Source organism: Battus philenor, unplaced genomic scaffold (genome assembly GCF_028537555.1).
Source record: "Battus philenor isolate CCGP_79_NKW_IND1 unplaced genomic scaffold, ilBatPhil1.0.hap1 SCAF_26, whole genome shotgun sequence".
Taxonomy (NCBI): domain Eukaryota; kingdom Metazoa; phylum Arthropoda; class Insecta; order Lepidoptera; family Papilionidae; genus Battus; species Battus philenor.
Genome location: NW_027181689.1, coordinates 9487754 through 9541988, shown reverse-complemented (window position 1 = coordinate 9541988; position 54235 = coordinate 9487754). Strand labels below are relative to the sequence as shown.

General features: G+C 34.4%; 3 protein-coding genes across 4 annotated transcripts; 2 read left to right on the top strand and 1 right to left on the bottom strand.

Annotated features, from left to right (window-relative positions):
* Positions 1-201: 201 nt before the first annotated feature.
* Positions 202-12150, bottom strand: LOC137925239 (zinc finger protein OZF-like). 2 transcript variants are annotated; one of them, XM_068768651.1, is made up of 9 exons: positions 12049-12150; positions 11211-11570; positions 9764-10070; positions 8329-8477; positions 7821-7945; positions 6607-6724; positions 4453-4568; positions 2231-2368; positions 202-476 (listed from the first exon to the last, which is right to left on the bottom strand). In XM_068768651.1, exons 1-9 carry the CDS (start codon positions 12133-12135, stop codon positions 434-436), a joined length of 1443 nt encoding a protein of 480 aa, XP_068624752.1. In that variant the 5' UTR covers positions 12136-12150; the 3' UTR covers positions 202-433. The 2 variants fall into 2 exon arrangements, with proteins under 2 accessions (XP_068624752.1, XP_068624753.1); XM_068768652.1 differs by lacking the exon at positions 2231-2368.
* A 500-nt stretch (positions 12151-12650) lies between these two features.
* Positions 12651-25212, top strand: LOC137925139 (gastrula zinc finger protein XlCGF26.1-like). The gene is made up of 13 exons (XM_068768522.1): positions 12651-12837; positions 12981-13088; positions 14534-14759; positions 15922-16059; positions 16927-17096; positions 18318-18403; positions 18889-19014; positions 20322-20435; positions 20711-20860; positions 21819-21893; positions 22747-22858; positions 23965-24069; positions 25043-25212. Exons 1-13 carry the CDS (start codon positions 12709-12711, stop codon positions 25208-25210), a joined length of 1707 nt encoding a protein of 568 aa, XP_068624623.1. The 5' UTR covers positions 12651-12708; the 3' UTR covers positions 25211-25212.
* Positions 25213-31034: 5822 nt separating this feature from the next.
* LOC137925215 (uncharacterized) lies at positions 31035-53402 on the top strand. Its single transcript, XM_068768622.1, has 10 exons — positions 31035-31205; positions 40686-40856; positions 42780-42941; positions 43726-43896; positions 44398-44524; positions 46917-47091; positions 48598-48724; positions 49366-49506; positions 52018-52542; positions 53187-53402. The coding sequence occupies exons 1-10, from the start codon at positions 31136-31138 to the stop codon at positions 53369-53371; spliced, it is 1854 nt and encodes a 617-aa protein (XP_068624723.1). The 5' UTR covers positions 31035-31135; the 3' UTR covers positions 53372-53402.
* Positions 53403-54235: the final 833 nt, after the last annotated feature.

Genomic DNA, 54235 nt, shown 5'->3' with positions numbered 1-54235 from the left:
ATAATCAGGCTTCTATTGATCACAGCAAGAAGATATATCCAGAAGGCGTGGTGAAGACGAACAGTACTTTGTATTCAGGTCATCACGGAATAAAGTTGGCAAAACTTCGATGGTATGAACTTGTCTCTTGAATAAGGGATAAGGTAAATAAATACTCCAACAATAATTAATTTTGAATTTATTTTTTAATTGTATCTTCATTAATAAATCACAATTTACTTAAAAATCATTACATCTTATAATATCAGTACATTTAGTTATAGATAATTCCAAATTACGTAATTTCTCTAACACTGGAATAACTGTGAAATTGAAACGGGAATGATATGTATTGGCTAATATTCCTTATATAGTTAAAAAGGTACTAATTCTTGACTATTTTAAATGCAAACTTCTAGACTATCTTTGAATAACAGGCGTCTAGTTTCTAAGGTTAATTTCTCACTGGGTTTTGTATGTTATTTCCTTTGTGAAACCTGTAAATATATTAAAATTTGTATTATATAAGTATACATACAGGGTGCTTGGTTATAAGTGTAAAATTTTTAAAGGCCTGAATATATAACATATATACCCCGTATATACTATCACTATGAAATACGTTAATTTTTTTTCTTTCGGACTTACGTCGACATATATGTAAATTACGTCATATAAACATATGAATACATCATTTCAGACAGATACCCACGGCTGGACATAAACATTCCACCCTAGATTTCCAATAGGACTGATTTGAAGCACCCTGTATCTAGTCTTCCGACGACCTTAAGAAGGTCGTCTGTCAGGCATATAACCGCTCACACTGAATAAAATAAAAAGTCGGAAAATGCAACTTTTTAGGAGAGACGAAAAACTAAATATTGGTTAAATTTTAAAAATTGTTAAATTAGAAATGATAATTTTTATATAGTTATAATGTAATTTTATCTATTTCAGTATGCTTCAGCATGCTAAGAATAGATACAAGTATAAATTTAAATCAAAACTTCATATCGTAATAATAATCTTTTTATTCTTATTTATACTTCACCTTTTTAATTTAGAAAAAATAAAAAATATCTTTGCGTATCTTTACTATTTTAGCCAGAAAATAATGAAAAAATTGACATCATATATTGGAACTCGTAGATTTCAAATATTTAAAAACCCGATAAAAATGATTAAGGCTTATTCATTCTTTTATTTCAGTTGATTGACTTCGACTGCAAGGTGATCAAAGATCTCCACGAGCGACCTTGCGCTGCTTGCATCCAGAGACATCCACCTTGGCTATGTCTGACTAATATTAGGACGAGCTATTAACACGTGGACTGCCACGTCACCCGTATCCGGGTGACAGTCAAGTTTCGGATCGGGCCGCGTCACTTGTATTGGGGTGACGCTTATTTGACTACTTGCGCAGACATTCGTATGTATTTGAAAGGATATTTCGCAGAATAAGTAACAAAACTATTAAATATTATTTAATATAAACCATATTAATTAATATAAATTAAATTTATAATAGGATATTCATTAGTATAAACTATTGTTATTCAAGTAATATGAAAATGGTTTAATAAGAAAATTATGGAGAATGCTAAACTTTGAAACATTCTATACAAAGCTGGGATTGGTTGAGACGACTCGGACAATAAGTTGTTGTTTTCTTTACATTGTCTCGTGTTTTTGATCTGCCCATTCGACGACTTTTATCTGCATAACACTGTTTGCATGCGCATCTAATGCTTTCTCCGGAATAATTTTTTCGAACAGCGATAAGCTGTCTTCGACGAAAACATGGGTGTTGTGTTATCAAGACAACCCAAATGATTTTGAAGCTAATATTTCCCTAAATCTTCTAATATTTACATATCTCTTGCCTCTCTAACAAATAAGTTTTCCTTTTTCCTTTTCGTCTTATTATAATAATATCTACCCTTGGTAGAGATTTTCAGATATACCACTCGTTACTCAGCAAATAGTCAAACTGATCCTATACAATACCGAAATAAGAAACAAGTGCGAAGTATCGAAAATAAATGACTGAGCATCAAATCATGGAAACAATGGCGGCTATTCTTGCGACATTAAACGAATCGAATTTTTAAAATATCGGAATACACCCCGTAGCGGTACACGTGGCCTGACGGAGATTTCACTGTAAACGCGGCGTGGCAGTCAACGTGTTAATACCCACTTAACACCCAGCAGTGGGAACATAAAGAGCTAATAACGAAATACCCACATCTTTAAGTGCCTGAGCAGCGTCCCCCTTTGTGTATACCGTTTCCCGCACCTCGCACACTCGTGCGCACGCTCCCCTGTGTGCGTGCGCACGTGTAAGCTCAGGTTGAACCGCCTTGTAAACGTTTTGTTGCATGTACTGTAAAAATACTTAATTTAAACATCTTCTACATCCTTTGTCCTTAAGTCGGTATTCCTCACCACAGGTGGGGGAGGAATGTCTTGGTGATGAAGAGGTTTAGACCTAAGTAGACGAACGACATCAAAACCACCTCCTTTCTGTCGCATCCTTTTTTATAAAGTTTACCGCACACTACGTTACCAACTGTGCCGGTCTTCGTCAAGCGTGGATCAAACCTGATCGAACCTGCCAGTATGGCTGCCACGTGTTCACCACCCATTCAATTATCCGGTGATCAAATGATTCTTAAAATTGGCACCGCATTTCCTGGCTATTTAACCCTTTCGCTGCGAACAGCACCTTTTGGCGCTCGGCTATAGACACTCTCTCAGCGAACAGCGCCTTCTGGCGCACGGCTATAGACACTCTCTCAGCGAACAGCGCCTTCTGGCGCACGGCTATAGACACTCTCTCAGCGAACAGCGCCTTCTGGCGCACGGCTGTAGACACTCTCTCAGCGAACAGCGCCTTCTAGCACTCAACTACAGAGACGTTCTCTGAGCGAACAGCGCCTTCTGGCACTTGGCTATAGACAATTTTTATCAGCGAACAGCGCCTTCTGGCGATGACTATAGACACCTTCTCTCAGCGAACACCGCCTTCTGGCGCTCGGCTATAGACACTTTCTATTAGCGAACAGCGCCTTCTGGTGCTCGACTATAGACACCTATCAGCGAACAGCGCCTTCTGGCGATGACTATAGACACCTTCTCTCAGCGAACAGCGCGTTCTGACACTCGACTGTAGACACCTTCTCTCAGCGAACAGCGCCTTCTGGTCGACTACAGAGACGTTCTCTCAGCGAACAGCGCCTTCTGGCGATGACTATAGACACCTACTCTCAGCGAACAGTGCCTTCTGGCGCTTGACTATAGACACCTTCTTTTAGCGAACAGCGCCTTCCGGCACTCGACTGTAGACACCTTCTCTCAGCGAACAGCGCCTTCTGGTCGACTACAGAGACGTTCTCTCAGCGAACAGCGCCTTCTGGCGATGACTATAGACACCTACTCTCAGCGAACAGTGCCTTCTGGCGCTTGACTATAGACACCTTCTTTTAGCGAACAGCGCCTTCCGGCACTCGACTGTAGACACCTTCTCTTAGCGAACAGCGCCTTCTGGTCGACTACAGAGACGTTCTCTCAGCGAACAGCGCCTTTTGGCGATGACTATAGACACCTACTCTCAGCGAACAGTGCCATCTGGCGCTTGACTATAGACACCTTCTTTTAGCGAACAGCGCCTTCCGGCACTCGACTGTAGACACCTTCTCTTAGCGAACAGCGCCTTCTGGCGCTCGGCTATAGCCGCTTTCTTTCGACGAACAGCATACATTATCGTGTCAATAATTTCATGATAGTGATCATTAATTTGTTGGTTACCAACACGACAACTGCATACGCTTCGTGTGCGGATATTTTGTCACGTAACCAAATACATTTATTCATCAATTTTGCCCCTATCATGGATGAATTGCTGAGAGAGTAGTTCACTTTTAGGCGCTCAGCAGCGAAAGGGTTAATTGAAGAATTTAAAAAATCAACATTTTGCATATACCGTAAAGGCGAATGGATACCACGAGTTCTGTTATAATTACGACTTAGTAATTGTTTAATTATATACATTCACTATATGTCTTTCATTCTTTCCTCTAATTTCCTTCACAATATCTTTCATTCCTTTCCATAATTTTCTTCCATACACCGCCTCACTTCCATCGCCTTCCTTTCAGAATTCTACAATTTTTACGATTATTATTTTTATCATTCGTTTAAAAATGTATTTATTATTAATCACTGTTTATTTTCTTACTGTCTATATCGCACTTAATTTACATTTCTAATATCACAGCAATTTATTAATAATCCGGTATATAAAATGTTACTGTCAGGTTCTAAAATATTCTTCATATATATGTCCTTTATATCCAATTAGGAGCTGAGATATAATTAAATTTTTGTTGAAGTATTTTTGACAAAATTGATGGGTTTTTTAACCGTGTGTTTTTACTAGAATGTTCTCTTGTCTCCACGTTGACTCACCTGCAAGTGTACGGTCGATCACCAAGATGCACACGTTTGTGAAACCTGAGTTGTCTGGAATCAGATAGCTCCTTCCCGCATATATCGCAAAGGAATTTCGACGTTATACCGTGCTCCTTAAAATTCAAAATTGATATATAATTTTCACGAATTTCTCCGGAAGACAAAAAAATATAATGGCTAACCTCAAAAGTATATTAACCCTTTCCTTACCGCAGTACATTCCGCCGAAATGACAACATTGCAATGTTCGACTTTTCTCATTTAAGTATATATTTAATGATTTTACTGGTATATTAATTAAAAATGAAAGTTTAGATAATTCTTAGTAATTTATTTGGCTGTGATAAATCTTAAAAAAGAGATCTACACATAATCCCACATTACAATTATTACGTTCATATTTAGATTCCCGTCTTTTGTTATTTGCACTGCAAACAACGCACCTTCTACTTCGATTTATTTATACTAATTAATAAATTGAAAGTAAAATTTATTTGAGTGAACCTTAGTAATAGGTTGTCAAATATCTCCCTTCCGCCTTTTCGTCTTTTGAATTTCGCGGCTATGTACAAAGCGCTACAGAGCTCGTATCTGGCAATACTATACATAATTTGAAAGGTCTTGACATAACCTACAAAACGACGCTATGCATGATTAGTTTGGATATTGCGTTCAACAGTTATAGACGTGTAAACATGGAGTTCACTAACGCCGAAATTCGCGCTATTTTAAAGTTTTCCTTCGTTAAAGGCAAATCCGTTAGAGAAACGTTCCGTGAGATTAATGGTGTTTTGGGGGATGGTACTCTATCACTTCGAACCGCGGAGGAATGGTTTCGACGATTCAGAGCCGGCGAAAACGACACCATGGATAAGTCAGCCGGCGGAAGACCTGTGATGACAAATACCGATCAAATCATGGACTACATCGAGTTAGACCGGCATGTGGAATCTCGTGACATCGCCCAGGAGATGGGAGTTTAGTCACCAAACCATTTTAAACCATCTGCAGAAGGCTGGATACAAAAAAAAAGCTTGATGTTTGGGTGCCGCATGATTTGACGCAAAAAAACCTTCTGGACCGAATCAACGCCTGCGATATGCTGCTGAAACGGAACGAACTCGACCCATTCTTGAAGCGGATGGTGACTGGCGACGAAAAATGGATTACATACGACAATATCAAGCGAAAACGGTCGTGGTCGAAGGCCGGTGAATCGTCCCAAACAGTGGCCAAGCCGGGATTGACGGCCAGGAAGGTTTTGCTGTGTGTTTGGTGGGATTGGAAGGGAATCATCCACTATGAGCTGCTCCCATATGGCCAGACGCTTAATTCTACCATCTACTGCGAACAACTGGACCGCTTGAAGCAGGCGATCGACCAGAAGCGTCCAGAATTGGCCAACAGGAAGGGTGTAGTGTTCCACCAGGACAACGCCAGACCACACACTTCGTTGATGACTCGTCAGAAGCTACGGGAGAACGGATGGGAGGTTTTATCACATCCACCATATAGCCCGGACATAGCGCCAAGTGATTACCACCTGTTCCTGTCCATGGCGAACGCCCTTGGTGGTGTAAAGTTGAACTCAAAAGAGGTTTGTGAAAAGTGGCTGTCCGAGTCCTTCGCAAATAAGGAGGGGGGCTTCTACGAGGGAGGTATTATGAAGTTGCCGTCTAGATGGAAACAGATTATCGAACAAAACGGCGCATATTTGAACTAAATCCGATCACTGTAACACTTTTTATAAAGCATTGAACAAAGAGCAAAAAAGCGGAAGAGAGATATTTGACAACCTGTTAGATTATAATTGGGGTGATACTTTTTCACATTTTAAATTTTAGTTTCCAAATACGTACTATACTTTAGAAGAATTGTTTTTGAGTAAAGGCGCATTCAATAACATGATTGCACCCTAAGAGGAATCAATTCAATAACAATGCAATAAGGTACGCTAAATGGATGCCACCTAAATGCGGCGCTGATACACACGGGGTGTTCAGTGGATGCCGTCTAACTCCGGCGCTGGTAACGAAAGGGTTAAATCAATGTTACGTAATTTTAAAAATATTTCCATTAAATTTAGTAAATATACTTTATATTTTTAATCTGTACAAACAGCCAGTTACGTAATAAACATAAAGTTCTTACTTTCAAATGCAGCCTTAATCCATTCTTAGAGTCGCAGGGTTTGGAACAATGAACGCAAAGAAACCTTTTTCTACTTGAGATTTGTGGATGTACTAAAGTCATATGAGCTTTTAGATATCTGTAAAATTTATTTATAATTCAATTATATATTATAGATTATTATAGCAGTGTTGGCCCAGGGGTAGAGAACTGAGAATTTGGATCTTAAGTCGCGGGTTCGATTTCTTGTAATTTTATATAATTCAAACTTTGTGCAATAATTATATAGGACTCTCTCTGCTGAAACAAGTTTCCAGAGTAAGAAAAGGCATATTTAGCCACTTCCGCACATGCAGTGGTAGTCGTGCAACAAAATGCACCGCCCGCCAGCCCGCTGATAAATGCGTATGCTGCAAACAATGCTGATCACACAAATGCCACCGCCAAATCACTCAACACGTGTTTCACTCCTCCTCGGGGCATCTTCAGGAGTTATGTTACACCGATTAGTGCCAAACACAGAGTGACCACTGTGGCTAAATATTAGTCCTTTTCTTACTTAGGATGGACTTCCGCAAGGTAACGCCTGATTCCATTAAATATTTAAGTTTCCAGAGGATGGGCAGTAGCGTCCTCTGCGTACCACAATACCACACTGCGAACGCCAAACCGTCTGCCAAATGTGGCAATTATGGTATAACCTCCCAATGGCGTTTATAGGCACAAACGACATTTCTGCCATGATGCCGTAAAATTTATTTTTTCACACTAAGAATCATTTACAATGACCACTTATATACGTCATAAAATGCTATAAAAGCTCAAAAAAAAGCCTCAAAAACGGAGCCTTTAGATCAACTTAGAGGATAAATATTCCGGAAGTAACTATCATACTGAGTATTATGGGAGTATAGTCCCATATAACTTACCATTCCGTATTCATCGTTTCTGTATTCGCGACCTATTTCTAGAACATGTACTCCGCGAATGAAGGCCTTTTACTGTATTTTATAATTATTCATTATTTTTAAAACCATTGAATTTTCGAATAGGATGTACCATACATTGACAGTAAATAAGCATATTAACAAAACATCCTGTATACACATGACTACAAAGTCAGTGGGAAAAGCTAGAATTTTTTCAGAAAAATCACAAATATGAATCAAAAGAAATTGTAAAACTTCGCTTTACTTCTCTCTCTTCAGTAATCAAAGTAAAAGAACATATCTCACCTGTCCATGTGAAAGGCAACACCACAAATCTCACAGACAAAAGGTTTGACCCCTGTATGGACGTTCTGATGCTGCTCATACCAGGTCAACACTTGGAAACCTTTGCCACATTCCTCGCAGGTATACTGGAAACATACGTATACATATTCGGAGCATTTATCCCAAAATATTATAATATTTTAAAGCAGCGATAGCCCAGTGGTAGAGGGTTTCGATTCCCGGGATATAATCTGATATATAAAATTCCCGTGTCACGGTATGCGTGATTGAACTCCTCCGAAACGGCTCGATCGATTTTAGTGAATCTCAGCGTGCATATCGGGCCAGGGTGGAGAATCGGACAACATCTATTTTTCATCCCCCTAAATGTTAAGGGTGGTCCACCCCTAATTTTTTTTAAACAATTTTTTTTACAATCTTAAACTTTAAACCTTATGTGTTTACAAAAAAAAACTATTACATAGAATTAAAAAATAAAAAGAAATATAAATACAAGAGACAAACTTACCGTGTAGTCAGTACTGTGTCTCCTTTCGTGATTTTTAAGGGCTCCAACATATGCAGTACTATAACCACATTGATATTTGCATGACATTTTTGAACCGCTGTGAGCTCTGGCATGCCTTACTATATCTGACACTGTCTTGTATGTTCGACCTAGAAGAAAATATTACTTTGTAACTGGTATTCTGTGCGAGACCTGAATAAAAAAGAAGGAAAAGAACAAAAAAAATATTAGGTCCATATCCTTTTATATAAACACTAACTGTTCCCCATCGTCAATGGCTGCAATTTCATAAAAGCCTTTTTCGATTGGTTTCATGCATGCAAGCATGCTAAAGGCTTAAAATTAATTCTGCCACAGTTTGAAATTATGCATTACTTTTAAAAGTATCCTCTTGAGAGAGATTTCATAAAACCCATAGTTAGCTAACCTCAATTAAGTAAAATAAATATTCTTACTAAATATCATGTCTCAAAGCCTTATGGTTCAAAAGATATTATGATGAATCAGTACAAAGATCCATAAAAATGAGGCTATTCTGGCATTTATTCTGTACACGAGTTAAATAAATAATAAATAAGATTATTTCATCAGAGGAGTAACTTCTCAGTGAAAGAGTAAATAAATAAACCAGAAAGTTATGTACACAAGCAAAAATTGTTCAATTGTAATAAAATTTGTATATTAAATATGATAAATATGTATATATTTTTATTTAAGGATATTATTATAAATATGATCGTAATGTCCTGTCTCATAGAAACCATAGGGGAGATAGACGCCTCCATAAAAAAAACTTCTTTGGGATTCGTGGATACACCATGAGGGTGCAAAGTCCATCATATTGTACTTGTGGCAGTTGATTTGCGACACAGATTCAAAATGGCCTCTTTGCAATACCTCTGCAACCTCAACCAGTTCTATGTCCCTATATAACAAGATTTTAAATGATCATAAGAACAATTATTTATAATAAAGCTACTTTGGAAGTGCATTACAGAAATGAGTTGATGTTCCCTCTTGCAAGGCCATAATCCTTCTGCAGGTTATAGAGTTTTAGTTGTTATCTCTCTCGCCTCTTCTTTCGCCACATATTAGGGTGACTGGAAAATAGTGTTGTTTCTGACAACATATTTTACAGAAAAACTGATTGATTCTTACTGCTCTGGCATTGATTTTGTATACTATATGCCAAAAGGTTGTTGATAAGTAAGGTGAATATATTGTTCACTAGAAATAAATACTTGTTTAAAATGTAGTTGTGTGAATTTAACTTAAGAAAGCACAAAAGACATTACTTTCAGGTCCCACTAACAGATTTACTATTAAATTATTGAAAGATATTTTGTTGACTAGATCATAGTTATACATATACATTACACACGCATAGATGACTTTAGATTTGTAAAGGAAAAATTAAAAATATCATAAAACATACCACATAATTTACATAAGAAAGGTCTATCTTGGATATGAGAAAATGCATGTTTCTTTAACTTTCTCTTACTGTCAAATATTTTCTCACACAATATGCATTTATATTTCAAGCATCCATTGGTTGTGACCGTTTCATATGTCTTAACTTCTGTACCTGTCTGTTGGTTTTCTGGTTTATTTTTATGGATTTCATTGTAATGTCGTACTAACTCATTTTGTGAAGAATTGCTTTTGAAACATGTTAAACATCTATTTGCACGTAAGATATCAGCATAGTCATTTTTTGCTGTTTCTTCAGATTTATTGTCCTGAAATTTCGAATAAACAATGTGTATATATATATATGTATATATATATAGTAAATAGATTTATTTAATATCCATTGTATCAATTCACACTCCAACTGGCTTATACATACACATACTTTTTATTATAATAATTCTATTTGGTAACTTTTACTTTTTTTTAAATTTATTATATTATGTTTTTACTATCATCATCATCATCATATTAGCCATAAGATGTCCAAAGCTGGGCCTAGACCCAGAAATTTATAATAGAACCAGTTGGAAGAAGGCAGCAGCAGAATCTTCTGACAATGTTAAAAAGGTCTTATCATCCTATGCTGTACTTGCCGGACTATGGTCTCCGGTCTAGAACCTTTAGGTCCTAGCGGTCATCTGCTTTGCGCACTAAATAGCCACTGCCACTTCAACTTGCCAATTACTCTAAGTTATAACAGTTTTTCTTTACACTTTTATTTGTTTTCATTATATAGCTTTCATTGCTACTGTTAACTGTGACACAATTAAACTATTTCATTAACAATTTTTGTGGAGTTTTTTAATCTCTACCAGTGGTATGGGAGTGGTTAAACGGGGTATGGTGCTGAAAAAAATTTGCAAAAACACACGAAATATTTAAGAACAGATAGCTAAATATTTGTCTATATCCCCTGTCCTGCTGTTAACATAACTCAGGACGTGAATAACACTTTCACAGACACTGGCAATTGTATTATAAATAATTTGTTGTGATTTCGATGTAATGAAGATGTATTATTACTAATTAAAATATTTTCAATCTGACGTAGAGCATGAGAACTTTGGTAGCATAGTGGTAAAGTCCTGTCATCCTTGTGTGACTCATTGGTCATACAGGTTTTATTGGAAATCTAGAGAGTGGCCTATGTCCGGTAGACTATCTGTTGCTAAAATGATGATGGTTGATTATCATAGGTTTTAGTTTTTGATACAACTATGGAGATATGCATGTGTAAATTCTGTAATGTTACTATTGTTGAAAGCAAAAATTGTGAGGAACAACTTCAATCCATAATATATAATATACACCTCCCAGCACAGGACCACCTAAATTACAGAACACACTTATGAGGGCAAAATGAGTATGAACACTGGATATTAGACCAAAGTGAAAAAGGTAATTACCTTATCAGTTGTAACATTTTCCGGTTGTTCAAGCATAGACAATGCAATATTATCTTCAGAATCAGAATTAAAGGTGTCTATACCATTTATTTCACTTTTACTTTCATCGTCTTCATTAGTCTCAATTTGTTCTTCTTTTATCTCTAAATTAACTTCTACATCATAATCTCCATCATTTTCCAGTTTTGTTTCTGTTTTAATTGTTATACTTGTATCAAAATCACTTAATTTATCTATCTCCTTTACTCTGTTTAAGAGAATATTTTGATTGTGTATTATAAGGTGACGAAAGGTATAAATATCTTCAATCTTGTCTACACATGGAATGCATACAGTTTGCGGGAGACCATTAATTATTATCTGAAATTTTAAATATTAACTAAGAATTACAATATTCATTTATGGATTTCTTAAGCATTAAATACTCCTTTTAAGCATTAAATAGAAGCTCTGCATGCAAACAAGATCTGAAAAACTGCACTCAAGTGCAGTGGACTCTCTACATCTGTTGATTGCTGCAGGTGGAGGAGTCTTGGGTGCAAGACTGTGAGTCAATAGGCTGATAAGAAATTAAGAAAAATTATTTAATTAAAAAAAATTAGATATCACTCATGGACACCTTTAAACAGGTAAATATCAAGTTTACTTTACATATATACAATATGGTAATGTATCTCTACTTTATATCTCTTTTTTTATTTTGACAATAATTATAATGTTTTTATGAGAAAGAATATAGAGTGATTTAATAAGAAATATTTCCCATAATGTTTAAGTAAGGATTAAAACGAGTAAAATTCAACTTTACTTTCATTTAAAAAAAGAAAAAAATACTTACATCGTTACCAAAGCATTTTGATACTTTATGTAAAATATCGTTCGATTGTGATATTTCATTTAAATCTAAACATTCAACAAGACACATTCTACATATATTGGTCATTTTTATTAATTTTCTATTTTATTTACTTAACAAAACAATTCATAAATTACATTGTTTGTAAACAGTACATTACATGACATGAACCGGTGAAAATGTTAACATATTTCTGTACAGCTATCAGTATGACACTTCAATGTACTTATTATGCTAAAATAAATAACAAAATTTCTTCTCATAATGTCCAAAACTCTAAATCTAAGACATCAAAAACAATAACTATTTAAGATTGATGAAGAAATTTGAAATGTATTTTAAAGTGATATTTTTATTTCGAAAATTAACATCAAATCAAGTTATTTTCTATACACAAATAGAGTATTGTAAATCTCATTGCTCGAAGTGTTTGAATTACACAAGTATTATAAGTAAATATAATTTAGGCAGTTACTAAATAACTTAAAAATATTGGCATGTTTAAGTATAATGCAACATCTATGTAAGTACTCATTTTATTTCGTTTGACATTGACACTACGTTTGTAGTCAACTCTTTACACATATTAAAGTTATTTAATTTATGTTATGTATATTCGCCAAAAATCTGTAAATTAATATTATGGACATAAAAACTGAACCGAAAAATGAATCAACAAAATCGTATTGCATTAGATGCTTAAATGATAACAACAACAGAAATTTACAATGCTACAATTTACAGAGCGAGCCTCTGAAAAGCATTTTTCAGGTGAGATTTATTCTAAAATAACTCTTAATTATTTTTATTTACAATTTATTAATTATTATAAGTAAAATTTGAAAGTTGAAGAAAAATAAAATTACTAATATGGAAATATAAAAGCTTTATTTCAATATGATTCACAATTTCAGGTTCATGAATTATATCTTTGTTATTTATGCAAAAGAATGGTTGAGAACGTCGAGATTTTTATACAGACTGTTTTAAGTAACCAAATGTTGCTGGATAATTTTCAGAAGGTGAGTAAATATTGCTCCATGTTTGTTAAAGTAGCTGGGACAAAACAGCTACTACCACCCTACAAAATTATTTTTTGGGAAATCACATATTTATTGGGCTTATGATTCTATATCTTGCCAATATCCTATGAGTTACTTATCTGCTTTGCTAGAATTTTTTCAGTATTATAACTGATTTGAATAATCACAGTTTTTCCTACCCAAATGTTATCAGTCATTTTATTTGAAGTTGCAGATAGTCTTGATCATTTGAAAAGAAATTTCCCATGCTTGTTAATGGCATTGAAAACTACATAACATATTGATTTACTTATGTCAAGAGTGTGGCCAACCTGCGATTATTTGTAGCTCTTGCTGAATGTACCCAAGTTGCTGAATGTAATCAAGGTCATAACAAGCTATTGGATGCAAGCAGCTCTAGAACGGTCATGGTGTTTTTTTGTGGGAGGACTATGGCATGCAGTGGATGTCTGTCGGCTAATATAATTATGATATTTATAAAAATATTTATTTAATCATACACATTTCGAAATGTCTTTTAATTTACTGGCAACATATATGAAAGACTAAGTGCAAATTCATACATTATATATACATAAATAATTATATATACATAAATAAAAAATCATACATTTTACATACCTCTTAAACAACATATTTAACTACACTAACAACAATATATTTAATTAACACATTTAATTGCGGTGTAAATAAATTTTATACAATTTGGCTATGACTATAAAGGAGTTTGGCCACCTCTCGTACATAGACCAAGCATCATTGCTTCAATGCGAGAGAAACCCAATTTGATACAAACTAGTATCAGATAGAACTCCCCCATCTCCTATTCTTCAAGTTAAAGCTATGATGGTTTAAAATGCCCTTTGATATATTTATGAATAATAAATGTTAGTTAATTTGTTAAACTAATTTTTGTTATCTCTACACATGTAATAAACAGGTGTAGTTTAATGTCTGACTCGCATATGAAGTTACTGTTACCCATCTCCATCGCTTAGCTTTAATTAGGAATTTCTGGAATCGTTTCAGCCCATAGCTGTCCACTGTAAGGCATAGGCCTCTCTCAATGATATCTATGGAGGGATTTACCATAATGCCCTGCCTGCCAGGTGGTTTGGCGATCATAGTGTGGTGATATAGTATGCTGAGGATGTTGCTGCCCATATTGAAATTTGTTTGTGAGCAGTAGCAATCTTATATAATTAATGCACAAATTGTGCATAATTTAGGATTGTATCCTAGAAATCAAACCCTCAGTGTATGATCACAAGTCTCCATACCCTATTGCTGGGCTACCACTGAACTATAACTTCTTATATTTCTTTAGTCAAACTATTTGGTTATCATTTTAAATTTTTTTCGGAGAGTATATGTAAACATTCAGAAAAAGATCAAGATTTATGTTTAATATATTTATAAAAAAGTTTTCAGATGAAGCAGAAGCAATAATAAAATCACAGCCATTAAACAATTTATGTCTGGCGTCTCTAGATTTAATAGAATTAAGCGGAAATAACAATGAAGAAGTAGAACCGATAGCTGTATATAAGCATGGTGTTTATAAAGACTCTGTTATAAAGGAAGAATTGAAATGTGAATATGACGCGTGTTTAGAGGAACTTGAAAATGATTATTTAGATGATGGAATAGGTATGTATACAGTATATAATATACCACCTTATAAATTGGCGTATAAGCCCTAAACAGATGAATTTATAGTTAATTATCACTCAATCGTTTCAAAAATTATAAATTGGGTAATGATAATATAGTAAAAATACTTTACTGTTTGAAGTAATTAGCCTGTGAAATTTCTGTAGAAACAATAAATGTAACATTTCACAGATCTCACTTTATACAGGTTGATTAAAAATAGGCGTAAAAGTATTTAAATTTTTTGATGACAAATGAACTATTTATATACCTTCACTCTTTAAAAGCTTTTACACTTATATATTTATTTAAAGTTTATTTGCTGGATTATTAAAGAAATAAAGACCTTGTGTTTTGAAAAAATTAGTGGATGTATGTAGGCGATTGAGATACATGTTGTAATTCATGTACAAACAAATATAATCACCCATCTCATCATCAACAAATTGGAGCAGGTGGAATCTGAAATAGTTTCTCCTGTTAATTTATTTATTAATCACTCTATGATGCTTTTCGTATTGTGGGATCCAAAATGGAAATGACAGTGGCGGGAAAATAAAAACTTCAAAATCAACACAGCCAATCAGGGCGCGGGGTAACAGTCCCTCTCGCTCTTTCCTATAGCGCGGTCGCTATACCTAAACTAACCCTAAAGTAGATTTTTACTGGGTTTTTAATGAATCGTTGCAACCTTTTTTTTTGTTTCGGTGGGGGAAATCTTGCGGACAGGGGTATGTGGGATTACTACCCACAAACTCCCCCCCCCCCCCACCGGTAGTCGCCCTCTGCGCTATACGGGGGACCGCGGTATTTCCCGGTCAGGGGTCGCCACGCGGCATTCCCTCGCGCCGTGCTATTTTCGATAGCCCGTTTCGGGGTATGTGTGTATACGCTACCCCCGAACCCTCGTGATGCTATCACGACCCACGGCCCCCACCCTAAACTCCCGCGACTCCAAAGGCTCCGTTTATGGTAGGGGAACACCGTATCGTTGCAACCTCTATTAACCCAGTTTGTAGACGTTATATCAGTCCGTTAAACTTGCAGCTTGTCTATATTCCTCGGCAACAATCGCATATACCTTAGTCGCGGTGCACCAGTTTTGTTTACTGGCATTTTATAGCACGAAGTTAAATAATGCTTTCATAAAAAATTCCAGATCTTCAAGACGACATAAAGGAAGAGAACAGCCAGTTGAATTTAACACAATATGTAACTGACCCTAAGGACTTGTATATAGAATTATGTAAAGGTAATATTAATGGAAGAAAGCGGAAAAGAAAACGACATTTCATAGGTATACTGTTCTCTAATACCAATCTATTAGGGGGACCGGAAATTAAAGTCGCTTTCTTAAGTTACATTCACACGACTACATTTTTAACAAGTTTTTATTCCTAATCAACAATATATTTACCTTGGTTGCCAACAACTTTTTGCCATCTAGTATACAAAATCAATGCCGGAACGGTAAAAATCAATAGGTCTGTAAAATATGTCGACAGAAATGACATTACATTCGGGTCCCCCTAATATTATATAACTAAAGATTATACAGCTAAAGTAAACAATATTTGAGGAACGAGGTGAATGAGGCGATGAATGAACGGGAATTAGAATGGAAAATAATGAAAGAAAATTGTACAATGGAGTGATGAGGAAAGGAGGAATGATGAGTTGGCAAGGCGAACACATTATTCTTTATTTCCTATATTGCTATATATATTAATGTGACAGAGTTTCATTCATTAATTTTGCTTTATATAGCGCAACTTGCAGTCGCTTAGGCCCCTGCCTTACCTTTCAATATCTTCCATCTGCCTGTCTACAGCCAAGAGAGTCCATAATAACTCACATAAGAATTCAATTTTTATCAATTATCACTTATATTAAGTATATTTGTAATAGCAAACGTAACTAATTACGTATAAATTAAATTTTAAAAGTCCTGTTAATATAAAATAAAAAAGTTTTAGTAAAGGAGATTAAATTTGAATTACTTTTTTTAAATAATTTTAATTTTTGAGGCATATATATACATGTAACTGTTTATCGAAAAGATTAAGAAACGCTGGTACAAAGTATATCGTAAGCGCAGGTGAAAATTCTTCTAAAAACCTTTAATGATTGGAAAACTAAAAAAAGGTTTAATATATTTTTACAGGCAGTAATAAAATTGAAACATTCTATATAACAAATGCCGAGTGTATGGAAGAGCGAAACAAAAAGTCGATGGAAAAAAGTTTTCTCGATTCGGCGTATAAATGCATGGACTGCGTAAAGGGTTTTAATTTTAAACCAAGCTATGATAAGCATCTCATATTGCATAGTAAGGTAAATATTATATGTTTTTTTTTTACTAGTAAATTATATATAGTTATCATACACAACTACTACCGTTAAATCACACAACACGTGTTTCACCCCTCCACGGGGCATCTTCAGGAGTTATGTTACACCAATTAGTACCAAACTCACTCTGTGTTTGGCACTAATCGGTGTAACATAACTCTCACGGTGGTAGTTGTGTAAGTCGCATTGTTAGCTGCATGCACATTAATCAGCGGGCTTTGTTGCACGACAACCACTGCATGTGCGGAAGTGACTAAATATTGGTCATTTTCTTATATAGTGTGTTGTCGGTGACTTATGTATCTGAGATGTGGTCGCTTCGGTGGGCCTAAGAATGTTCAAGGTTGAGGGACCTCGGAGCAATGGTGAGTTTAAAGAGATCGAATTAGAAACAAGGAGATCTGGTATTGACGTCTCTCAAAGAATTGCTTGTCTGAAGTAGCAGTAGACGGGGTACACCGCTCAACCGATGGTTGTTGGAGCAGAAAGATTCTCTAGTGGCGACCACGAAGAGGTAGACAAGCCGTGGGCAGGCCCCCCACTAGGTAGACCGATAGGTTTTGATCTTCAGGGGAAGTCTATTCTCTTCAATGTGTGTCTTAATACGTCCACCTGCTGAAAAGAAGAAGACAGGATGTTCTAGAAAAGAATGCGAATATCGAAATAGCATTACACAGCAATGTTACGTTGCTTTTGTGTTTCAAAGCTGTATAATTTTAAAGCCTTGAACATCAGGTCAAGGTCCAAAAAAAAAATGACGCCGCAACACATACATATAGCAATTGTAAACAAAATGTTTAATGGTTAACTGTTATTGCATCGATAGAACATACCGTGGTCTTCCAAGAGTTCATTTGCCGCTGGTTTTTTTGTTGTGAGTAATTCAAGATCAACTCCTATACCAATAAACATATTAGAATTTACAGCTGAAATTTTTAATAAATTTTTGGCCTAGATACGAAAAGTATTTATAATAGCACACACCTAGGTGATGATTTTTTTTTTCAGAAAAATATTCCCATATCTTTACTATGTTATATTGTATTGTTTTTTACCTAAGCTTTGTAGCTTTTTGTACGATTTAAAAATTAATTTGTATATTGTTACAACCTGTCATTTCGCCCGATTTCCGTTTGACGTGAATGTATGAAGATATGTTTTATTTTTAGATTAAATAAATTACTATTCAATATTTAATTTCAGGAAAACGGTGACTATGAATGCGACATTTGCAGGTTAAGAATGGACACAGAGGATAAGCTACTGCGTCATCAAAAATATCACAAGGTGTAAGTATGTGTTGAGATATTATAATAAGAGATGATTGATTGATACATATATATATATCATTATTTATTATCTTTTAACAGTATTTATATGAAATATATGTTCGAATGTAAGCCTTAAGCACTAACTCCCACTTTGTGAAGGTTAAGTTTAAGTCCATCCTAACTAAGAAAGAAACTAATATCTAGCTACTTCCGCTATGCAGCAGTAGTCATGCAATGAAGTGCTCCGCCAGCCCTCTGATAAATGCGCGTGCGGTAAACAATGCGAAACACAACTACCACCGTTAATCTACTCTACACGTGTTTCACCCTTCTACGTGGCATCCTCAGGAGATGTTATAACGATCAGTGCCAAATAAGGATATATATCTTCTCTAAACGGCAGTTTAGATGTATATACATACAAATACATACATATATCGTAATATATATGTATACAAAAATACTTTCAAATAATTTTAAATATAACATTATATCTTTTCCAGACGTTTCAAATGCACTGAATGCGGTTTAGTTCGCGTGAATATATCTACGTTGAAGGATCATTACCACACACAGCATTCGAATACAACGGATCTATATACGTGTGACTTATGCCCGAAGACATTCAGGTAAGTTTTTAAAGTAAGAACAGCAAGTAGTGTAACGCTTTGATCAAAAAGTAAAGTGAATTCGTTTATAAAATGTAAATTATTTAGTTATTACTCTAAATCAATTTTATCCCATTCTAAGTAATCCCCGTTCGATAAAACGTACTTTTGCAAACTCTTTTTTTAGTCCTGACAGTCGGAATAGTCTTTCAGTATAGCCTTCAAGGCTTTCGATTCGATTTTTAGACAAAAAATAACCTTCAAAATTCTTTGGGTCGAGTTGAATAATATCAAATATTATAGACAATCCTACCAACGTAATAAAAAAAATAACCTGCCTTGAAGATGCCCGGGTGTTCCACGTGACAATTTAGCTTTATTTTTTTTATCACAGTATATTAGATATAGTTGCAGTCATCCAGTTTCGGTATTGCTTGTGATGATGGCATGGGCTTATAAGGACCAACTTGTTTCACAAACTGAATGGTTCCTGAACTATATTTATTCTTTATCTAATAATTTGTTTCTCTTATTTGTATATTTATACACACAGAGACACACACACACACATATATATATATATATATATATATATATATATATATATATATATATATATTATATATATATATATATATATATATATATATATATATATATATATATATATATATATATATATTTATATATATATATTTGTACTTATCACATTCCACGCAGTAGTACTCTCTGACAACCGAGTGCTTGCTGATGTGGATCTTCAGCAAAGAAGGTGCCTAAACATTATGAATGCCATAATGTGAAAGCGCCTTTATTTTTGCGCCACCTGTTTTACATATATCTAGAGTTCACATAAGAACTGCTCAAATTACTGACATCATGGCTACAATACTCTTTATTTTAAATTATTGTTGCCGATTTGAATTAAATACCCTAGTTCACATGACCGCCACTTGCGCCACCTGTTACATTATCAGTACATTAAAAATAGCGAACTCGGTAAAATATAAAAATCGTATGTTGGCAACACTCACAATAAATTCCAGGGTGATTCTTCCTAATTAAAATAAAGTAAATTTAAAATGTTTATGAAAGAAAAACTATTAAAAAATTTCATAACAGTACAATAATGTTATTTATGTTCTAATTTATCTGTTATAAATGGATTGCTCTAATAAATTAGATTAAGTATGTTATGTAATTTAAAAAAAGACCCCACTGTGTTTATGATAGGCTCTTCTCAGATCAGAATGTATTTCGAATTATAGAAACTTGAAGGAAGCTAAATTTAATTCTCTTTATTACTTTTTTTTTAATTTTGATTACAGCCTACAAAAGCTACTTACAAAACACGTATCGAACACTCATAAGGGCAGGGTGACTTGCGCATACTGCATGCGGACATACGCCAACAAGGACGCTTTGAAAACGCATTTGATAACGTAAGTGTATTTCAATATATTATTGGCATTTACCGTCATTTTGTATGTCCATGTGTCGGAAATGCCAACAGTTTATTTACAGTCCAAACCGTGGTCTCTACGAGAGCCATCGCTTGAATGTACTGGCAGCTCGAGGGCTTATTATCTATATAAAATACCTCACCTGAAATTTTGCTTTCTAAAACCTTCTCCTCTTATTGTCACACCCCATTGAAAATATGTATATTCATACAGTATATATGTGGGATGATATATAAAAAAACAAATTTAAACAGGAGACATCCAAAGGAAGTAGCAGCTGTTGAAGTGAAGAAGAAGTATGTATGCAAGGAGTGCGGGAAGGCTTTTAAGGCGCCATCGTTGCTGAAGATCCACAGCAGCAAGCACTCCGTTGTGAGGGAGTACTATTGCGTAGAATGTGATAAGTATGTACAATTATATATGTTTGTTATCTGAAGTGGCAGCTATTAGGGCACATCGCTCGTGCGATCCACGTCCTTTGGACCCGAAAGTTTCTCGGGCAAGAGCCCGTAGACACGGCGTGGGCAAGCCCCCCACCCCACTCCCCACTAGGTGCAGCGAAAACAAGGTTGCGAGATCGTTGCGATCTTTGATAAAGATCTATGCCTTGCAGCAGTATGATTATGAGGATATATACAAAATAAATACGATATATGAGTTGAGTTTTTGGCAGAAAAACCGAAGTCACGAAGAACCTTGCAGAATGATATTAATCAAACATGACTTGAAGCGTTGGAGACACAAAACATCCTTCAAAATATTTTGGGCTAAGCCAAATGATATTCCAACTTTTGACATACATACGCTTGGCTTATGTTATAGACAGTCATACCAACCTAGGGTAAAAAAAATAATTTGTCTACCATCTTAATGTCCGGGAGTTTTAAATGACAATTTCACCTTTTTGATCACAGAGTACAGTACCAGTCGATAAATATTGCACAGGAAATATTGGAAAGAGACACTGGCCTAATTTCGGCTTCGTAGATCGTTATCTCTGTCCCACACAACCAATGTGACGTTTTGTCCGAGGTGCGACAGAGATATCGCTCTACGAAGCCGAAATTAGCCGATTCTCTTTCCAGAGGTCGATGTGCAATATTTATCGCCGGGTATTGTAGATATATGACCGCTCAGTTCCTTTCGTCTATTCATCTCGGGTCTGACGCATTTTTTATTGAGAGGGAAAAGTAAATAAATGTACTAAAGCCAATAAACTTGGGTTGTATCACTCTTTGGTAATAATGGAAAATAAAATCAATTTATTTAAGCCACAATTACTAATCTTCATAGATTTAGATACTTAACAAAAATTATGTCTATGTATGGAATAGTAAAAGAAAAAATATGTTTTATTTTCAGAAGCTTTAAGAACGAAAGTGGTCTGAAGCAACATTTGAAAACTACTGCCCCACACGTGGTACCGCGTGATTTACCGTAAGTGGTGTGTAAAGTCTACAGGGTGATTAAAATTAGATAGTTATGTGTTTAAAATTTTATTAAAACCTTGCCTGGATAAAATAATATCGTAGTAAAAAAGCACTTTCTTGGCCTCTAAAATAGGATATTGTGGAAGTATTTATTTATTCGTACTTACGTAATACTTTTCCACGTAAATACATATATAGATATATTTGTGTATATGTATATTCATGTACATCAATACCTCACTTTGCGTCGTGTCCAAAAAAACACGACGCAAATTGAAACGCCGCAAAGTGAATTAAGATTTTCTATAGCAAACCATGTAAAGATCGAAGATAGGTTCCAGGGTCACGAAAATACTAGTTTTTAAAAAGAAAATTAAAAAAAAAAACAAAAATAATCAAACTCTGCCAATAAATAAATTGGAATAATATTTACCTTTTTTGTAACCAGAAACAACGCGTAAAAATTTGCGTTGATATTTAGTTAGAAAGGGAATCCCCGAGTTTTGATAGCATGGCACTTTAAGAAACAAAAATGTTGCCATCTTTTAGAAAAAAAGAAAATTAAATAAAAAGTTAAAGACTCGAACCCAAAACAACGCAACCAAAGTAGTAATTAAGCAGCGACGCAACTTCGAAAAAAACGCAAAACGAAACGACACAAAGCGAGGTATTGGTGTATTTTTGTATATATGTATGTGTTTATAGTAATGTATGTATGTACATCCTAAAATACCCTCTCCATGTCTCTCTTCTCCATTCAGAAGTCTGAAAGAGATAGCCTCGAGCGATAAGACTGTCTCTTTTTTATTAACTATAGTGTACCGAAAAAGTGTGAATAAATAAACATATTCTCCAAACAGGCTCACTTGTCAGGAATGCGACAAGAAGTTCGCCATCAGACGCAGTCTTGAGCGGCATATGAATAGAGTGCATCTTAACATCAAGCCATTTAAATGCGACCAATGCGATAGAGTAAGTCACTTAAGTTTTTTAAGTATGCACTAAGCAAATACTTAGTTATTTTTGGCCCTGATCATCACCCGATCTCCTCGATGACCGTTATTACGCTGGTCCGTTTCAGCGACTTCCCGTGATCTTGATTATGTCGTTGGTCCACCTACCACTTAAGACGCGTACCCCTGCCACTTCAGACGAGCAATTCATGGACCTACGTTGGTGACTTTGTTTCTTCTGCGATTCTCCTTATTTCTGATTCCATTGCCCCTTGGATGATCTGGAGCCTTCTCATAAGGCCCGTTGTTAGCGACCACGTATCGAATTCTAAGTTATCACCGGCAACACTTACTGGTCAAACATCTTGATCTTCAGACATTGCGGTATTTCAGAAGATGGTTCAGACCATCTCGCCCACTGTCACCTCAGGCGAACATTTAACACGTCGGTAACCTTGGTTCTTCTGTGAATCTTCTCTTCTCTATCTTTCAGCAAAGCTCCGAGCACCGTACTTTCTGTCACTCTCTGAGTTATCTTGAGACATTTTTAAGGCCCTCTGTAAGCAATTAGATATCAGATCCAAAAGTAATCATTATAGAGCCCCTGGTAACCTCAAATGAAAATAGCCAACTGTGAAAAACGTGAAAACTTGGTGACCTACCAATAAATAGTGAAATGTCTCCGTCAGTCGTGGTTATATATATATACGTATAGTTACTGTAGAGGTTCAAAACATTAACTTTCCAATAAATACGCTACACATTCGATTTTGGTTATATTCGAATGTTAATGCGCGCTGTTAGCCGTTTTGGCTTTTACAGCTTGATCGGACTCAGGGCTTGCGGATCCGGAATTCGCGAGCTAAAAAACTAAAAAAAAATCGATATTAAGTTCGTGAACTCAGTTCCAATGAAGCTGCAAAAGGCCCCGGGCTAACAGCATCAACGTCAACCGGAACCAAGTAAACACATATTCGGACTGCACGTTTTATTTTCGAATTAAATTTTCAAAAACTGTGTTAATTTAATTCATAATGTTTGCGCTATGCGTTCGTTTGTTCAAGTCAGACTGGCAACCGGCTTGGCAGGTACGGGGTAAAAATAACCAAAACCATTTATTTCCAGGCATACGGAAGCAGCTGGTCACTCAAGCAGCATAGAAAGCTAACCCATGAAGGCTTCAAACGCCCTCTCATATTCTCCTGTCCAATGTGCGACAAGATTTTTGATGTAAGTTGTTTATATCTCTATCTTCTATTATGTTCTAGAAAATCTTCATGTTAGCCGATAGATGATTAATGGAAAAAATAAGCCGACCCCAAGATCTCCACTATGACCAATCTTGTGCTGCCCATGTCCAGACTTCAACTTTAACTATGTATAATCTTCTAATGTATAAAATTTCCATGTCACAATGTTAGTTACCGTACTCCTCCGAAACGGCTTGACCGATTTTTACCAAATTTTACATGCGTATTCAGTAGGTCTGAGAATCGGCTACTATCTATTTTCCATACCCCTGAGTAATAAGAGTTGTTCACCTTTAAAAATTTTTCAAAATTTTTTGACGAATTTTTTTGTTTTTATTTTTATATGATACAGCATACAAAAATACATACAACCCGAAATTTTCACCCCTCTACGATCAACCCTTATTTTTTATTTGTTAATTAAAACTTTATTTTTTTTGCAATACAACGTTTGCAGGATCAGCTAGTAAATAATAAATTTCACTCTTCGATATATCAGAGTTGTAAAATCGCTTTATCATTAAAAATAAATTGTAGAGGATATACAAACGCGTAATATGTACATAAAAAAAATATAAAACAACTAGATGGCTGTTCAAAGTTACTATTATTTTAATAACTTCAATTATGTTTCAATTTGATTAAAAATTTTATTTGCCGCACAAATAATCGCTGAAAATAAAACGACAAATATATTTAAGTGGGTCAATATGACCATGACAAGTAAAGAGTTGTAACGACGAAGTAGGCAATATAATTTTTGTATAACTGCAACCGCTGTACCGCTACATAGGTATACGCGCGGCGAAGGAGTATCGTCCTCTCCGTTCCGTTAGTGTACGTCAACGCTCGTGGCGCTGATGTTCTCTTCCCCCGCCTCCCACCTTGTCTCACTCGCCTAAGGCGCGGTACAGCGGTTTCGGTAGCACTATAATAACTATTCTAACCCACAGCAAAAGTCGATACTCAAGAGCCACATTCGCACGCACACGGGGGAGCGGCCATTCCAATGCAGCAAATGTCCGGCCACCTTCACCCAGTCTGGTATCCTGGGCACGCACATGCGTCTCGTTCACCTCAAGCAGACAAGAAACGGCAAGCCGAAGACCGCGCTCAAATAATGATTAAAACATACAAAAATCAATTTGTTTTATTTCTAAGTTCTCCAATAACTTTTCATGTCGCCCGCCGCAAGACATTATCATCAACCAAAGATTGCTGAAGAAAAGAGAGATCGAAGAAAAGAAAAATCGTTTTCTCGACCTTGATTATGTTGTCGGTAGGGCTTACAATACCGAACTATAATTTTAATACCGGTATTTGATATTCGAAAAACCGGTATTATTAATAAAACATTTACTAGTTAAATTTTTACTTACCTCAGTTGCTATATTGACTTGTTAACAAATAATATACGAAATCTAATATTAAATTCTCTGTTACATTTTACATATAATAAAAGAGGCAAATATAATTAAATTGAAAGTGTTTATGAAATAATAATAATAACTTGCGTTTTGTTTATTAAAGTATGCTCTTACAAAACGAACTATCATTCGTTCAATTTTTACTTGTAAAAAAAATTTACAAAATGAAACAATCTATTTAATAATTTTTGTGTTACATACTTTATGTATTTGTATAAACGAGATCTATTCATTGGGCAGTTGACGTAAAAGATAAACAATCGCTTTATAATGCCGACGCCGCTTCTCGATGGTGACATACACGACTCCGTTTGTAATAAATAAGCCTGAAATAGATTTTAATACAATGAAATTATTTGTGTATCTTTAAAAGATATTAATAATAATTAATATTATTTTAATTGGATTGATATTGTACATAAATTAAATTTTCATCAACTAACGTATTAGCGAAATACCGGTTTCTAATACCGGACAAAAATCGTCCGGGATCCTGGTATTGTAAGCTATGAGAGCTATTGTGAGCTATGGCAATCTTATATAATGAATGCACAAAGTGTGAATCCTTAGGATATAATCTTATAAATTATATCCTAAGGATTGAACTCGCAATACTATATTCAATATTATTAAACAGATTCGGAAACAACAAGGGTTGTCGTGTTTAATGAGTTTTACACTTATGACAATGTGAAGATGAAGCCTCATGAACACGAAGATCTTTGACCAGTGTGTGTTGTCGGTGATAAGGTTTTCCATATGTGGTTCTTTACGGTGGGCCTTATAGTAAGGCTTATGGTCGCCCAAAGAGAGTTTAACTGTGAGAACGAATTAGAAACGAGAAGATCTGGAGAAGAACGAAGGTGACCGAAGGAGCTCGAAAAATTTTTCATCCAAAGTGGCAGTGGGCGAGAGACTATTGAGCTAATGTGTCCTGATTTTTGTCTATATTTCTCTTTGAATCATTTATAGTGATGACTTGTATACAAAAATTGAAACCGCTAAAAGAATCTAATTTAATAGAAACTTATTTCCAATTGTGCTCTATTACAATGACTTTCTTCATGTTAAAGCTTCGAAGGTTCCTTACACGACCTGATAAGAAAAGCTGAATGAAAAGCTTCGATCATAATAGATAGAATCATCGATAAAGGTTTTTCCGCCACTTCTCGCAGTAGGCAGTAATATAATTAGCCGGCCAATAGCAACCGACTAAGTCGCAGTTGGGATTGCTGCCCAATCCCGTTTTCTTGGCAGTCGCTATTTACCATCAATTCGGCACAATGCATTTTCCTCTTGGAGAGTAAGGGGACATGTGGGCGCTCTCCGCGCTTCGTAATGATTATAACCTTCGTCTACTAAGATAATGGCATCATGATGGTGTACGCTGAAGGTATCATCGTGTGACAGCCCAAGGAGGTTCCCGGTGGGGGTTCTAGAAACAAATCCGTCCATGGAACGTACGTCGTAGCGATCGGTAGTATGTAGCGAGCCTAGGTTCTGTCAGCAGCCCTCCTGCTTCGTTACCTTGAAAGAGTTGTTCTCTGAGGCGGACGATGGTTCGACGTGGTCTCGATGATGATGATGATAGCACCACGAGGGTTTCAGGGGTAACGTATACACACATATCCCGGGACGAGCTATCGAAAAAATAGCACGGCGCGAGGGAAGACCGCGTGGCGATCCCTAACCGGGAGATACCGCGGTCCCCCGTATAGCACAGAGGACTACCACCAGGGAGGGGTCTTAGTGGGTAGGAATCCCACATACCCCTGTCCCCCTCTCAGAGGCAGGGCATCTTAAACACCGGAAGATTTCCCCACCAAAAAACAGGTGCCCTGAATTCTACGAATATGTAAAAAAATGATAGAATAAAAGATTAAAAATGAGTTCAGCTTTTTAATTTAAAAAACAAACTTTTTTTTAATAATATTCTTAACCCTTAAATGCATAATGATGAAAAACTGTAACATACCACCATTTATCAGCAAGATATGTATTTTATTCAAGTATAAAAGTCATGCATTTAAGGGTTAAGCATGTCAGTTCTAAAAAATATTCGTAATCACCGACGTATAATCGAAGTTATCGAAATTTGTTATTTATAAAAAATTAGCGATAATGGGTTTTTCAAAAACTTTTCCAACAGATAAGCATTCCATCGACATGTTGCTTCAACAGGAAGCTAACACGTCTGGCTACTGATACCATAAATTTATTGCAAATTATTCAATCGGAATACAAAATTTAACTAAACATTTAACGAAATAAGAATAGACCTAAGGTCAAAATATGATTGAAGGTCTAAATCAGTGATTCCCTAAGTGGTCTATATCGACTCCTAGGGGTCTATGATAACCTGCAAGGGGTCTACGTCAACGAAAAAAAATTTTTAAATGATACATATATTTTACATAACAGATACAAAATTTTATTTTGAGTAGTTTTAATTTGAATTAAATTAATTAATTTATAAATTAACATGTGTTTTTACTTTAAGTTTTTAACACTATATTTCACTACAGTTAGAAGTTTACAGGAAATCAATATCAGGTAAGTAGGGTGTCTACCTAACACGGAAAAACATGGCAAGGGGTCTACGACACAAAAAAGTTTGGGAAACTCTGGTCTAAATTTAAAAAATTATATTGCTCATTTACTGTCAATTAATGTATAAAAAATAAATCATAAATCAATTGTTTCAGAAAAATAAATCACATAATCATTATATAGTATGAAGAAGAGTTGACTAGATTCAGTTTTTTAGATGTTAAAAAAAAATATTTTTCACTGTCCTGCAAAATTTGTACTGAAGTTATTGGCTAATGGTATTCTTAATGGAGGATGAATGGAAATAAGTACAAATGGTTTAAAGTTTTTTGCTGACATATAAGCTTTACATTCACGTTTTCAAAGCTTGTACACATGTATGTATATATATATATATATATAAACACTTCACTCTTGAAGATGTGTCAACCATAGCTCTCTTCATGGATGATTGAGTAAATGTAAGTTTGCCAATGAGGGCCGAAGTAAAAGACTGCGTTTCAATGCCGTAATTCATCACCGATAACACAATTTTTATATGGCCTTTTTATTGTGGTCTCGTACCCTTTACCATATTGAGCAGTTAAACTTTTTTATTTTAATTTTTTTTTCAGTTTGTGTTTTCTTGTCACTGTCCTTCATTCTTTACATTATCTTTCATTCTACAACTACTTTTTATTTATTTCTTTTATTATCACATTTTGATTTTTTTTTTTCAAATTTTGTTTAATTTCAGAACTCTTACACTTTTTTATTTATATTTTATTTCTATATTTTCTATATTCTTATTTACAATTCGATATCCTGTAAATATTCTTAACCAACCTTCCTTGCATTTATACTTAGTAACGGAAACTTATTGCCTCCTCCTTCCTAGGTAACACTAATTGGTCGAAGACCTTTTTCTTAAGATACTGAAGAATGTCGGAGGAGAAGATCTTTCGTAGTTTTAACAAACTGCCAAGCCATTTCGAAAGACTGACCAATAAAACATATTATTACTAATTGATTTATAATGTCATTCATAGTTTTAACCATGAATTTAAATAACACATACGACAGTGTCGCAATAAAAACTAAAGTTTTATTCCATGTTTTTATCTAAACTCAGTGCTGCAATTAATTTTAATTATGTACATGCATTCCATATGATATATAACTACTAATGATGTAAAAATTAGTTCGTAACAACATCAGGGAAGTTCAAAGGACAGTTTGCATGTGACATATTCCACGAAATCTTTATTATCTGTCGATAAACAAAGAAATGACACAAATGGAGTCAAAAGCTTAATGCTTGCCCGGGATTCCTTATCTGTGATTCACCGCTTATACCATAGGGTGGTGAGATAAGATATAAATCCCATTGTAGTAATCTGTTTTTCGAAAATATCGTCTGTGATGCTATTATTTCAAATACCAGTGGAAAGTCAGCTTCCTCTGATAGCAGAATCGCATCCCGTTTCGGTCATAGATTAAACATTCGCTACAATTTACTTTAATGCCTAAATATTTTTTTTTGGATTAAAATATTGTTTGTATTAATGTAGCTGCCACTTGTACCTATATATTTAATTTGAAAGCTTACCAACCCACAACTTCTGACTCCGTAGTAACTGTCTTGTTGACAGACTCCGTACTTTAAGTTTGCCACTGAGCAACCGCTATAGTCCGATAAGACGATAATTAATGCGTCGTGTGAGAACTTTCCACGACATTCCCGCAAATGTATGCCTATGTAACTTCTACGAATACAATCATTCCGAAATGGCAGACCGTAAGGAAGAATCTTGTGGTTTAATATACGCAACAGGTGTTTATTTAAATTTGAACAGGGAACATTTCTAACACCTGAAGTTATTTATACCTGAATTTTAGATGTCCTAAGTAGTGTCCTAAGTATTTAAGCATCATTTTTGTTAATAGCTTTAATAAATGTTAATAACGAGAAATGAGTTATTTTTATTTAGTTTTCTTTTCCTTTTTATGATCGCTTATATTCTTACTCCATTAGTTCGTTCCCAAGCTTTATTAAAAGGCTTTTACAATGTTATATGATTTTTGTAATAAAATTTTTATAGTCTTTAGAAGCTTTATTATTTTCTAGGACATATATAATCTCTTCAATTACTTCTTCACGTAACTTACTGTTTACAAACTATTGTTAATTTTCTAACACTATACGTTCTATACGTTCGGTATTGTTAGCCCAAAGTACAGTCTGTTAGGACTGTTAGTATTTATGTATATACATTGGGTTATTAGGAAAGTATTTTCGTTTTTTTTTTGTGGTAACTATGAAAGACGATTTTCGGATAATAAATAAATATTTAATTAAATTATATATTGGCCATTCTGAGCCAACACCTTTTGCCATCTTTCTAATAGTAGCATTATACCCGCTGATAAATTTTTTTGTCCTTGCTGGCAAAAACTGATCCAGGTGATTTTTGACGTGTTCATTTAAGGTACATACATTTACATTTAAGTTACCGGAACAAATAATAATCCGAAGGGTCCAGGTCTGGAGAATATGGTGGGTGTGGCAGTACATACCATCCAAGCAGTAAAAGCGTTTGGCGAATGACAAAACTTGTATGAGGTCTCGCTTTATCTTGGTGGAACACTACACTTCTGTTGATTCTTTCTAGCCTTTTCTGTCAAAGTCTGTGACAAAGTTGAATGAAATTTTTATTTCTATTAAGTAAAACGATACGTACTTTATTTGTATATATATATATATATATATATATATATATATATATATACAAGTGTCTGTGTGTGGGTATACATATATATGTGTATATATATACCATAGACAGACCAAACTTTATGTACAGCCTATTTATCTTATATAGGTGCTTTATTTTTGTTACCTATTTTCGTATCTGCGTAATAATCTTTGAAACAGAACTGAAATATAAGTGCACATTATTGAGTTATTTGAAATTGCGGTTCACAGTATCCGATGTAGTCCCAAATGTTGACGTTACGGAATTTTTTTTAATTTGTGTTATTAGGCACACAGTTACGAGAACATATAGTTTTCGTAATTAAAAATATTTAACAATGTTTCGTTTGTGTAACATGTATATAAAGTGTTTTTTAGTTTTACTTATTTTGGGATATACTGAAGCCAGTAAGTTATTCTTTATAATAGTTTTATTAAATTCCTTCAGCTAAGACTCATCTTAGAGAGAGTGCAAAAAGTATCCACTGAAATAAATGGTGATGATTAACTTCTCTAAGCACAATTAGTTATACATACTCTATACAGTGAAATATTTAAACAACAAAATATATAGCTTTTTCGCTTTTAATTAATATTTATACTAAATTCAAAAATTAATGTTTTAAAAAAAACGTAATGATATAGTAAAAAAAGCGTTTTCAAAATTTGAATAATTTTAAATTAAATAAAGTAATAGATGGTCCTACTTATGGGTGTGTCCAGAAAATATATGGTGTTTTAATCCATATGACGTAACTAGGGACAATAGAGCGAAAACACAAAGACAAACTAAAAGTGCAGATTTCTCAAACAAACATATTTTGAAAAATATATTTTAAATAAGTTCTATGATGAACACACTATCTTACTTCTTTATGATCCTATCATAAATATTATTCTACAAGCTATACCCACGACTTCGTCCGCGTGGAATTTAACTAAAAAAAATATTTCATTATTTTAAACTTCATTATTTTCTTTAAAGAATATTTCGAAAATAAAATAGCCTTAGTTACTCCTTATTATATCAGCAACCTACTAGTATAAGCACCGTCAAAATCGGTTCAGCCATTAAATAGAATCTGAGTCTCACATTCACAGTTTTTCAAAAAGCTATGAAGAGGACCATGCTCGCGATATATTTACGAAATATAATTAGTATTGAAGATCCGTAGAGAGGTATGCTTGGGACATATTCGAGATATAATCAATATAATTGATTTTGAAATTGATCTAGATCGCATCATGGAGAATCGAACCTCGTATACGAACAAAAGTGACTGATATAACTTAGCGAATATTCAAGGTTAAGTTCCAGTAACCAGGTCATATAGTGCGCAGAACATGCTGTGGTTTTAAGGTTCTAGAGTTAATATCATGGATCGAAACGCAGTGTTGGTCGTTTACCCACTTGGTAGACAGGTGACCTTATTAAAGTCTTTGGAAGACGCATGATTTGAACCCCTTCTAGGTTCTACTGGAAATCTATGTAGGTAGCTAACTTAGCGTTTTTAATCTTCTTTCATAATTTAAAACTAAATTAAAAAATAAACAAAACTTCAGTATAACGTTGAGTAACAAAATATAAGAAACAATAATAATAGAAATAAGGAGAAAATATAAAAATTGTGATACAGAAAGAATGCGGCGAAGGAAGTGAGACGATGTGTGAAAGGATTGTGAACGAACGAAAAGAGTATACAAGAGAATGTAAAGAATGAAAGATTTAGTAAAAGAACTTGTGAAGAATTACAGAAGAGAACGCTTCAAAAATGTACTGAGAATTATTTGAAACAAAAGTCTGTGTCATATATTTAAGATTCGGACCAAAAAAACCCTTTTTATAGTAACTTTAATTAGGGAACCCCAGGTTTATTTCAATGGTATGCGTTTGATGTAAAATTCTGTAGGTGAATTATATGCAAAAAATGACATTTCATAAATATTTATTTTAAACAAAAACAAATTTAAATTTACAGAACGTATTTTAGTTGTAATGTAACGAGTGATATTGCTTTTTATTATTACAAATAAATAGGCTTAATTGATAAAAGATTAAATTCTTAAGTCAAGTTCGACATTAAGTATATTTCGGCATTTAATTTTTGTCAAGAAATAAGCTGAGAACGCGGTTTTTTGGATTTTTGGGGCCATTTAAATTAAATTTATTTCGCAATGAAGAATCAAATGTAATTTCAAAATAAGTTTCGTATTCTTTCGTTGATATGTTCGAAGGTCGTGCATTAAAATGTTACTTCCTTGTATCTTATAAAAAAAAACATAACTTTCACGGAACCCCTGATTTTCCGAGTTTAGGAAAGATTGTTCTAACTGATTCAATTAATGAAATTATAGCCTATTATCACCAACTTGACTGGACTGCAGACACTGGGGTCTCCAAAATAAGACAAGGCTCGGACTGTTACACAAACAAAAATGACACTTCACGCGTATCCATTGCAATTTTGCCATTTTCACAAATTTTTTGTATTTAGTCTTACGAATGCTGATTTCCTCATTTTGTTTCCCTTCACCGTTCGCGAACAGTTGTGAATTGTATAATATACATAATTCACATACAGGATGGTTAGTTATAGGTGTAAAGGCTTCCAAGGTGAATGTATAGTTCAATTGCTGTCTCTCAATATATGATGACCAATACGAAAATTTATGTTTTCAGGAATATTAAATGACGTAATTACAATAAAGTAACAAAAAGAAAAATAGTTTTCAGTATATATTATAATTAATTATTGTTATATCTGTCCTGCCTTTGAATTGCCAGAGGTAATAAAAGAAATAAATTAATAAATTTTAGAAAGACCAAACTCAGGGTGATTGAAAATAAGTGTACAAGCTTACAACGATTTGCAGACACGTGTGCTATTACCGCCTTTAAAAATTTACACGTATTATTACGAGTAATTACCTTATATTATATTAACACCTGTTAATTATTATATTATATATAATGTAGATTCACCATTTTAATGCTTTTTGCCGATAACCAATCACCCTATATAACCTTCTTCCCGGTAATCGAACCCGCACTATTCCATCGTAAGTCGTGAATAACCACTATGTTACGATAATGTAAAAACTGACAAAAATAAAAATAACAACCATGGAAATTGTAAAATGTTCGAATAGTGAAATATGGATAGATGAGAGGCGATGTATGAATGAATGAAATGTAAATGAAAGCCGCGAGAATGAATGAAATTATGAAGGATGCAAGAAGAGAGAGCGATAGAGATTGAGATGGGTAAGAGAAGGAGAATGCAAAATGGACAAAAATCTGAAAAACTTATTTAGAAATACAAGTATAATAAACAGGGGGGAGACCTTCAAAAATTGCGGTCATTAAAAAAACCACTACATTACGAGGATCATTGTATGTTATCGTTAAACATTTTAAAGAACTTATTTAAGCTAAGGGGCGGCTAAACATATAGTGCAGGATGTGCAATGCATACGGGCGCCGCAGCAACACAGATATGCTACAGGCATAAAAACAATGAGTATTATTCTGCCGTCATAAGAAGAAAGGCCGTAACTAATACCATACTGTAAGCTATATCTACATATAAAATAGCTTGTTGGAATATGAATATGATACGGGGCCCCCTGAGACAGCTAAGAGCATTGTCTTGGACCATCATGGTACAACAATGATATGACAGAAGCAGCCAGCTAGCGTGGGCGGCGGCAGTTACTACTTACCCTTTACTTACTACTACTTTACTTACTTAGTTATTACTTACAGCTTGCCTATAAAATATGAAAAAAGTTTCTTGTTACGACGGTAAAGTAAATAGTTATAGCAGCGATGGGATCAGGCCTAGAGGGCGCCAGTGTTTCATTGCACACAGGCGCTACACGAGCTAGAGCTGCCCCTGTTTAAGCTCTATAGTATTTCTTAATATTTTATTTTGCTGTTGTAACACACTGACGCTGTATAGTATTTCATACGGCGTAATTTGTACAACTGCGCCGCTAATACAGTCAACGATTGATACGTAATATAGTATTTTTAGAATAATTGTAATTTAAAGTCTTTATTTGTGAACCGAAATTCTGAAATATTATGTTCACTTCAAGATGTGATACTTTAAGTAAGTACAGGAAAACATTTAGCAATAGACTTCTCCACCGTACCAATATTATAAAATATAAACTATACTGGAAAAAGTGTGCGCATGCTCTCGATCAGTGTTGGGTCCAAATACAGTTTTAAAACTTATCAATTTCATAATTTATTCATACGTTCGAGAACACTGTTTTCAAATATAATTTCAAATTAATAATATGTTTATTTAAATAGATATTAACACGCAATTTCGAGTCGTCAATTATTTTTAACTATGTTAAAAATAAATTACTTTATATGGTTATAAAGTAAAAAAGACACTACACACACACTAACACACACACATATATATATGTATATGCTGTTTTCCCGTAACAAGTGTTTTGCAGGAACTAATAGATAAATCACATCTGCTCCATGTTCATTTTACATTACAAGATCAAGAGTAGATGGTTATTAATATGGCGACTGTAGTACTCGTTGAAGAATATCTTTAATTAGTGCTAACTTACTAACGATGATGTAAAAACGATGCAAGTTTCTTTCTTCTATTTGATTCGAGTTTCTTCTACTTTTTTCTCACATAGGGTGGAAGAAGTGGTCGAACACAAAATGAGATACAGCCAAAACATTTTTTTTTACAATAAACAAGTGATAAGTGTATGTATCTGTAATTATATATACGTATCATGGTATACGTAAAACTCAACATACATATAATATATATGTATATATATATATATATATATATATATATATATATATATATATATATATATATATATATATATATATATGTGTGATATATATATACATACCAATATAATATATGTATAAATAAATAATATAAATAGTATAAAGAGTCGTTACCCATATAATAATTATGTCTATTTACAAATAAATCGAACCTTGTTATACCTTTGACCTTCATTAAAAATAATAACACTTCTGTTATTAACTGTGTATATTTTTACAATACAATCCTTTGTATTATATGAATTATCGTATGATAAATTCTAATAAAAAACACTTATTCTATTACGATGTAAGGTTAAAAACTTGAGTATAAATTACTCCAAACATTGTATTATTGTGAAAGTGGTTACACAGAAAAACCGCCTGAGTTTGTTGTGGGTTTTCCATACACCGGGGAGCAATTTGATCCGACATAGTTTTCAACTTGAAACTATAGAAGAAATCAATTTAGTTTTCTGGCATTCTCGTAACGTGTACTTAGTCTAGCCATAAGTTCTATTGTGATCATTCTTAAATATGTTTAGTTTATTTGTTTTTACGGGACAATAAGTTTCAATATTTATTATGAAATGTAGTAATTCGATTTTATTTTATTTTTTATTTCTGAAACCATAGATTATTGGTTAAGTTTTACTTTATATTAATTGATGATAGCTTTTACACGTATCAAACATCCTGTATGTTTTTTTACATCACGTATTAATATATAAAAATGTGTTATTGTAATTATGATTTGTTGCGAGCGCGTAATAAATAAGTTTTATCAACCGGATGGTCGCTCTTGGCGGTCCGTTTTCCGGCGGTCTGTTCTGACGGCGTAGGTGGCACCTCTTTGTGACCTCTGTTTGGATTATTTTTTTTTATTATTTGTTTATTTGTAAATATAATTAAATGTTCTTATAAACCAATAGTGTATCATGAAATATTCACACAATTTATCTGTGGGAATATAACGAACATACGTATAAGAGGTTGTCAAATATCTCCCTTCCGCTTTTTTGCTCTTTATTCAATGCTTTATAAAAAGTGTTACAGTGATCGGATTTAGTTGAAATATGCGCCGTTTTGTTCGATAATCTGTTTCCATCTAGACGGCAACTTCATAATACCTCCCTCGTAGAAGCCCCCCTCCTTATTTGCGAAGAACTCGGACAGCCACTTTTCACAAACCTCTTTTGAGTTCAACTTTACACCACCAAGGGCGTTCGCCATGGACAGGAACAGGTGGTAATCACTTGGCGCTATGTCCGGGCTATATGGTGGATGTGATAAAACCTCCCATCCGAGCTCCCGTAGCTTCTGACGAGTCATCAACGAAGTGTGTGGTCTGGCGTTGTCCTGGTGGAACACTACACCCTTCCTGTTGGTATATCTATGCCATAACCTAGACTTGCAAAAGGTCGTTAACTGTTAGGTCCGAAAGGTACACGAGTGGTGGCTATAAACCTGTAGATGCGGCGTAGGTAAGCCTCCATTAGGTAGACCAAAAACATAGCTAAAGTCATTGCATTGCAACGCGAGACCGCTCATCGTGGCTATCTTTGAAATAAAATTATTCCTTGCAACAAGCATCTATCGACTAATATATTATTTAATAACACGCACAAATGTTAATACATCAAGTGTTTATATTTGTGCATTAACACTTGATATGTTAATTTGTAAGGTTGAGCTCTTCCCCAAAAATATTTATAATAGGATATATCATAATTCCCACTAGTATTTTGTTACGCAGAAGATGCTGCTGCCCATTCTCTGGAAACTTGTTTATAAGTAGCAAATCTATATAATTAATACAAAATTATGTATTATATAAGATTATGTCTCAGAACCTGCGACCTCCGATTGCAAGTCTAAAAAAGTGAATTTCGACTACCATTGACCACATATAAGGGTAATCATAGTGACTAAGCGGACAGTGAGATTCAGTAGCCTGAATTTCCTGTTTTTCCAGTTTTTTTGAATTACTCAAATTCCTGTCCAGTCGTAGTCATTTGGAGCCTTAAAAAGGTATATAAATTGCTTTAACAGCACTCATAGAATGGCCTTGACTTCAGGGGTACTTCCAGGGTTTCATCTTTTGAATCTTGTTAAAGATAAAGTTAAAGTTCTTTTATTCAAAATTGGAATTTTAAATATTCAATGGAATCAGGCGTTACTTTGCGGAAGTCCATCCTAAGTAAGAAAAGGTCCAATTAGCTACTTCCTCATATGCAGTGGTAGTCGTGCAAGAAATGCCCAAACCGCCAAATTACTCAACACGTGTTTCACCCCTCCACGGGGCATCTTCAGGAGTTATGTCACATCGATTAGTGACTCTGTGTTTGGCACTAATAAGTGTAATGGTGGAGTAATTTGACGGTGGCGGTTGTGTGATTCGCATTGTTTGCCGCATAAGTATTTATCAGCGGGCTGGCGGGCGGTGCATTTGTTGCACGACTACCACTGCATGTGCGGAAGTGGCTAAATATTGATCCTTTTCTTACTTAATTGGAATTTTAAACAGAATTCATATTGATCGTCAACTAAATTTTTATTTATTATTCCAATCTATTTTATTTCTGACTCTATTCTGCATCATAATCACATCTTTCAATACAGTTTATTCTATGAATATACATTTATTCGCATATAGTCTAAATGAAATCAAAATAATCAGGCGACATCACTGTCAAGGATTCTTGTCATTTTATATTCGTTTATTTAATAATAAGCTTTTTCCGTCAAGTTACTTTTCATATGCGTTTTGAATTTTGTAAAAATCAGTACAATAATAAATTGCGGCATTTTATTAAAAAGTCCGATTTCGTTTATTACAAATGAATTAGAGAATTTTCGCAAAATTTCGGTACAGCTAGTTGTTCACAGTCCCTTGCAAATGCATTATGAACGCCCCCTATTTTTTTCAAACCTACAAGACATTATCATAAATATATTATGAGACCACTGTATTAACATAGACCTCTGTTTGTTACGATTTTCCAAGGAGATTTTCAGCTCTAAGCTGTAAATAACTCGGATGGCTCTCTATTGAAAAACAAACATATTTTAATTATCCACACCTCAAATCTTCAATCCATAGGACATAATGCTGTAAAAATAACTAAATTACATTCGCATCTTGGACATTTTTTCGTGTTTTCTGGAATAATTAATGACAATAAATATTTATTCATTCGATCGCCTGTTACCGGAATTGCAGTGATATTTATGTATAAGAACACGATGCCTTACTTCATGTACTTCAATTTAATTTAAAAATTTCATCAAGTTCGCTTCGTTTCGTTAAATTACATCAAGTGCGCATAAAACTGCGCAGCGGTCTTCCTAAGACAAACCAATCGCCAGCTGAAGGAGTAATTATTGCGTGCTGTTACTTATTGAGTCTTTTGCAACTACATTCATTTGTTTAGATACTTTGGGCAAGATGACAGCATACGAATCATCATGGCCATCTGTCTTCCATCATCCCGTTTGTTCATAACTCTTTACAAATGTCCAATTATTGTGAATTACTTTTAAATAAATAACCATAGCTGTCAAAAACATAGCACATAATTAATTACATTGGAAATTTTATAACACAATATTTACAATAATTTTCGAAGATCAGTTAAGCTTTGTATTAACATATTATGATTTATTTCGTCAATATTTAATTTTAAATCATTTAAAGTTATAATTTGAACACAGCAACAGAAAACGCTACAAGAATCTAATTTAATAGTAACTTGTATCAAATTGAACTCTATTACAATGACATTCTTTATGTTAAGCTTCTAGGGTTCCTTATAAATCCTGATATAGGAATAGCTTCAGTTATACTAGAAGCGTTGCTGGAGTATTTCCGTCACTTCTTCTCCCTCCACTAAAAATATTCGAAGTGCTACTAGTGTCATTAGTAGGGCAACAGACCAAGTCGGGGTTCCGCTCTTTTTGACCGCTTTCGTTTCGGAAAGCAAAGCCTTAAAGTCTTAAAGCCTTAAAAAATATTATCAACGCGTGACGGACGTTATGTAGCGTCCGGTGAAGCAATCTAAGACCGCAGCAGCATCCAAATTCGGTGAAATAGTATTATGTATACAATACCTTCGCTATATTTAAAGTGTTAGCCTTGTCCATGCGTCATGTTGAGACGATCCCAAAGAAAAAGAAAATCTTTAAAAAAAGTCGGTTTATACCAATGTATACACATACCTTATAACAATTTACAATTCATTTTCAACTATCGTCTTATAATCGCTTGAAAATCATTATGCTATGGTTGGATTATTTTAGCAGGTTTGGTATGAAAAACTTTTTCCATTTATTGCACAATAATTTTTTTATTGTCAATGTTTTTTTTTGTTGGCCTCCGCTATGAGGACCCTTCATACCCATGTCTATTGTGGGAAAGGGACTTTGTTTTTATTTAATATCTTATTTTTCATGTAATATTTTTATTTTCGCGCTCTTCTATCTTTCCTCCTATGATCTTTCATTCCGTTATTTTCTTTGTGCAATTTTTCTTTCTTTCCCTTTCATATCCCTTATTTCTATTGTAAATGTTTACATAGCCTACAGAGGAGTTTCTAATTTTACATAGCCTAGCTGCTAACAGGTCTTTTTTATTGTACGATTACTTTGATGTTAATATAAATAACTCATACGTTGTCCACCCACAAGTAAACAGACAGACGACTATAAGGTCATCAAAAGACGATGGAAACTAGCTGCTTACTACCGATCCTAATGAAAATTTAGAGGGGACGCCTACATCTAACAGTAACTATCCCTGATGGTGAGGGAAGAATGGAGATGTCTGAAAGAAATGTAAAAAATATATAGAATGTTTGAATTTGTGAACGCATGGGGCATGGAGAAAGAAAATAAAATAGTTTTAAAATTTAAACCTGAAAAAACTATTTAACCTATGTAAACCAAGTTCCTATTTCAATCATGTTCTAGGGTTGAACAAGAGGCACCGAAAAACGCAGCCCAAAATAAAATAAAAAACATTGCCTGTCCTACTCCAGAAATGATAATGAAATGTAAATATTTAGGTTCCAGATCAGACGCCTGCGGATATCCTCGTCTGGCGAATGGAAGAGTTCGAGTACGTCAGAGGTCGAGACTGGTGAAGTTCATATGTTCGTTTCGATATGAACTTGTCGGCAATAAATACGCCACGTGCTTGGGGAACGAGTGGGATGTCCCGTTGCCGGTGTGCGTTCGTAAGTTTATGTATAATTCATTTAATATATCACCCTTTTCCCCAAAAAATTATATGTCCAGAAAAGAAACTTTTCAGGAGAGATTAAAAACGAAATATTGGCAAAATCTCAAAAATTTTGGCTACATAAGGCAGGGAAAATATTTATAAGAAAATAATTGTATTGTAATTCTTAGCAAGCTGAATGGAAATAAAATTTATTACTCTGTTTATTTAAAGAAAAAAACAGAACTTTGCCTAATCCGCCATTTTTAGCCAAAAAATTATGGAAAAAATTTACAAAGTATGTTGGAGTTCGTAGATTGCAAATATTTAAAAAACCCCATAAAAACCACAACGGCAAATGTCATTTTATTCGTCGGGGGCGGCGATATCACAAGTAAAGACTAAAAGATATATGGACACAGCTGTATGGATCATGGGTTCCATCCCAATACGGCGAATGGGATGGTGATAATTCTATAGTATTTTATATACTGCAAGTTTAAGTAGTCATCCAAGAACGAAAATTAGCCAATTTATGAAATTACCTTTTAAAGCAACATTGATAGGATCATTTGAAATTCGGTTTGATTCAGAGTGTAGTCTGGACCGCGAATGTGAACGTACCTTGCAAGAAGGTATTTTCTTTTTCTCGTGAGGAGATACTGCATGGGATACCTTCTGCTGTCGAGGCAACAAAAGATCTATGCCGGAGTCCTACCGTCTAAAACCACATAGTCTCATTGAATGCCTTTTGTTAAAACTACGGGAACTTTTGCATACGACCGTAGTTTCAACGGCGGTGGCCCTGTGCCTCAACTCCTTACTTGCAGCGGATCACCTCGAATCCGTAGCCAAGGCCATGCTGAAGGGGTTGGAGAAAGGCGCGACATAACATAAGCGCGTTATATATAATGCGCCATGCAAGGTCTTTTTTTTGTTTCGGTGGGGGAAATCTTCCGGTGTTTAAAATGCCCTGCCTCTGGGGGGAGGACCCTCTGCGCTATACGGGAGACCGCGGTATCTCCCGGTCAGGGATCGCCACGCGGTCTTCCCTCGCGCCGTGCTATTTTTTTCGATAGCCCGTCCCGGGGTATGCGTGTATACGCTACCCCCGAAACCCTCGTGGTGCTATCACGATGGTTCGAGACCACGTCGAACCATCATTCCGCCTCAGGCCATGGAAGGTCTATCTCAACCTGATACGTGAGTCGCCAGTCTCAAAAATAGTACCTGTCACCTCTTGTCACAACGCGATGGACCCAGCACCCGCACAGTGAATCCATTGAATGCTTTGTTACCTCTCTACAATAATAAATAACAATACAATATCTAATTATCACCTCGATTTTTATGTCTACACTGGCTTGAGAGTGATGTTCTTATTCATTTCTTAGAAAGGGACGCAGATACATAAATATTATTTGTTTAAATAAAACTTTTCATTATGGGATAAGCAGAACTCTCACTTCAGCTCATAGTATCCTAACAAAGCACAGCGAGAATTTTACTCTGGATTTCTTTATTAGATCGAACCAGTATTGATCAGTTTCGTAGCTGAACGGAAGTAAACGACATAGCCCAGCGAATTGGTAAGTTGAATTCCCAGTGGACAATAAACATCGCGCAAAACGAAATGCCACTGTTGTATATAATGTTCGGTGGTTCCATAAGGCTCTGAAGTAAGTTTAGGACCTGCAAGTGCAGTATAACATGTCAATTCACAAATGAATGAATAGACGACCTTTTTACAGTAGTCGATAGATGCTTAATGCTGGCTGTGTTCAACTTGTCCTATTGTAAATCTCTGAGATAGACCCGTGTACAGTAGCGGATGTTTCGAGACTAAAACGATGATGATACAGAAATGAACTAATTTTTTTCATATACGAACCATTCTTAAAATATAAAGTACATTTACATGTGTTTACTAAATCACCAGGTCCCGGTTGTCCTGTACCAGAAATAGAAAATGGTATTCAAATGCCTTCTAGAAGGAACGCATGGGTTGTGTACTTCTGTCTACCTGGTCATGTTATGGTCGGCTCCTCCACTATTTACTGCGATGGCAACAAATGGAATGGTACAGCCCCTACTTGTGTCGGTAAGAAACTCTCCTATATAGTTGTTTTGACCGATTACTTACTGTCAAAATCAAATGAAAAAAATGTATGTAACTTTTTCCAGAATGATCCCTTCATTAATTAATTTATTACCTTCACCACAAACGACTTTTATTAACAAAACATTAAGTTTTTCTATTTATTCATTAATTCACGTGTGTCTCTGGAAAAGAGTGATAATCCTAATTCGATGGAAACTAATTTTAAAGCTACAAGGGTTTCAAACAGCCCCTGATCTGAGAAGTGCCCTCCGTCGGCATTTTCGTGGTCCCTTTGACAGCATCCTTAATACAGTGGTAGAATAATTAATTTACAAGCTTTATTATCATTTATAAATACGTCATGAAAGTTCGTACGTTGATTTTAAACAATGAAATTATATAGTAATAATCTAAGGTTCTTAAATATTGTGTTCCTTTTTAAATAAGACTGATTCAGTTATACTTTGGTAAAGTTTGCGGTACACCGGGCCAAAACTGACTGGCAATCGAGTGCATCCAGGTACGGAGTCCTGTTTTTGATTTCTGCATTATGTAATAAACAGGGCGTTAATTTTTTTATTGACCTTTGCTATTGGGGACATCTCTTATCTCTATCTTATTTTAGGGACCGGGTCACTATTGCCAAAAATTATTTCATTTTCCACTTTTAATTTCATGCTGTCTTTCAACCTTCACAATTTCTCTCTTCGTTCCTTATTTCACCTACCACATTCTTCTTTCAGCATTTATATATATATATAATATAATTTTGTTTCTTGACTAGACACAAATAAGGCAACTCCATTGAAGTGTGACTTCGAAGATCCAAATCTTTGCGGCTGGAGACAGGACGACTTACATGACTTCGACTGGACACGCCTGAACACGAAGACTCCATCTTCATTCCTCTTCACTGGACCTTCGTTTGATCACACCTATGGGAAAGGAGGATCTGGTAATATTTTGGTGATCATTTTCTCTATGAGATCGAATCAGCAATGAGCAACGTATACAAACGAGAGAAACCGACATAGCGGGGTAGCAGATTGACAGACAACTAGAAGTGTCAGTGTGTTGTTGATCCGTGGTTTAACAGATCCTTAAGGTTTCAGCGGACAATTGTTTTGCGCGCTATTTGGCTTGCCAATTACCACTTCAAGTGCTAATCCGTTGAACTGTATTTATTACTTAAACTAATTAACTTAATCTGTTATTAATTATTTTACAGTAATAATGGTAAACATTTATGAGTTAATTGCATTTATAGTGTCCACTGCTAAACATAGACCTATTTTATAGTTTAAACGAATAATGCCTTTTTTCTTCTAGGTTTTTTTTATTGGCGATTTCTCATAAAACCCCTATCTTGCGTTCACAGAGACAGTTTTTTTTTACAAAATAATTTATTCAATTGTTTTTTAAATTTTTTCTTCACTCTTCTTTTGTTTTATTCCAGGTTATTATATGTACATCGAGAGTACCACAAGTTTGACGAATGACACAGCGCGCCTTATATCTCCTATATACAATGGCTCGTTGGCGAAAGATGGCTGTTTTGTTTTCTACTACCATATGTATGGGGAGTAAGTATTTGTTCACATAAGTTTTTTTTGTACACCAATACCTAGCTTTGCGGCGTTTCATTCCGCGTTTTTTTCGAAGTTGCGTCGCTGCTTAATTAGTACTAATTTTCAATGTGAGTCGTTAAATTTTCGAGGTTGCGTTGTTTTGGATTTGTGTCTTTAATTTTTTTTTTGTATTTTTTTTTCTAAAAGACGGCAACACTTGTTTCTAATTGCGCCATGCCATCAAAACTCGGGGATTCCCTTTCTAACTAAAAATCAACGCAATTTGAATTCAGTTTTATTTTCGCTCTGTTTTGCCAATTTAAGAGTTCAGTTTCAATTACGTAGTGTGTTGTGCTCTTTTTAAAGAGAATAATAAATTTATACAAATTTTAACGTGTTGTTTCTGGTTACAAAAAAGGTACATATTTTTCCAATTTATTTATTGGCAGGGTTATATTATTTTTGTTTTTTTAAATGTTTATTTTGTTCAATTTTCTTTATAAAAATTAGTATTTTCGTGACCCTGGAATCTATCTTCGATCTTTGCATGGTTTGCTATAAAAAATCTTAATTCACTTTGCGGCGTTTCAATTTGCGTCGTGTTTTTTTGGAACGTAACCACGACACAAAGTGTGGTATTGGTGTATTTTAATCCTTACGTATAAAACTATACACAAAAATATAGTCTTGCTGATAGCCTAATTGAAGACATAAGCAGACGACATAGCGCGTAAAACATACGTTCATTGTGATGTTATAGTTCTGGAGTAGAAACTGGTGTATCGTAGGATGCCCGTTCATGTCGTGGAAAATCACTAGATGCAGGCGAACGACGTCTCCTTCTTCCTCTAATCTTTAGGTCAAAGCCGCTATTTTTGCATGGGCTGGCGGGCGGTGCGCTTCATTGCATGACTACTGCTGCATAGCGGAAGTAGCTATATATTAGTACCTTTCTTAGTTATGATGGACTTCCAAGAGGTAACGCCTGAATCTGTTAGATATCTTATTTAAATATTAGTCAGGGAGTAAAAGATTTTCTTATCTCCAAGTTTATTTATTACGTTATTCTTCATATTATCTTGTAAATATATCTTAACGATATTACAGTAACAATACAGAAGTACAATTGTCGGTCTTATCGCACGCCACGATTTATTAAGTACAACCTTTGTATTACCTTATCCTTTATAGCGATTGCTTGAGAATACTGTAAACTTTGTTATCATAAGCATTTAATATATGTTACCTATATGATATATCATGTAATGTTACGACTTAGTCGTTGAAAGACACTGTATGTAAACTGCTTGGAAATCTCATGAATCTGGGGATTTAGAAACCTATGGAGGAGGCCTTCGTCAAGAACTGGACGTCCTATGGTTGAAATGATATGAATTTATTACAAATTACATAGATTGCTAGATGTTTTGTAGGGGTAATTTCATGAAATACATCCTTGATAATTTTTTACAGCCGCAATAAAGATTCTGATCATGTTTTATATCTAATGGAACTATATTTTGAAAATATGAATTTCTTAATGGACAGAAATTTGACCATTGCGAGTAGAAATTAACGGAATTTATTCTTACTCCATGAAAATAATATTATTAACAAAATTCAAGATCACTAGGCCTTATAGTGACGAAGGTGTAGTAATGAGTCGATATATAGCTGGTAATCTCCCATATAAATACACGTTTAGTACTTGGATGTGATTTATCACTGAGCATGTATTTTTATCTCAAAATCAATTCCAACGCAATAAAAGTAGTCACAACACTGGCAGCATCTGAATTCAAATCTGCGTTCAATATTAAACACCTTATAATATTTAAAAACAAAGAGTATTCCGTCGAGGACAATAATACGAATCGTTCTTACGTGAACTCTATATATATTTGTAACAGGTGGCGCAAAAGTAATGTTATAATGTAAATACGCCGTAATTTTTTACAAATGGCTCCAAATGTTACTGTGCTTTCACATTTATGATGTAAATATATAGAGAATCATTTATCATTAAGCGATAGAGTATATCTATATACTTAAAAATAAGGTCACTTTGTCATTATAAAATTAATTTTGCACCACATGTTATATAGTATATTACGCACTTACAATAATAATACCATGGATGTTATTCCATGGTATTATTAAAGTGACTTAATTAGATATTTTAGTTAATGATGACAACGTCAGGATACAGAATTAAATAAATAATAAATATTAAATTTAATATTAAGCCGTAAGACGTCCACGGTTAGATATAGGCCGCTCCTATAGATTTTAAAAGCGACTTTCATTCAGTGTTTTCTCACGACCTTAAGGCATATCCAGTCTGGTGTTTTAGATAATAAATAATTAATATTAAAAATATTACAAAGAATGCATTTTTTAAATTTAGAACAACAGGCGGTCTACGTGTGTATCAGAAGCCGGAGAACTACGCCATGGATGTACTACTGCGTCTCAGGAGTGAAGAGAAACAGAAATACATCCTGTTCGAGAAGTGGGGCAACCAGTGGGATCGATGGTACGAGGCTATGCTGCCTCTGAAGGACTTTTCTGATAACTTTCAGGTTAGATCAGTTCATCACTACAGAGCTATCACGACCTATTTCTTATGAGCTAGAAGTAATTTCCAAAACAAATCATCAGGAAAATTTTACCTGGCAATTGTGGTGCTCAGGCGGTTATTTTATTAGTTCTCCAAAAATATTACATAAAATTTAATTTCAAGTTATCATTGAATTACGGTACAAAAAACGTGTGATTTTTAATTCAATGAGGCTTAAAATGCAATACGTAGGAAAATAGATAGTCATCACCTTTTACTGAGAAAGAGGTGGGGGATTTTTTTCTATGTTTATCATCATCGTGAGGGTTTTAGTCTGTGCTAGTCTGATAATACCTGTGTTTTCCACCTCAGTAGGTATATGTGAAGAAAGTTTCACTATATAACATATAAAATAGAATAAGCGTAAATTATCTTAAATCATTTACAAGGAAACTACACTAGGAATTAAAAAAGTTGTATTAAAAATAGTATATTTATTTTTTTGGCATAAAACATAACAATATAAGACAAACACTACTATGAAACATTTACGTTCCGACACTTTTGCTAGAAATGTTAATTTCTAGTGGAACAGCTGTGAGTTCATTGTACTCGCTCTAACTATAGGTGATAGTTAAAATACTTGGTTACTTTCGTTTTAGGCAATGGTACATCAAAATTGAATAATTGAGCACACACAGAACAGGCCTAGACGTAATGTTTCTATCTCAAAGATTCTCATTTAAAAAATCAAATGTCTTGAACAATTGCAGAGGATGACTGATTTTGATTTTTCGCTCCTATACCACGAATGTGTAAAAAATAATGGACACTTCTAGACATAAGTCCGGAATTTTTTATTTTGATCACCGTCTGAAACCCAACTGTCCGCAATTTATTTTCTTCAGATATATTCAGCTCAGAAAAAGTAATTTTGTTAATAAAATTGCGGAAAAGAACTCCTCCTCCTTGCGTCGTATTCCTCACTACCTATCTTGGGATCTTTATTTATTTATTTATTTACTTTATTGGAGATAAAAAGTAACAAAAAGTAGTAAGATAGTACAAACTAGAAGCATAGACATATAAAATTAGTTACAATTGCCACCTTATAACTATCTCACTGAAAACATTTAATGATTTATGGTCAAACAAGGACAGAACAAGTAAAAACATTAATAAACATGTGTCAAAGACTATGGTTTATAAACTTATATTATGTTTGTTTATATATCTATATCATATATTTATATCATGGTTTAAATTGTATTGTGTGTACCCAATAATTTCGAACGAAATGAATGTTGTCGAAAACTATGTTACGCAATCTGCGCCAGTCTTGATGGTGTATATTGCTTTTGTTACCGTGGTTCGGAGTTGATTGAACTATCCATGGCCTGCCTCGTGGTCGAAATCCATCGACCATTAAAATGATCAAAAGTTCTTCCAAGTTGTCATAGCTTTTACTATGTGACCAAAAAAGTGAAAGAAGTGAGATATAAGAGAGTAAAAGTAACTTATTTTTCAGATTGTAATCGAAGGAATCCGCGGCCGCAGCATGACAAGTGACATCGCCATTGATGACGTGGCTATTCGACAAGGTGCCAACTGCAGCGCAGCGAAATATGAAGCTACCACACCTTTAGATTTCAACTGTAATTAGAAATATTTTCTGCAGGATTTGCAATTTAATGTCTTGGTCACTATTTCTCTATTTTTTACTTTTAGACCTTTTAGATATTATTACATTTTCGGGATACAGCTTGATATTTTTGGATTTCTGCCTAATTAATAATACGAAAGAAAATAATGGACATTGCACAGCGGATATGCCAGTTAAAGTGGATAATGGATGGGCCACATAGCGCAATGGCCGTTGAGGCATTAAGTTTCTATAGTGGAGACCACACAGGCGAAAGAGTAGCAAAGGATATCCACCAATAAAGCGGACGGACAACCTTGTGAAGGTTGTCGGAAAATGCTGGAAGCCGGCCGCTTTTGATCGATGACATCTTTGGGTTAGGCCTAAGTCCAGTAGTGGACATTTTGCGGCTGAAGTGCTGATAATGCGTATTTTTATATGTATTAGGAAAAATGTACGATTGGTGTTAAAATAGTAACTATTGAGTTCCCTACCACATTCATCTCTATTTAGTCAAAAATCCACACCTTACAGTAGTATTGTATGTATAGTGGTATGTATAAATACATATTTAGGTGTACAATATATCAATATTTCTTTTCGAATGTATTTAGCAAAGCCTATGATGATGAATAAACCATATTTTGATTCCAGTGGACTCGTGCGTGGGCCGATGTTCGTTGATAGGGCAACAAGAATTCGAACAAGGAAGTTCTATTTGCAGCTGCAGAGTGAACTGCCTCTCCGAGTCGAACTGCTGTCTCGATTTCCTAGACGTCTGCGTCTTTCGTAACAGTAAGTGTTTTAAATTATTTCGATACATCGATTTTTTATATTCGTGCTCTTTCATTTTTAATTACTATTATATCTATATATTAGGACCTTGAATAAGTTCTCGCTGTTTTTTGAAAGATGGCGTTGCGGCACTCTGTGCCTGGAATTTCGTACGGTAATAAATCACCAAAGTAGTGCTATATGTAACCTCAAATTATAGTAGAATAGAGTTTATCACAGTGTCAACTACATATTTATTTGCCTTTTGTGAAAATGTGTACTTTTGTGCCAAATAAAGTGTTTTTGCGGGGAATTTTCTTGCACTGCTTTATTCAGAAAAAATCTGCAGCAGAAGCACACAGAATTCTCGTTGAGACATATGGTGACAATGCTTTGATTGAATTTAAATTTGATGAATTGTTGCTTCAACGACAAAAGAGAAAAGGTTTTCTGCACCGTATCGTCACTGGGGATGAAAAGTGGATTCACTACGACAATCCAAAGCGAAAAAAATCGTGGGGTATGCCGGGTCACGCATCAACATCGTCGCCTTAACCAAATATCCATGGTTCTAAGCTTCTTCTTTGCATTTGGTGGGATCAGCGGGGCGTAATTTATTATGAGCTGCTTAAACCTAATGAAACTATCAAGGGAGCTCGCTATCGACTTCGATGGGAGAAAGTGGTCATCATTAGAGACAATACTTTGAGTAATGTCATTGTAAGCATTGTATTTTAAATAATTTTTTTTTGAAAAAAAAAACAGCGAGAACTTATTCAAAGTCCTAATATATTATCGTTATTAATTGCGTTCTTCTATTTTATCTCTATTCTGCGGATGTGGAATTTGCCTTTAAAAGCTTATTGCGTATGTAAATGTATATCGCCTACTTACGCTTTTCACCAGGGGTAGTCAACCTGTTCGGAAACCACATGCTCTTTGAAGTATTATTCCCGGAGCTCGATTATTATTCCCTTTTCAAATTTGTGTTATTCTATTTTTAAATAAAATATTATTGTTGTTATGCTTCAAAATGTCTTTTAAATTACTGACAACTAATACGAAAATTCAAGTGCAATATTGTAAAGTAAAAAAACATATATTTTGTACTTTTATTTATATGTTTTCTCTTAAAAAATTAAATTCATCATGAATTTCAGTATTTTTTATAATGGCTCGAATAGTCATGGACCTTGCCCTGCTATATAGACTCTAAAATACGTGCAACTAGCTATAGACTATTCATTAAAGTAATAAATAAATAAATAATAAATGATATAGGTAGCTATGTTGGCAGCTTGGCTACGAGATGGAATCAGAAATCGCGAGATCCGCAGAAGAACCAAAGTCGTAGCTCGTATTGCTCTTTTAAAGTGTTAGTGGTCAGGGTACATCCAACGATCGATGGACTTGGAAGGTTCTCAAATGGCAACTAAGACTACTGAGTCGTCTACTTAGACAGGGGAGGTGAATATGTCCTCCAGGTAGACTGACGACATATTTAAGGTCCCTTGAAGTAGATGCATGCAGGCAGTGTAAGACCTTTCATGGTTGCGATATTTGGGATAAACTTATGCCTTACATTGGTTGTCTATTAGCAACATGATGATATTGGTGATTCGTCACAGATATAATATTTTAAATTTTAATTAAAAAACTAGTTTTTTTCTTTTCTGTTCATAATTTATTAACGTTTGTACGTTTTAATTAATATTAATTGTATTATTCTATTACTGTTTTTCTTGATTTCGATGAGAAGCAACCAGAGTGTTTCGTAGATTTGACTCTTACTGGATTGATAAATTGTTATTACTGGTTTGTCCCGAGAAATACTAAAGCTAGTATAAATTTTATAACATAAGCTAATACAGCTTCAGAAAGTGTCAGGAAAAAAATGGAAAAAAAAACTCTAGCAACGCTTTTCATGTTAAATCACTTATATTGTTATAAACGTAAGATCATCAGACCACTTGTATCCATCATGATAATAATGTCAGAACATCCCAATTTGATAGAAACTAGAATCGGATTGACCTCTTTTATAACGAAATCGTTCAACTTAATGCTGAAAGGGTCTCAAATGAGCCTTGATTTAAAAAGATCCTGCGATAAATTCCGATGTATTTTGTGGTCACTTTTGCAATATCTAGATGAAATATATAAAAGAGGAAAGCATGTCTTTTAGGTAGTTAAATTTCAACTTTTAATTAAATCTCCTTATTGAAATAGCATTAGCTATATTTAAAAGAATTTAATTTTTAATTAATTTTTAATTTTTTTTTTATTAATGGACTTTGTATAGCATCACTTAGAATGCTTCACTCGTAATACCAGAAAAATTTGTGATGTACATTGAGTTTACGCAAAAAACAATATCATCTGCATTTTGCTTATAGATATAGGTCTCCCCCAGAAATTTGCAATACCTGGTTGAAAGCGTTTTGTGTCCAGTATTTAGACGACTTTGTCATTAAATTTTATTACAGAACAAATTAAAATTATTATTAATTTAATGATTTTTTTTATTTCTAGATCTAGAAGCAACCAGTGACGATGGATCCGCCAACACTACGGAAGTAGCACCACAAACGCAAAAACTAATAGCAACAACTCCCGAAACATTACCAACATCAACAACCACTATAATTACACCTACAACACCAGAAACAACCACATCGACAACTACATCAACAACTACATCGACAACAACAAGTACCACCACCACAACCACAACAACAAGAACATCTAAATCAACAACACCAACCACTACCACCACTATGAAACCAACGACAGAACCCACGATCACAGTTAAAGCAACAAAAATAACTCCTACTACATTTAAACCAAAAATTACCAGCACACAAAAGTTAACTTCTTTAAAACCGACCACAACAATTTCTCCCAATTCAAAAGCTAAGACATATGATACAACAATGGCTTTCATAGATTATACTACACCAGAACATAAAGTTCAGATAGCCGCTGGTAAATCTAGGAAAGAACATGATACTGAAGTTTATGAAGGAATCGAAGGGGACTCTTCCAAAGAAATTAAAGGTGAGATTATTTCCAGTTCATCTTTTATCTGTAGACTCTGTACTATATATTTATTTGCATCTATTGCTTTTTGTTAGTTATATTTTTCCTTTAAACGCTATCAAGAGGAATGATTGTGAAATCACTTAATAACCTTCGTATTTAGACCTGTTAAAAACGAGAAGCCGCTTTCAACCGATCCTATAAGATGTCTCTAAGGATATCTATATCCATCAGTGAACATTTGTTTGTTGAAATAATGACGATGAAGTGAACCTCTCATTTATGGAACATACAAATTATTATTTATATTTATCTTCAGACATTTTGAGATTATATTAATTATTCATATTTAGATTTTGTGATGTAATATATTTTAAAAAACTCTAGAATAGTATAATAAGATTTAATTAATAATATACTTTTAATTTTCGTTTTAAACCTACGTAAAATATGGTCAAAGATATCTTGTAAACCTTTGTTATATATACATGTACTTAGATCCATAAAGGATTTTTTTACTTTTTGAAAACGAAATTTTGGTTTTTTGAGTTAAATTTTATTTCTTAAATTTATCATTAGTGTGTTATAAAATCTATAAGAACACTTGAAATGTAGAATATATTTGTTTTTATTTGTTATTTTAAATAAACTTCTGTTTTCAGGCAAATCTAGTGGTCTGAAGAATACGTTTATAATTCTGATGACCATATTTTGCTGCGCTGGATTTGTGTGGCTAGTGATGAAGATCAGAAGCAGTAGGGGGCAACTGATGCTGGCTAGGTTCCGAGGTCAAGTGTCCAGGGATCCCGAAGTCAGATACCTCTCCACTGATGTTGATGAAAATTAAATTATTTTTATTATGTCTACATTATTTTTTATTTTACTAAGTGTTACCCTTCATCTTGATAAGGTTCATGAAAGACGCCGAATACAGGCCTCTTGCAACTGGTACTACAGGAAATTTCTGGGGTAGATCTATGTCCAGCTGAGGACGTATTCAGAGTGAAATGTTGATGATGATTGCGTACAGCGTAAAGCGTACAGCGTACAATAATGATGAATTACGGCCATATGCCATGTATAGGACTATGCTACTGATTTCTCTACGAGATCGAATTAAAAATGCGCTTAATGTACATGAACAAATGTAACCAACAGATTTTAGTCAGTTGGTAGTAGCGAGCTCCTTAGTGCGCAATATAGGTAGCCGTCGACGCCTTAAGATTCTGAATGGGTCACCACAGACCGGCAAGCGCAGTTGGAGATACACCCACTGTGTGAACCAGCATCTGACAAGGTAAACCACCTTCTCAAAGTCGTTGGAAGATGTTCTGGAGTGTCTTTCTGTTTCTTCTCCACAATTATAACAACTTGCGAAGCAGAGTAAAATAAAAAATAAAAAAAAGATTAAAAAAAAGTTGTCGATTAACAAGAGTTCTTTTAAAAGCTCCTATGTTGAATAAATTATTTAATTACAACATCAAAATGTTAAAAATGGATAAAGTGATATTTATTATTTTTGTTTAGTAAATTATGCCATTTTTAATATAAAATAGTTATATACTTTTGTTCTGAAATAATATCGACTGTATATATATTCATTGATAAACAAAACGTTCTTTCTTCGTTTCTTCGTTTTAAAATGAATTATTGTTTACTATCTGCACTTGCAAACTTTATATTGATATAAGTTACTGCCCTGTCGCATTCC

Bases quoted from the DNA above. Each gene is read 5' to 3' on its own strand.
- LOC137925239 (XM_068768651.1), bottom strand. From the start codon at position 12,135: ATGTGTCTTGTTGAATGTTTAGATTTAAATGAAATATCACAATCGAAC. The intron at 8,478-9,763 runs GTATGTTTTATG...ATTTTCTTCTAG, and splicing joins TTTCTTATGTAAATTATGTG to GTCGAACATACAAGACAGTG. The intron at 6,725-7,820 runs GTGAGATATGTT...TAAATTTTACAG, and splicing joins GTTGCCTTTCACATGGACAG to ATATCTAAAAGCTCATATGA.
- LOC137925139 (XM_068768522.1), top strand. From the start codon at position 12,709: ATGGACATAAAAACTGAACCGAAAAATGAATCAACAAAATCGTATTGC. The intron at 12,838-12,980 runs GTGAGATTTATT...TCACAATTTCAG, and splicing joins CTCTGAAAAGCATTTTTCAG to GTTCATGAATTATATCTTTG. The intron at 20,436-20,710 runs GTAAGTGTATTT...AAATTTAAACAG, and splicing joins TTGAAAACGCATTTGATAAC to GAGACATCCAAAGGAAGTAG.
- LOC137925215 (XM_068768622.1), top strand. From the start codon at position 31,136: ATGTTTCGTTTGTGTAACATGTATATAAAGTGTTTTTTAGTTTTACTT. The intron at 40,857-42,779 runs GTAAGTTTATGT...CTAAATCACCAG, and splicing joins CCCGTTGCCGGTGTGCGTTC to GTCCCGGTTGTCCTGTACCA. The intron at 49,507-52,017 runs GTAAGTGTTTTA...TTTTATTTCTAG, and splicing joins CGTCTGCGTCTTTCGTAACA to ATCTAGAAGCAACCAGTGAC.